Source organism: Falco rusticolus, chromosome 11 (assembly GCF_015220075.1).
Source record: "Falco rusticolus isolate bFalRus1 chromosome 11, bFalRus1.pri, whole genome shotgun sequence".
Classification (NCBI taxonomy): domain Eukaryota; kingdom Metazoa; phylum Chordata; class Aves; order Falconiformes; family Falconidae; genus Falco; species Falco rusticolus.
Genome location: NC_051197.1, coordinates 20,380,983 through 20,441,930, shown reverse-complemented (window position 1 = coordinate 20,441,930; position 60,948 = coordinate 20,380,983). Strand labels below are relative to the sequence as shown.

Here is a 60,948-nt window from a genome sequence, read left to right as displayed (position 1 = left end):
TTAAGTCCAGAGCATTAAGGAACAAAAGGGAACGGGGTCAATCCAAAGGATACTGGAGCACTGTTCATGGAATACAGATGGTCAGAAATTTTACAGCAGACTTTTTTTTTTCCATCAAACGCCAGTTCCAACATGTGTCACTTGACTCCTCTAACAAATCTCTTACTAGATCCTGCTAGCTCACTTTATCTGGCTCTTTGGCAAGGCATCAGTGTCAATCATCCTAAACTACCCTGACACGTAGCCTATCCTAGGGCTAGAGGCTTCAGACTTTCAGTCTCACTGGCTTCTAGGGATGATCAGTACTCATCCCGGGAACACTAGCTCCCACAGCAGTCTGTATGCAATTGCTAAGTTCTGACACTTCCACACTGTTGAGCGGAAGTAAAAATACCTCACATTTACCTCACTGCACTGGTTTTGACCAGACTTGTTTGTAAAATAACCCCCCATCAACACAACCAATAACTCTCCCCTTACTAACAATTTTTAAGGGCCATTTATGCATGAAAACAACTTACAGAAACCTACTGAAACGGCCTCGACACTTCTCTGCCCAGTACTGCTCCTGCTGCAAAACATCCCTCCAGTTTCTCATGTACTCCACCCAGTGCCCCAGATCCCATCACATTTGCTACCTCAAAGGCTGCTGCCTGTTCGGGAAAGACAGAACTACGTGCACCCCTGTTCGACAGCTCCTGCGAAGACAAAGGAGGCAGCAGCAGATTTTTTTCCTTCCCTTTCCCATAGCGCTGAAAGAATGGACTTTGACCTCGCAAACCAACTAATCACGAGCATAGAAATAGTAACACCTTGGTACAGGAGACCTCCATCCCCTCTGTCTGACAGGAAAGCAGCCAAAGAGCGCAGGAGTGACAGGGAGGAGACAAGGGTTATCTAGGGAACAGGACATTCACATGGGAGACAGTGCAATTATGCATGTCTCATTTCCTTATGAAAGTGGGCTAAAACTCATAAAACATGCAGAACTCTTCAATAATAGGAATGCTATTTTGAACTATGGGTGGGTTTGGGGGGATTTTATATATATATATTTAAGCCAACCTGCATTTAATTGAAATCTTCTCCTGTCCTTTGCTTTTCCTTTGCTGCCTGTGCGCAGAACTAATCAAAAAAGAACACCAATTTTATTAAACTTACATGTTGTAAACGACTGGGGGGGGAGACGGGGACAGACGGGGACAGACGACACACCAAAGCAACATAATCCTATTCCAAATTCCCTTGGTTGATCAGGGGAAAGTTCAGTAAACTCAAACCATTAGAAAGGTGTATCATGCAGTAAAAATGACATTTTTTAAGGTGAAGCAGGAACTCACCTATCTCCTTTTGTTAATGACCCTGAAGAGATCTCACACACACACACACACGTGTGTGTAGATGCACGGCAGAGATTTTCAAAGCTGAGGAGACTCAGATTAGGCAATTCTAAATGAATTCTTACATTAAAAGAAAAAAAACAAGTTAAATCAATTCTATAAAGCTTCATTACCGTGCCATATAATTCCTCAGCAATGCAGGAACCTTATCACTGGTTGTAGCAAACTAATTGTGGACTAACAAAATAATTTTGTAATAGATTATCATTGCCTAAGTTAAGATTACTGCAGTCCACTGATTCACTTTACCAAGGCCCATTAAGTAGAAAATCGCATGCCAAATCCCACTGTTCCAGGAAAAATCAGTCTCTCTCCTTTTCCTCTGTGTGGATGCACTAGCAGGCTGCAGCTACTCCCCAGGAGACCAGAAAGGTGAGGAATATTGCGGGTTTTGCATGACCAAGACCTGAAAAAACCCATCTTCAGACACAATCTTGCCCACATTCACAACTTATATATAGCCCTTTCTACACAGACCATGATTACAGGAGATGGGACATTTTACCAAATTAGTTACAAGAAAATTTGATCACCTAAGCAAAGCTCTGAACTTTCGGTTGTCTCAGTCTCTGGAATGGGATGAGGTGTAACAGATACAGACCAGCCTCATCCCTACCTAACACCATCAAATCTTTTCAGGAAGCCTTGCTCACCGTAAAACATTTAATATTGCAAAAAACATTTCTTGAGATGGACTAATGGATTTATATATGTGTTTCCAGAAAAAGACATTTTCTAGTGTTTCAACAGAACTACTTATTATCTAAATATAGAATCGACAAATTAGCTGGAGTAAACTGATGTATGAATTGCCATGCCTTAAATACTGCAGATAAAGGTCCAGTTGGTGCTGTCATGCTCTAACACACTATAATAAACATAAGGAAACTCTACAATAAATCGAAGGGATTTTTTTGTAAGATGGATTATAAAACTGAAAATTAACGTTAAATATTAAAGACAGCCATCTACAAATAGCCACATGAGCTGTTACTCCTGCAGGGCAAAGGTTAAATCACAATATACAGAAATACCTCTAAGTGCATTCATGTAACTTTGAAGTTTTGTCACAATTTTTAGACAGAACGCTATCAGGTTTTGTTTTCCTTTATCTACATACTGCATTTGCCGGTGGACATTATATGATCAAAGAATCATTTTTGGACTTCTCCAACCAATTTCATTGCTCCATTAGAGAAAAATCTAACAATACACAAAGGAAAAAAAAAAAATCAGCAACTGCCTTCCGTAAAAATATTAGAATTATTTTAAAAATCTGAAATTGAGTTCAGAGTATCAGCATGCCTATGGTAAGGTTTCACCAACAATCTAAAAACCTCATGTTCTATGGAGTGTAAGAAGTTATTCATAATCCTTATTTTTAGTAAAATTTTAATAAAAATCATGCTTTGCATTTTCACATTCTGAAGAGCTAAAGATACAGAAACTTATTTACATTTTATAACAATAAAAATGTACAAATTACTATACAAAATGCAGTATCACCTCAAGAAAACCAAGCTTTTGAAAGTTCAAGCAGTTAGGACATTAGATCTATATTTTTTGAAGAGATACCACTTTAAAGACTAAGTATCAACAACTTCACAGTGATTTTCTTCACTAAGTTAATAAAAAAACCCGCTTTCATGACAATTATTACTATCATTACTTTTCATTTTGGCTGATACAAATATAACCTCATAATAAAAATTACTGAATTCATAACAAATCAAACTCACTATATATTCTATCCCTTGAGGTTTTTGCCACAAAACTTTTCAAAATGAAAAAAGTAGTACAAAACCTTCTTTTTAAGGAAATAAGCTTGGCAAGAGATGAGTAAGTTACAGTTTTACAAAAACCCTGTATTTGTAAACACTCAAGCACTGCAGATATTTAAAGTTATTTCAAAATTATACATGACAATTACTGTATGCTGACACAGATGTGTTAAGTGGAAACTGTTCAGCATAAGCTGAACCCATGGAATGATAAATTTCAATTCATATCTTAATTTGAAATATGCAAACACATTCTGATATGCAAAAGGAAATCTCACACATTCTTACTTTTAAAAATACGGGACCTCAACACTATATAGATAAAAAAAGCTTAGGAGACCAGCTCAGTCAGGCCCTTAACTACTGTTCAAGTCAATTGGGAGATGGTCACCGCAATGTGTTTGGGTGCCCGAGTTGTAAAAAGATGTTGATTCACAAGTTTCATGTATGGATGAATGTGATTCCACTAGCATTTCAGATTGGGTGATCACTGTGATGTCTGGAATATAACTTAAATCGTATCTCGGGTGTATTTCTGATAACATGGGTAAGAACCAAACACATTTTATTTAATGTAGTGAAGACTAATGCAAGCTCCCTACATTATACCATGACCTTTAAAAAGCTGATAGCAATTTATTGATTTGAAAGCCAACCCACAGAACAGACATCAGATCACAAAGTAATCTGACATCAATAAATCTACAGTAGTTGTAGTGAAAAAGTGACAGAAAAATGCTTGGAATTGAACGCTGACACCTTTTACCAACATAATGCTTCAGGATCATACAGTTACTCTTCAAAGGGACTGTGTAAAAAGTTTTAATCCTACTTCTAATTGAGGGGAAAAAACCCACAACAATCAGTTCAAAGTAATATGAAGAAACACTATTAAAGTGCCCAAACTGTTTTTACATTCACTTAAGCCCACGTCTCTGAAAAGGTGAAATATCCTAGTCTGGAATATGTATGGTCCACTAAACTAATGTTAAAAACTTCATTACTTTAACCCACGAGTATACTGTACGATTAGTAGAAAAATCTTTAGCAGACACAAAAAAAATGAAAGATGAAACTGCAGCAAGAGAGCATGGCAAACCTGAGAGATCTATTAGTGCATAAATCTGCTTAAAAAACTAAAAAGATAGAAAGAGAGAGCTAACGAAACTACAGTAAAAGTTATGTCTTTAAAGCAGTAAGTTGTAACAGGGTGGGAAATGTTTAATATGCACATATGCCTGCAAAGGGGTCACTATCTTTCTGAAAATAAAGAGCTGGTATTTTTCACAGCATCAGATTTACGGTAAAAAGCCATAAAATTGTATTTTTTACTATTATGCTTTTCCCACCCTGGCAGAGAATAAACATGAATTTAGAAGCACAGTAGAAGTGAAAAAACAAAGAAGAAGAAAGAGAGAAAGCAGCAGAGAAAGACAGAAAAGGTGATTACAGAGCTACAGAAGTGTTTATTGAGCATGCTACAGAGGTAAGCAGAGTACACACAAAATGAAATTAAACCACCGTCAAACCTCCCAACTTTGTTAGAAAATTAATTTTTAATTGTGCCACTTTCAAACTATACTGAATTTTACAATTCTAAAGATGTAAAAACTCAACTAATAGAAAATATACATGACCATTTTTTTCTACATAGATAACAGAATCTATGAATATTGAAACTAAGTACATCAATTTCAAAAAGTATTGGTCATTTAAACAGAATCAAGGTAACAGTTCAGACTGACAGAGAACTGCTTTCAAATTAACTGATCTGTAGATTCTGAGCCATGTTTATAATAAAGTCAGATCAATTTCTAAATACAAAATATTTTGAAGAGATATATTAAAACTGAATATTACAATGCAAGGTAAATTAAGACTAAAGGCACATAAACTTTGGTCCCACCTGGTTGTCAGTTTTAGAAAACTGTCACAAAATTGCCTGCAAGCATTTGCAGCAAACTTTCTTCACCACTGAAAAATACATGCACCATTTCCTGAACTAGCTTGACCAGTCTGTACATGCTCAGAAATCCACAACCATATTCCATATCTTAATTACAAACTAAAGATGGCAATATATATTGAAATGCACATAAGTCATGTCAACTTCGAAAACATCTACGAAAAATATTCAGCCACAAACAAGACATTACTTAGTGCTGACATTTATATGATACATCCCACAAGAGTGTGTACAAAAAGGTTAAGATTCCACAATGCTTTTCACGTAGGGCCCAAAGTCACAGAAGTCACTTTTTGTCCTTTAAGAAATTAATATTCTGTACCTTGTTAATTTTAACTAATGCCTACATTCATAACTGAATCTAGACCAGAACGATGAAATACAAAAGGCCTTTTTAAAAAAAGGAGCACAAAGCAAATGGTAGGAGAAATCAGGTGTCATTTTACTCTTTCAGTGTAATGCATCTTATCCAATTAAAAAGAAAATCAAGTGACAAGCCAGCAGATAAAAAAAAAAATATCTACCAAGCAGGAGAAACAAAAGCTTAACCTTTTTACACACCCCTGCCTAAACATATTTAAATTATCATGTAACAATGTGCCCCAGACAACCAAATTTGCTTTTTACTAGTTATGCAATTCCAGCAGTACTAGTTTTCCTTTTTAAGGCACGTATGTCAACTAAGTTGAAAAATTGTGGTATTAACTTGAAATCTTTTAAACAAAATGATGGTTTATCTAAACAGTTGAACAACAGCAGTTAGTATCACTGCTTTTTAAAGTTTTTTTTATTTTTTATTTTTTAAAACAACCAAGGAATGATAACAGCATGAAAAAATAAAAAATAAAAAAAACTGAAGACAAACTCTGGTCCCCACTTTCCTGAACAGTCAATAGGTGACAACACCAAACAATGCAATACACCCTCATTTTCAAACTGCCTTTTTAAATAGTTGACTTAGAGAAAGAAACTCTCAGATGGTGATTTTCTCCCAGATTGTAATTGTGAAGATCAATCAAAGCCTGAATAGCTTCTTCTACTGTTGACATCTGAAGAAGCGCCATCTTGTGATCTCTTCTGAAACAAAATAATGGCATTAGGAACTAGAACACTAAAAGGGTTGTTCTTAATGTTCGCTACCCTCTACGCACTTTTCGTTAAGACGTGCTGCAAAAATGCATTTAGGCAGTCTTTAGTTAGAGCTACGTACAGAAAAGTTACTTACTGAAAAAATTTAAATGCTTTCACAGTGCCTCCAGTGTTGGCAAACAATGTGCGTAGATCCTCTTCTGCTACTGATGGGCTACAGACAGAAAGAAAATAAGCATAGCAAGAAATTAGTACTCAGTTTGGTGTGCTGTGATTCACACTAACACTACTGGCTTACTGAGAGCCAACACTTACGGAATATTGGACAGATGAAGTGTTGCAGAAGGAGGGAATATATTTTGAAAGTTTTTTGAACCAGGCTTCTTGAAGCGATGCAGAGGTGAATTACCAAAATCTTTAGTCAGCCCTTGGTCATCAAGTCCCTCTCGAGGTAGTTGCACTGTCTGATGTTTAGACAGGGTAACCCGAATAATTTTTCCATACATTTTTTGTCCATTAAGATGGCTCATGGCTGAAAAAGACAAGCAGTTTACTCAATTCACTGTTACTTTTCAATACATTGTGGTACACCACCAAGAGAACAAGAAGAACACCCGAACAAATCAAAGGGTCAATGTGCTAAAAGACTGGAATCAAGAACTAGGCCTGCAGAATCTGCATCAGTATTTAATTTTATTTAAAGACCATCGTATGTGATTCAGCTGTTGAATTCATTTAGGATATTGTGCAGGCCTTCTAGAGCACAAGTGCACACAATAAGATTTTGGATCTTGTGGGTAACCAGGATACAAGACACTGACAAATGTAAACATGCTTAGTTCACCTGATTTTACACAGTGTAATTTCAAGTACTTAGACTAATGGGAATATAAACAGAAAACTAATCTTACCCAGCTGTGACTGGTTTCCATCAGCCATCTGTATAAGAGCACTATCTTTCTTATTGTATAAAATCTTCACGCGCTGCACATCACCATAAACACCTTTTCAAAGTCAAAGGTAACCCAAAAGAAAAAGTTCATTTAAAGCCAGTCACCTAAGTAATATATATTGACATATCAATGGAACATTCAGACAGCAACAAGATCACTCACTCAAACTCAACACTCTCACAAATGAATAAAGAAGATAAAGATTTTGAATAGTGAATTTTGAAAAGAATAATTTCTGATAAACCCTCAAAGCTATGTGAATGATATTAAATTAAAGACCATGCAAAATATATTAGCATGCATTAACAGAAAATCTGTGTCTATGGAGAGTTTTAAACAGCAAAAGAAAAATAGCAAAAGATTTACTATTCAACTTTAAGCCAAAGTGCTAGCTACAAATAAGAATTAAGGTGAAACAAAAAAAAAACAAACAAACAAACAAAAAAAACCAACCAAAATCAAATCAATAATAAAAGTATAGTGCTAACAATAACATACCGAAGAGGGTAAACAGACTTTGGGGCGTAACCATCTTTAGAAGGAGAGAAGAGCAAGCAGCGTAAGACAAGAAGAGAGAAGAGTCGAGGAAGAGCGGAGATGAACAGATCATCCATAACGAAGGGTGGTTCCCGCAGAATGGTGAGGTGGTCATGGATCATGGTTTCAAGGCGGTTAATTGGGGCAAGTTGGTCCGAGGAACATTTTGTTCAAGCACAGAAGCATGAACATAGGGAATGAAGACAGGGAACGTAGACAAAGACAAGGAGAAGGGTAAGACAGGGAAGGGCATGGGAATTTGGGTAAAGACAAGGAAAGGGAAGTTGAACACAAAGGGAAAAGGATGAAATGGGGAAGGGAATACAGCAATGCAGAAGAAAAAAAATAAGGAAGTGGGGAACAAAAAAAAAATAAAATATAGGTCAGTACATAAGAAATGCAGGAATTTGGTCAGAAAATGGTTGGTTTATGTACTGTACAAGAAAAACTGAGTAAAATGTAGTCACCCAAGACAAATATGGGTAAAGTACATTCATATCAAGAGTAAACTACAGCATTTCATCTCAACATGAAAATAAATTAACAAAAAGCATGCAATAGAAATTTTAAAATTTGAACTTTAACTGCATAAGCATGGCTGGTTATGAAATGCAGGCAAAAAATCTTTCAAAATGGCACTCTGATCTAAAACATTTTAACATGCAAGACTGTGGATGACAAAATAGTACCAGATGATAAAAAAAAGCTTAATGATTTACAGTGACAGAGGCCAGTTAAAAATGGAACAGCTAGACTGATACAAACTTCCCACATTTCATACCAGCTTTCACAGCCATCAAAATAAATGTAAAGGACAGTAAAAATGCAAAACTAAATAAACCCTTTTAGATTTCAGAGTTAGCAAGAAAGATACAGTTAAAATGAAAATGCTTTGCCACCATTTTTTAATTATTATTTTTTAAAGACAAATGAGAAACTGCAAAGAAAAAAATTACTAAGAGAGACTGGAAGAGTGCCTCGTCAAGATCTTTGGGAGAACCTTCAAAGAAAAATGTGTTAGACTAGTTCACATAAATTAAGACCTTAAAAATGTGAGATACAAGCATGAAATGAAACAGCAAACAATTAGAAGAAACAAAACAGAAATTCTAGTTTACGTGATTATAATTGCAAAAGAAAGCATAGCTGCTATTTTGTAAAAATAAAGCTTTCAATTCAAATGTCAAACATGCAGTAGTTACCACATTTTTTCTTAGCAAAACTAGGTAGCCGACTATCAAAGGACATTTTAAGTTGTTAGCTACCTGGGAAAACAAAAGTATTTAATAATAATGGCTTTAAAATTAACTTTGGGGGATTATTAAAAAAAAAAACCAGCAAAAATACTTTGAGCTTAAAATCCAAATGTAAGAGGCCAAATACAACGAAATTATAAAATACTGACAAATGAAGTGTGACTAAAGAGGAAAAACAAAAGCAAAATTGTTTCACTGACCTCTTCATTTAAATTGCTAACCAGGAGCACTGTATTGCCACCAGCTGAAACTCCAGGCATTCCCACACGGCCAGCAGCAGCAGCTGCAGCTGCAGCAGCAGCATTTGGAATAGCCAAAGGACTCAGAGCTCCTGGAACAGCTGCAACAGGAAGCCCTAATTTTAAAATAAAGCATATTTTACGAAATACACACAAGTCATTTAAAAAAAAAGTTCCTATATATCAGTACAAGTGTTGCATACAACACTACAAAGCAGACCATTCCACTGTTAAAGTCATCCAAAGGGTTGTGAAATTAACATGAAGAAATGTGAAAAGGTTTTGTTTGATTCAAATTATTAAGTCTTCAAAGAAATGACGAGGTGTAAAAAGTACTTTCTTTTCAAATAAGCAGTCTTGTACACCAGAACTGCTTCCACTGTACTCCAAAATGCTTAAAGTGTCTAGTTTATTAAAATGGTCTAAAGTAAATGCTGATCAGTAAGAATAAACTAATTGTGCTCTGCGCATCATTACATCCTTATTTTCCATCACCCTTTGAGATGCATGACTGACTTCAATGCGGTGCTTCAGACTAAATATACACACTGCAGTTGGTCATGTGAAAAGGCCTATGGATCTCTCAGAGTCTCAACATAAATGAAGTGAGGAGGCAACCTTCAAGATTCAGGACAGCACCACTGACTATGCTCAATGACTTTTGTAATCCAATTCCATGAAGCAGCATGTTACCATTAGCTAAACCTTCAGCTGTGCTTCAACTTTTCTTCTTCCAAGGAAATTCAGATCCTGTAGAGACCTGCTGGTTTTACCTGGTCAAGTCACTGGGGTGTTAGGCAAGCATGCTACCCCCAGGATCTGTGAAAAGTTCTTGTGATCATATGCATGATACATAGTGTATACAGGAACAGCTTTCTCGTATTCGATCAACATTTTATTTGAACATTTTAAAGAGTTCAGTAAAACCACACTGACAAAGAAAAACGTGTGAAAAACAATAAAGAAATGTAACTTCAGTACTTTATTTTCTTTTACTGCAACTGGGTTCTCAGATTTCAGTATTTTGGCAAATTTTCTAATGTTTATATGATCATGCTAAGCTAATCCACCTTTTGAGCAATCTTCCAGTATGCCAGGCAGTCAGTCTAAATATAACCTTTACACTAAGTACTTAAGGCTACTTTCCTTCCTACGTTAAGTTTTATTTTAAAGGAAGTAACAAGAGAAAAGAAATTCTTCAGTTTCAGCCAATGCCCAAACACTAAGCAGATAATAATACATTCAACCATTAATTTAAAAACACAATAATCCAAGACTTAGTATCCAAAGAGAACAGAAGGGGGAAGTAAGTAAGGTTACAATGTTGGGGTTTTTTTAATTTCCCGGGGGAGGGGGGAGGAGCGGGGAAGCGGGCACAGAAGACAGAGAGACAGATTTTGTTGGGCTGGCCAAATGACCCCTCAAACTGGACGGGATATCCATCACTACTTTGCAATAGTGCTTAACAGTATTACTGATCAAGCACTGAAAAATATTTTCTAGTCATTTCCTGTCAAAGCACATAGAGAAGAAAAAACAGTAAGTGTTCTAAGAAAGGAAATTAAAGATAAGGAACGCTGTCTGATAAAGTTTAAAAGATTAAAAATGTTAGTATTCAGGGATCAAACCAGAGGAATAGAAAGTTCTGAGTAATGACAATTCTAGCCATCTCTCATGCCACAAGATAAAGGGCAAATCTATGTGCATCAAAAAGTATGATCTCTTATTGCATTATATGTGCTATTTGTGGGACTGTAATACATAAAAAGAAGGGAAAACCCAAACTTGCTTTTCTCCTTTCCACCCTGCAAAAGCACTTAATAGATTTGAGACTGTATTAGATAGTCTGTGGGAACTGCCGGTTACATTAAATAGGCAATGAAGTGACATATAATATGCTTCATCATGTAAGCGAAGCACTAGCTACCTGGCAGTTAGGAAAGCACTCCTCCCAGGTATGCGACTGTATGAGCATACGTTATGAGGGCTGTGCTAGGTCTTCTACCAGAGAACACAGAAGTAACACTAGCTGTCAGACAAGGCACATGAAATTAGATGGACCACTGCTAGTCCAAGCACAGCAAATTTGTTTCTCAAAATCCATTTTGTGAGGAAGTGTAATATTCTATACTTACGCATATTAATAGCAAGACCAAAATCCCACATAAATATGATGCGTGTTTTTGCTGAAGAGTATAGCTTTAGTTTCAAGAAAAAACAATTAATAAAGGATGCTGTTAAAGTAAGTACCCCTGTGGAAGAAGGAAGTTTATTCCCAAAATCAGACTGTAACACACAGGGAAACCTGTGAACAATAAATTAAACTCCTCAAACAACTTTAATTTTTAGAACAGAACTGGATTCTTTTAAGTCTTGGAAATGTACTTCTGAGTGCTTTGTATTACACAGCTGAACGTCACGTTTATTTACACTTGGGTACTGCAGAGGTCATACAGACAGAAATGTGAAGCATGACAGTAAAGTCTGACAGACGTCCACCTGAAGGGAAACACTTACTTTATACTGGTCAACAGCAATCATTTGGGTATTAGGAAAATGCCAAGATACCAGGGCATTTCAAATCATCTAGTGTGCCTAGGCACCTCTCCCTAACCTTAGAAGCTTTAAGCCAATCCAGCATTTTTAAGAATAAAGGAACCTAAAAATGCTTAGTGAAGTTTTTATGGCACTTTCAAAAGGTGAACAGAGCATAGCTGAGTAATTCATACTTTAAAAGGCAAAATTCTTCACAGCATCAGACTCCGTTCAAGACATTCTTTTATTTAACCTCTTGAAGAGGTTAAAAACAAAGATTAATTCAATACCATTCATACCAAAATATTTTCAGTTATTATCCCTTGAGATAGATTAATTTAATAAGAACCTTAAGAAGGGGCATTAGTGGAAAGTGCCGGTAAAGAAAGCCAGCGATGACAGCAAGGGATAAAGCTGTTGTGGATAACCACAGCAACATATTTCCAGCTGAAATATTAAACAAACATACTGGTGTTAAAGGATTATTACGTATTGGTATTTGCAATTATAAGTAGTTCTTAGTTAAAATCATGTGTTTGTTGCGGTTCCATGTAATACAGTTGCTGTTTATTCAAAGGTGCTTTTTTCGCTAAGATCTCCTGTAACTTGGCGTTAGGGGGTAGAGAATGTGTTTATCTTTTCATATGTGAGATGAAAAAAAGGAAAAAAAAATATCAACCATCTGCTTCTGATAATTCATTTGAAACCAGCCCATTCTGACCATTAGTGATTTTCTCCGTCTTTCAAAAGATAACAAGACTCATTGAAAAGATGTCCAATTTACAGTCTCAAAGATTTCTGACACCTTATTTCATCACAGCTGAGGGTGTAGTAGACAAATGAGTAATGATGCATGCAGGCTATGATCATCTATTTGATTGATACATTTCTAACCAATTACATAGCATGCAAAGACCTCATTTCTTGAAAAGGTCAGACAAATTACAAATCCACAGAAAAAAAAATTCTGTTTCTGTAGATCTCTACTGCACTATGACTTGCCATTCTGATATAAGCAAATAAAAAAAAAATAAGAACAACTTGTATTATGATTATTAGTTATCATGCAACATGCTGCTTCAATATTTGAGGACCTATCTCAAACTCTTTAGGAATGTTAGCTGCTTTTTCAGCATGATCAACCAGTATTAGAAAGCTTTGTCACTAGCTTTGTTTCAGCTTCCAACAATTACAGATAACAGTTTTTTGCTTTTTCCAGATATTAATGAACACATACAAATATTACACACCTTTTTCCTAGCCTTTTTAGGTCTTTTTACTTAATAAAGTTTAAACACAGCATGTCACATTATTTATTCCCCCTCAGTGTATCTTTTTGTATGACCTCTGACATGCAAATTAGCAATGCCATTTTAATAAGAGGCAAATTAAAGCTACACTAAAAATATATGATGAACTTATGTGTGAAAACCATAGGCAGTAGTAGTCATCTTAATGATGACTTAATTAATACATCTTAATGCATGTATTCATAACTGCGACTGAGAACCAGATTTAGTCCCTAGTCCTGTTATGAACCCTTTTTGTGGCTTTACGTCAAGTAACCACCATCTCTCTTTTTCTACTTGTTACTGGCCTACTTCCTATACTCCGCCTGAATGGGTTTTGGGAAAAATAGCAGGTTCTTTAAAAATCTCTGCCTAACAGCTTATAAAGCTGCAAGTGTTACTACACTACGTCATAAAGTTACGTTTACTGAGGAGAAGGGTTAATTCCATCCAGAAGGAAATAGAGATATGTAACAGTTTAGTATTAATGCAGGTTTAAACACCAAGACTAGTAAGACTCACATCTTGTCACTAAAATTCAGCTCATTAAATTGTTAAACCTAAACCTCACTTCTGACATATGAATTAGTGTACTGTTCAAAAGCCAACACCAAAAGAGCACCCAAGTTGTGCAACTATCCAGCATGTAACAGCATAACATAAGCAAAAGTCAGAACTGAGTCCCTGCCACAGTTTCTGTTAGTAATCTCATTAGATACATACAAGAGAACAGCCACAGCACAAATTTTAATAATGCCACAGGGTCAACTTATGGTACTCTTTTTGAGCTTCCAAAAGAACCTGAAGAGCATGACATTAAGCTCAAAATGGAGCTCCACTCCTTCATGGAGAAACATGCCCTTTGGGAACCATCTGTGAATAGGGCATGGCAGACACTCTGAAGATATCTTTATCAACATTACAGAAATAAGAATTCTGAAGCATATAAAAAGAAATAAAATATAAGATAAAAGGAAGTAGCAGGAGGAAGGTCACTGCTATCATTCTGCCATATTTCACACATCACGGTTTGCAAACCTCCATCTTGTAACTCTGAACTTTCAAGCATTCTCACTCTTCTGAGTATCTAAGTAAAAACACAGCTATAAATTGCACATGCAAGCATCCACTTAGGCTTTTCTGCTTTTTCTATCCTTTGTCCTTTCTTGTTTACATCATTTCTGCCTTTACATTACATTTTCTGCCTTTTTGCACAGAATATAGCCCCAAATGGGAACCCTGATCTTCCATATTCAAACATGCACCATTTCCATTTTGACAAACTATCCAAACAGCTACAGCACCAACAGTACTATGCAGCCTTCTTTGTTTTTTTCACCTGTAGAGCTCAAATTCTGTAAAAGCAAACAAAGGCATCTAGAAAAAAAAATAATCAAAACCCAAGCAACAATAACAAAAACAAAACAAAACAAATACCATTGTATAATCAATCCCATTTGACAAATGATGCAGTTACAATATATCATGCTCACCCAACTGGCCACAAGCAGAGTTAAAAAATATGTACTGGGCTCCCTTAAGTATCTTTCAAAACAATGAACACTTCTACAGAGGAAAAAACTAACCCTGATACATAATCCCCACTACTCATCAAAATAAACATGACTGACTTCACTGATCTTCTGAAAATGTTTCACAGCTGCAATGGAAGTTACTCATATAGTGTACCTTTTATCTTTCTGCTGCTTGGAAAAAACAGTGCATTTAAAGAGGTCCATCCAGATAGCGAGAATTAAAATATTTAATTAGCTAGTATGACTGACATCTTCATAATTTTACTAGAAAACCCCTTTAATATAGACAAAAGAAGGAGTATGATTAAAATCAAAAGGCTACAAAACTTACGTAGCTTAGTACACAAGAATTACAAAAGCATCTAAGTGATTTTCAACCCTAAAGCACTAGAACATACAGTCCACTAAAGCTAACGTCACTTGGATAACTATAACAAGCAGAGAATCCCCAGTTATTAAATATATTCAATGTGATGCAATGATCCAAGCATCCTCAGAGTATGATCCCACTATGCCCAGCAAATTAAATCTACTAATTGCATGCATGCTATCAGCCTTACATACAAAAAAAATACGTTAGTAAGCCTGAGACTGGAAAACAACTTCTCAGGAGTCAGGATAATGTCACAGTTACACAAGAAAATGCTGCATTTGGCACTGTTTTATATATCATGAATCTTTAACCTTCTCCTCTCCCAAACCCCTGCCTTACAACACCTAATATGATGGGACTCACATTAATAAGCAGCTTCTTCACTTTCTTTTTGCCTCCTTAATACTCATACTGCAGCCCCATGTCTACATTCTAGCCATTAGGTGCTAACAAAAGAATTACTAAATGCCTCAAGGGTGTGATCCACAGCACTCATCTCTATGGTGTCAAAACTTCTTCACAAACACTCACCCATCTTCCCTATCCATCCATGAAATGAAAGACGACGGTTTTTAAATGATGATTTTAAAGTTAAAAGAGAGAAAAAAAAGTTAGCTAGAGGTTCTTCAGAAACTTTATATAGATTCTTATGGTATTTTTTACTTCCAAAACTTCTGCTGTAGCTAAAAGTGATACACCATTTTGCGAGTCGTACTGGAGGATGTGAATTCAAGCACTCCAAAATCTGCAGGAAGTGGATGTGTATGGAATTTACCCCTAGACATGAAACGTATCCTTCAAATAATCTGAATTTGGAAAAGGGTAGATATAGCACAGCATTCAGAAGCCTTAACTACTATATTCACCCTTTATTCTGGGCTCACATCATTCACTAAGTGCTTCTAACTTCTGTAACACAGGAGAGCAAAGGCCTCCTTACTGCGACTTATTCCAAGTTGTCCCACCTTGTACAAAAACCAAAGCATGAAATCTATGCTGTTCTTCAGTTTCTTTAGAAGAAAAATGGGAAAGAAAAAAATAAGAAAAAAAGACTGAGTGGAAAGAAAAATAATCACAACATAATAAATCAGGTCTTATAAAAGTCATGAGATATGTCTGACTGAAAGGTGTTCTCACCAAAAAAACCACCTGACAGAATAAGGAGTAAAACTTAAGCAATGAATTGTGATAAACTAAAAAAAATTACAACTATCTCCCAAAGCATGCACTAATTATTTTGCTAATGGTCAGAACACACATTTCTCTGTAACTTTCTCAGAGCATATCACCTTCAGATTAACTCAAAAGCTAACAGGATATTAGAACTCATGTACCATAGCACTAGAAGTGCAACTACAGATTTTGTTCCTTTTATTTACAGAAATCACACTAGCACACTTTTTTTTTTCCACCAGCAAAAGAGCATACTGTTTCCTCATTGAAAGGAAGACCAACAAAGTTGTATTTTTATAAACTGATATTACAAATAAGCATTTGCATGAATGAAATGTGTAAATCTCATTAAGTCCGTTATAAACTTGGGTGGCAGGGTGGTCAGTAGCAGCTAACAGGAGCTATAAAAGAAGGGAGGACAGATTTGGAAATAAAAATAGAATTAACTTGACTTTTCCTTATACTTTGTGCATTTCTCATTTTGTCATGCATTCTCTTACTCATTTATACAGGACTTCTGAAGACAATCTAATTGTGTTACTACAACTCAGATCACAATATAGACTGAAGCCTGAATGGGATTTTGGACACTATCACAATTTAAGATCTTTAATTCTCAGAAGGATTAACAAGTATTTTCATCAAGTGACTTTGCAATACAAGAGAATCATACCTAGAAGAGAGGTCTCCTTTGCAAAGGCTGCAGCAATAGCTGGGTCCAGCGCTGGCTGTCCATCACCAGATGGGAGATCAGGACGAGTGTAGTCCCTGCTTTTGTCGTTGTTGTACTTGACATTCAAATTCACCAATTTGGAAAAATCAATCCGTAGGGTACAGCAAGCATTATAAATATTTTGACCATCTAAGGCCTGGAAAAGGGAGTCAATTTATTTACAAAATACACAATACAGGTTGGTTGCACAATTTTATTTTTTTTTTAAACCCAAGGTCAGCGTATAGGCATTTATCTGTCTTGCTGTCTAGCTTAAAACCAATTAAGATTAAAATGCATTAATCTCTCTTAACATGATTCCAGGAAGCTCAGTGTTTACTTCTCTTACCTAGAAACGGGTTATGCATGAAAGCGGCAAGAGACATTTTAATGCAGTCAAACTTAAAAGTTAGTCTGTTGAATATAGTTAATTAACACGTATGCCATAGTACAGCTTTAATTCGGACATAATGCCAAAAAAATTTCTCAAAGAAAAAAAAAAAATCAAAAATCACACAAGTACTCTCACAAGAAAATGGACCTGAAGAAAATAAAAAAATTAATAGTATTAAATACCATGTTAGCCAGCTATCTGTTGAAGCAGATTATTTACATTGTTCCGGCATGTTTTCCTTCTCCCTTTAAAGGTAATTAGTGCCAAAATTGTAAGAAAAGCAACTTTTATCTCCTAAACTGATGTTACTGACACCTTTTTAAAAAATCCCGTTTTCAGAATTAATTGGTACTTCTGAAAGGATGCCTATTAACAGTAAAATTCACATGAACTCTTAACATGACACCACTTAGATAGAAGTCTATGAAAAGACTCTCTAAAATGGCCTTACAACATATGTTTTGTCCATCTTCATTATATATGAGGTAAATTGATATACCTGGACTTTATTCTATTCACATTTTGGGCATAACTTCCTTTCACTTGAAACACTAACAGCTAAATATGAGAGATTAAAAGAAACCAAAAACTTTTGTAACTAAGAAATTCTAGGCAGTGAAATACAGCTTATATTAATCCATTCAATCAAATCAGTATTTTAAATATAAGACTACCTTATGTATACACATGGCAAAAACCCCAAATAAATCGCACTTTCAAATACAAAAATCAGATCTCTTGTTTCTCTTGATTAACGCTAGACTGAAATGTACCACTTCTGGACCCAAACTAGCTTCTTGCACAGCTAGCTTGGTTACATCTGCTAAGTACTCTCCAACACGTTCCAGTTCTGGTAGAACTTACTATTTTGAGTTAAGCACTGCACAAACTAGCACGCCTGCTGGGATATGGAAGCAACATAGCTATTTTCACACAGTGATGCATCTGGAAAGTGAACATCCTGCAGACACCCCCCTGCTAGGGCTGGACCAGCAAGGCTGTCCCTTCCTACAAACACGTACTATCACAGCTGACTTCTCTGGGGCTCATGAAATCACTTAGAATAAATTACCACCATTAGCAGTCAATGTAAATAATGGGAAAATAAAATCACACCAAAAAAAAGTATAGAAACCTGTAAATCTGCACATCGTCTCAACAAATACTTAGCAATTTAAAAGGAAACTCCTGTGCTTGAAACTCAACTTCAACAATGCTTTATACAATCCTGGCAAAGCAAAATCTACTGTCCTGATTCACAGAATACAAACTGAGGATTAATTTTGTATTGTTGGGTGGGGTGTGTGCCACAATTACAGAATACAGAATTTTCAAGCTCTTTTATACACAGTCGCAAAGCAGAATCCAAGACTCCTAATGTTGGGAAAAGAAGCTCACTTGAACACCTGAACATCTAAGAGACTATCTGCTGAGAATCAATCAATCACTTTTAGAAGACTTCTTACCTTCTAATATCCACCAAGATACAGATTAAAGGTGGGCCTGAGCTTACTTATTGCCAAAGACAATGCCATTGCAATCAAGGAAATACCTAGTTTTCTTCATTATGTGAATGGGTATGAATGAGGCCAAAATGCAGTATCCTTTAGCTCTGTCCAATCACAGGACCATGACACAAAGCTCTTAAGTCTTTAAAACATAAGATTCATATTACCCCTCTGTGTGATATCTATAGACACGCTGATTTATGGCTGGCAGAAGGCTGTTAAGTTGATGAACATCTTTTAGTCTTAAGAAGTACAGAGGTTTTGGTTTGCTAGTTTCCAGAGTAGTCAATGTTTAATGGGAGCCACATAAGTAAGAAAAACTTAAAACTGAAACCACAAAACCTCCTCTTTCTAAGAAATTCAGAAGTGACCCAAAGTACATACAAAAGAATGCTGCACAAGAGAAATCCCTTGTAGTTGTGACACATTCTGAAAGAACATCCTGAACTGGAAAGGAAGGACTGTTAATGAGGACTGTAGTCACACCCTGGGAAAGGCTCTTGCCACAGATCAAAACAGAGTAACAAAAAAACCCTCATCCCCACCCCCCTCTTCCAGCAGCATCATACACCTCTTAACAATGCAAAAAAATTACCAGCAAGTAGGGTTTTTTCAAGATTAACTGTTCACATGTGAAGTCACAATTGTGAACGTCTGTCCTTGAGCTCCTTGTTATATGGCAATAAGAGAATGTGCAACAAACCCTCAAATTGTTCCTCCCAAACAGACATGCTGCAGGAAGTGAGAAGACAGTAGGCATACCATTAGTGAATGTATGTACAGACATCACCTCAAAGAACTCTAGTTACTGGTAAGAAACATCTTTCTTTGAGCACTTATCTATACATACATTCACATGTGACAAAGTACCATATCACACACATGCCAAACCAAGGAGATCAAGTATCATGGGACCCATCTACGAATTGTGAATATCATGCTTTGTCTTGCCTGTGATGGCAAATCCATTACTTAAGCTTTGACAACAGAAGCACCTAAACTTACGTCATCATGCAATACTAACAGTGTAATGATACTGAATCACTTCCAGGCCCCTGCCTTTCCTCCCTCCTCCTTGTTACTACAGAGTACCCTCTTCCTGGACTTTCCCAAGGTGGAAAATCATTCTGATGAGTGGCTCACCTCCCGCCAAGAGCTTATCAGCAGATTCCTGAAAAAATATGTTGTGGTGCATAGGAGCACAGAAACAAGATGGCTAGCAAGAACATTCAGAAGACCAACACAAACCAGTGGTAAAAGAACGAACAAAAATCCCTTTCTCAATTCAGGCTGACACATAATCCAAGGAGAGGGGCACATGTCTGAACTGACACAATGACCTCAACTCCACAGTGCAAACACACAGTCATCCCTACGCATTCCCCTGTGTGACTCAGATTGTTTTGGGGAGAGAAAAAAAACCAGCAACCAAAAAACCCCTCACACCAAACAAATGAAAAAGAAGATGACTCCAAATAACTGAGTATACTGCATGGTTCTACATCAGCTACAGCAGTTAAGAAAGGGAGTAAACAAGAAATAAAGAAAATCACAATCCCCGACACTACTGAAAGCTCCACAATACAGGAGCTGGCTCTGAAGAGGCTAGCACTCTAGACAACTACTACACTAGAAACATTCTAAGCATTTATAAAGTGTCTTAACAACTGAGGTTATTTTCACAAAGAATCCAAAGTCTGCTCATGTCTCAAGGCATCATTGAAGGCAAGAATAAGCAAGGCCTAACAACACAGAGAATAGCAGAAATAGCCTAGGAAGTCTTAAGGATCCAGAACAGAGAGCTATGACTGCCTGTCACAGACAGTAAAAAATGACCATACAGGGAACGTTGACAAAAGGTGGAGGCCTGCACCATAAACCATAATATTTTCCCATTTCTAAAAACTAATGTCAAACCACCCTCTTTTTGCTCATAGCAGCCAGGAGGATGAAGAGACGAGAACTGCTGACTTAGAAAAGATCCCACAGATTAAGAGGTGAAACAAGAGACTGTTCCAACCCGAAAAAGAAAGAGGAAAAAAAAAGACGACAAGAAAAAAGAAACCAAATTCAATAAACAGTTACAATATTTTCTCCTGCTGCTACTGTAACCAATGATACACAAGCTTTTCTGCAGAACGAACAGTAAGAATTACTATCTAGTCAACATGGACTACTGACAGTAGGATCTCTCATTTCCCAATGTGATTGTGGATGTTGAGAGAAGTGATAACAGCAGCAAAGGTGATCTCAGATGACAAAAGTACTCTACAAAGTTACAAAACGTAACATCCTGAATGACTGATGCAGCTTCCTGCAGATAAGAGTCTGATCTATGGGTAGGCTCTGAAGCAGATAAAGAACATTCCTAGAATCATTTCTTCTCTCAGGTTTTCCTAACCTGCATGAAGAGCTCTCTGATGTAATGGATAGAATTCACTGCTCTTCTTTTTACTTTCAGTGTTCCAGATGCCTGAAAATCCTTGTGAAAGATGACCCCCCTTGAAAAGTGCTATAGGAAATATGTTTTCATGAGCTTCTCCTAAGACCTCTACAGACCATGAATGTGTGGAATGAAACCTCCCTACAGCAGATGGTCAAGGTAGTCCCCTAAAAATCAGGAAGAGATGTCATTTAGAATTCTCTTTAGCTAATAGGTACATACAGTACCTAAAAAAGACAGACAAGGACGCAGTTTGGGAGACAGAAAATGATTTGACGTTTTGGTATTTTCATTCCCCAGTTCAGAAATAGAGTCCACACATTTAGCTAGCAGATATTTCTGGAGACGTATGGCTTCAAGCCACAATAGTGTATCTGCCCCTCTTTGTCAAGCACTGCAGGCACTTAAGAAGAGGATTCAAGACAGGAAATAGACCTCTAGCAGGATGAGGATAGTTTGAAAGCATTTACTGAGATCTGATAAAGAAAAATCAAATTAGAGTGGAGAGAAAGAAGTGGCAGTGAGGGACAGCACAAAAACACCACTGCCTAGTGCATAAAAAAAGCATTCCTTACAAAATATACATGAGCTCAAATAGGTACCTCAAAGTAACTGCAAGTCATGTGGTAAATATCCCTTGGGAGATAAGCGTCCCAAGTGCCTCCTGCAAATACCTACCTGAATGAAATTAATTTGAGACAAGTGTCTTTGATACTGGAAGTTTCTGTGGCTAAGAAACTTGGGTAAAACACATGCCTTTCTCCAAAAACAAGATATCTTTTATTTTTAATGTACAGTTCCTTGACTGAAGGACCAGTTCCGTACGTTTTCTTTTACAAAATTGGAAAATCCAGGACACAAACACTGTTGCTGCACTTTCTGGGCTTTCTGATACAATGGATACAATCCAGCAGTCTCCCATTTACCTGAACACTATACTTACCACTTCCAAGCACAAACTGAACTCTTTAGGATTCAAGATGCCCCAAAATCCTTCATGTAATAATGATGGACAATTGCCCTGAAGCTAAGAATCTTACCTGGAGATGTCCTTGCTTTCCATTCTGGCAACAACTACCTCAAGTTCCTACTACAGATTTTAGGGCAATGTACCCTAGCTGAGATCTTTTGCAGACTGCTACCTGTGAAGAGCCACCCTGAAGCTGTCACTCAAAACAACTGGAAAGGTGACAACCTGACTGTAGAATCAACTTCCACAAAATCTGAGTAGATTGTAGAATGTAGCTGTACTCTGAGTCACCTACAGGCCAAGTAAGGACCAACTGGCCAACTGTAACAAAAACTCTCAGTTAAGATTTGTGTTCTTTTCAACCCATGCTGGGTCAAGATGACAGTCATATGCTACGCAGGAATCTCGGTTAATCCTCCCTGGATGACATATTTGTAACTGCCAATACTGAAGATTTGGCAAGAGTACTTTTGGTGCATTCACACAAAGACAATGTTCTGGATTAGTCAGCTGTTCAGACTGAAACACTGGCACTCTATTCTTTCTATGGTATACCAGATTACTGGTATTCAAATATTTAACTTTGCTGCTTATGCTGACGGTACTGATTTTTACTATGAAAATGAGCTATCTGTGATGCTTAGAACATCTCCTTACGCATACAGACATCACCTTCTGTTTCACTGGGAGAAGCACAGTAGTTCAACGTGCTCCACTGTTGCACATTCTCAGTACTTGCTCCAACCCGTGGCTAGACTGCTGCATGGCACAGAACCTGGAGTTTGTCGTCTTCACCTTTACTTGCCAGTGTAACGAACTATAATGATCCAATCTGAGGGCGGTGATGAAACATCAGTCAGTATAGCCATAATCTACTTTTACAGGAAATGACTTTCTCACAAAGCAGGTGGAGAAGGAATGCAATTTTTCACTATTTGCTCATTCAGATAGCAAAAGTGGTCCCAATAGAGCTCGAGGCTTTATATTGTACATTCTTGTCAGTGTCACCATTTTCTCACAACCTTCAGATGAATAGCATCTCTCCTTGGTACTTTCATCACTTGAGTTTTTCAAACTGCTCTTTAACTTCCTTAATAAGTCTTCAATTTCTATTAAGGCCACATACTGATTTCCTGTGAAGAGTGCCAGTAGCAAATTAAATTCCCCTATTATCTTCTATAATAACAACTGATGGAAAACAAATTGGAAACTTCTTTACTCTTTTACCATGCTTTTAATTTTGAACTCCATGCAACTTAAGTGTAGACACCACATCCTCTTGCTTCTAGTGTATTTCCAGGTGTATTTTAACAGGAGGTTTTTCCATCATCTACTTCTTTCTTTTACGTATTTTTGTTTTGGTGGCACTTCCGTGTTTTACCACAGTAGCTCAACCATAAGAACTGTACCTGTTTTACTCTATTTAGCTTGGAAGGGTAGCATGAAAATCAAACCTTCCATGAGATTTAGCATTCTTCAATACTTGCAGTCGATATTACTCTTAGCAGTTTGTCTACTTACATATAGATTGGTTAAAATACAAAACTATAAACCTAAGACCATTTCAAGTTGTCACTACAATAGGCTCCAAGATCACTCTAAAAATGACTGTACACACAGGAGTCACTGTTATTCAATGAAGTTTAGTCATTCACACATGAGTTACCACGACAGCAAACACCTACCCTAATCAAAACATGCAAAACTGGAGAAACAAATACATGCCCCCCCCCCCTTTTTTTTAAATTATGGCCAATACAGTATTCCATGAGCTAGTATCAGTTTGTCAGAAGTCAACAACAGCAAGAATTTATGTTCCTTTCATACTTTTACATACCTCATCTGTTATTTTGTCACTCTTTATAATACCTTTCTAGAATTACACTGGTAATTTTCAAACCACTACAGTCCATTTCACAGATATCATCTTTCCATTTTATCTTCTGATAATATACGTAAAACTCAAAACTAAGTCAAAAGATTTAGCGCTTGATGTTGTATTTTGCTTCAAAAATGCACTTTAAAAGCAGCATTAACATATATTACTGAAAAATAACTTTCCAAACACAAATCAAGACTGAATTACAACATTCCAAAATAAACACATCAGCATCCAACTGTTTTATCAAATATTTCGAATATGAATCTAAGTAATTCCAGTCAATTACTGCAGCAGTTGTAGGTTAAAGACCTAGTTTCTGTATTACTACTTAAAACCTGAAACATGCATTCCATCCAAGCAAAATTTTATGTATTAGTGACAGATTTGCATCTTCCTCTACCCCGAAACATAATCTAATATTTGATACTATTGATGTCTAAAAAGGATACCCCTAGTTTAAATTGTACTCCAAATCTACAACTACTTCCAGACAGCTTTTCAGGAGTAGATTATCTTAAGTAAATCATCATAAATCAAGTTGCAAATCTTCTTGTCTCTGGCTAACTTTACTTTTCTCAATAGCATGAAAACTTAACATTGTTTTTTGAAAAGGTCTCATTTTTTGCAATTGCCCATCTTGACCACCTCAGGTTTTTTTAATGAATACCTAGTATTTCATTAGGTGACAATAATAAAAATGACCATCCTCCACCATTTAACAAAGGTCTTTATTTCAAGATAGTCATCACTCATTACAACAGAAAACTAAGCCTATTTTTACTTTCCTCTACTAAGAGATACTCACTGCCAACTTGGTCTGAAGTGCAAGCTTTTCACTTTTCCTAAGTTCTCAGCTATTCTGTGACCCATGGGCAACCAGGAGCTTCTATGCTGCCAAGACACACTTAACCAGCACATCAATTTTAATCAGACATTCACACACCCAGACTGCAGGGGAAGTTTTGATAATACAAATTCGTTCCATCAGTCTCTTGAAAATAATAATAATAATAATAATAATAATATTCATAACCATCTAGCTTTCCCCTTTGGTTCTACTTTTCTACTGCCATGGATATGAACATATGCCACTCAATTAATTCAAAACATCTGGTCTAGATAACACGCTGTTGATCTTTGTTGTAATTTATCCATAGGCTCTCTTCTGCTATAATGAATAAAACCAGTTACCTGTTCTTGCCTCTCCTACCCAGGATAGGAGTTTCCAATAAAACAAAACTATGATCCTGCTCTAATCTTTACTGCTGCAAAGGTTTTTCATAGCATGATCCAATGAGTAAGATTGCACACTCTCTTCTGGGCATCTACGGTAATAATGAAGTCTAGATATTTTTTTTCTTGTATTTTTGTATTTATTGTAATTAAAAACTTTCACGAACTTTTATCCAATCCACAAATCCCATCTTTGTTTTGATGCTTAGAAAGTATCTACCAACAATAATCCAACGGGCTTATTAAATTTGCTGCTTGGAGTGAATTAGTTATGCATCAGCATTACATCCTACATTTTTACTTCTGGTTGACATTTTCCCTATTGCAGTCCTGCAAATTATTTAATCTCTATGCAGTCTTATTAATTATTTGTGCACAATTATAGACTTATGCAATTCTTTATACATAGTATTCTCACACACAGTATCTTTAAACACTGATTATACAAAATATAACATTAAAAAATAACTGGGAGTTATTATATGATACCTCAAAATATTCACACAAGAGGTGGAGGAGTATGAACATTATTATGGTCAGTAATCTGTTATATTAACATTTTACAAACATTTAGAGTACAGGAAGGTCTCCAGCCTTAAAAGAGAACTACACTTACTAGTTTTGCTTGCTGTGCGTTTACTGGATCGCCATACTGCAGTAAAGCTTGAAACTGGTTATTCTTTGTGAATGTGATTATCTTCAATACAGCACCAAATTTAGAGAATATCTGCCAAAAACATTGTAAAATTTTACACACTAGTTCCTCCTAAACATAGCTCAAGTTAAAATGAAATGCGGCTTACCTGATGAAGAACATCCAGGGTTACAGGATAGTACATATTGTCAATAATTATTCTAAGTACTGGACTCTGAGCTGGAGTCACTGCACTCTCACTAACAGTGGTCCCACTAATGGGAGCATTTGTTGCCTGCACAGCCGTCACTGCCTGAAGAACAGCTTGGGCCCGCTTAAAAAAAACAGAAAAAAAAAAAAAGAAAAAAGACAATAGATACTTTTAAATTATTTCAAGATAAGTAGAAATTAATTAGCAATATCAATATAGTTAACTTCAGAAACAAAATAGTTCATTTATGTCAGAGCTACAGACATAACACAAAGTGCAATGCAGTCTGACTCTGTGAGACAAGACAGTAAAAATGAAAACATCAATTAATCCTTATTTCACAAGTAAGGAGGGGCTTCAAACGGCACCAATATCAATCTTCCTAGTAGCAGGCTTATTGTTCTACTAGTAAGGATAAAGCAAGTGAGGATTTTGTAGGTTTCAAGACTCTTTACAGCCTTTTTTTTTCCTTCCTTTAAAGAAAAAAACCAAGCATCCAACCCACAAAAAACCCCCAAGCCTACAGAAACCGTATTTATCCTATTTTTCAAGAGACTATTACAGTTAACATTTCACTGCCATTTTAATCATGAAGAAGGCTCTGATAGGAAGCAATAATGCTAAACTAAGACTTACAAACTTCTCAGTTATAACACAATGAAATAATACACAAGACTGACAAGTGTCAGAAAGTTGTATCCACAGAGAGGTGTTATCCACCCTCTTTCATAAAAAGAAAAACAAAATCCTCTCCATGTGTGGGGATTTGTTGTTTTTTAAACACAAGCAGGGTTTTGGAAATTCAAAGGTAACCACGATGACATCACAAGAACACACATCTATGTAACTACTTCCGCTGCCAAAACTGACAGCATCAGAAAGATTAGATGTCTTTTTCTGACAAAGAAAAAGTGCAGAAAAAAGGCTTCCCATTTAATACTTTCATTACAGTAGCCTTATGAAGCAAAACAATACAAAACAGACAAGTGAGCATGCCAGGTAAAAATAACAACCACCATAATAACGCATACCGTATTATTTTAAAGGTATTAGAGCTACTACACAATTTCATGTCTCACAACTTACATGATACTCCTCATACTGAAACGAATCAATGAGTAAGGAAAGTGAGGGGGAAAAAAAAAAAAAAGACCTGGTGAACACTGGTTGGGAAAACAAAATTTACCTGTACGTTTAACATTCATTATTGTAATTCTGTAAAAAAAAATCGCTTTTGATACCAGCACATACTTTTTTTCCCTAACCTCTGAAATACACAACTTGCAAGATGGCCAGATAGTTGGCAGAGTTGCGTAATCACTTCCTACTTCTGTATGCACAGAACAAGCACGTATCAATTAAAACTCACTCCTTAATGTGACTGGAAAAGTTTAAATTGCACAAGCCAAAGAACCAAAAGTTGTGAAGACAATTTTAACATATAACCCTTGTTAGCACTACCCCTCTATACTTATACATCATATTGCACCTAACGTGACTACATGAAGGAATACAGGACTTAACATTGGTAAATGAAGATAAAATCTATAAAATTATTATGACTGAATATTTTGTCAAACAAGTTCAAAATAACATTTATTATCATATATAAATAGTCACTTTTGAAGACATTTGAGTAGCATGCAAAGCTTTTTTCTTATTTTTGCAAAATTGAAATTAATTTTGAAATATCAGCTACACCATTTGAAGTTTAACATTTATTTATTTCTAAATGTTGCAATGTCTGTGCAGAAAGACTAAAACCATGCACTCATGACAGGCTGATGATTAAAGAGAATTACAGTTACAGAGGTCATTCTATTCTCAATTCTTCTGAGTTTAGATATTATATGAAACAGGGTTAAGATATGTTTGTTTTAAACCTGAGTTTAAATGCTCCTCTCGGCGTTCTGATGTCTCACAGGAAAATGACGTTCACAGAATTATAAAGCTGAGATGAAAACTTAAATGGTCCCTTTTGAATCTGTTTATTTAGAGCCAACTCATTCTGAGTACGTAACTAAAAATAATCTTGGAAGCTACTATTATTGAGAAACTCAGAATAGCATAGCTTAATGGAAATTTTCCTACTTACATTGTTTCTATGGGCCTAGCTGTTTAAAGTACCCCTTGGTTAAATATTGTTTTTCTTTTTATCTTCTTTATAACTAAGATGCCTGTATATTGCTCTAACTTTTTTATCCTATCTTTCCAGTTACATGTACTAGCCTCCTGACTACTTCATATCTTCCAGCTTGAACATCCAGAAAAAGACAATTTCAAAATTAATTTGGCTGGATGAGAAAGCTTTCAAATATAGATTAAAAATTTAAATTTTGAGTAGCAGGGGCAGACTACAAGCAGTGTCTGCACCACTTTTATTTTTCCCTACAGAAAAAAAGTATATAACCATCTCATGTTTTATAGAATGCTTCATGAAATACTAGTTACAGAATACTTACTGCCAAGTACCTTTATATTGTTCTAAATTAAAGAAAGAGACTTGCAAGACCAGAAATATGTTAAAATTGGGTATTAACGCGTATGGTGGCATAAAAGTTAATGAAAGGTCAGCACATCCTATACGTTCAAAAGGTGGACACGTGAAGTACAAAACCCGTATCACCACAAAAGCCAGAGGACAATGTAAAGGAAAGCTTCTTAAGGGAGTATGTACACCAACTATATGTGCAGACAGAATTAATCCTCTGTTCTCTTTTTTCAAAAGTAAATGAAGGTATTATTATTTTTTTTTTATAACTGATTTTTTTTGGGGGAAAAGAAGTTCCCAATGTTTAAAAAGTACCTTTAGCAGACAAACTATCATAAGATTGTAAGGAACCAAAATGTTTAGAAAGATCAACAGGAAAATCAACACTATACTTGATCCAATCCAAGATGTCTTTCAATAGAGTATCCTGAAATTGTTTTTAAAGGCAAGAGCTATAATTTTACTGTTTACATACCTTACCTAAGACAGTACACAAATAACAGCAACTGTAACTTAGTACTTACAGTGCCTTTTGTAACATCAAAAAGAAAATGTAAGATATTAACCTTAAAATAATCATCTGACTTGTGGTAAATTGATGTCTCTTTCCTGCCCCTATAATTTCTACAAAGTGGTCACCATGTTACTTTTGGTAATCTTCCTGTTCTACTAAAACCAGACATGTATCTATATTTATTGTGAAATCGGTTCTGCAGAAGCAAGCATAGAACATTTTTTTGTTATTAAGAGTATTTGTCTCTACAGTGATCATATTAAGGCATTCTTCTTCAAGAACAGCAGATCACATAATCGGTGCTACCAAAGTGATCATTCAAAGCACTGAAATGGAGGCATTGGCATTAGTTATTATCACTAGGGAAAATCAAATTGGCATTAGAATTTCATGTGTCAGAATGAGAAAGTTAATTTTTTCATCCTACAGTCTCTAAACAGAGATTAAAACTTAATCTATGAAACAAACTTAAAAGGCACTTCAAAATCTTTTTCTTTTTACATTAAGGAAACATTAACAAAATTCATTGTAATGTAAAGATCACACAAAATGAAAATACCTTTCAATGTCACAAAATGGAATGATCATAGGTAAGACTACAGCAGTGTTTGAATGTGAACAAAACCAAACGATTTAAACGTATACCACATGAGCCAAGAATCCATGCTATGCCTCTTCCAATTGTGTGCGCTTGTAATACTACAGAACGGTAAATATACCTGGTTAAGTGTGTTGTCAGTCTTCAGTTCTTTATGATTGGAATACTGGATATAAATAGGTTGGTTACGAAGATGGGGTGTCACAGCAGAGTAGTAATTAACCATAGTGATAGCTGCTTCTTCTGTAGCAAGTTCCAAAAATGCCTGTAATTATACAGTTGATTTTCAGTATTTACAAAGCAGATAATCTTCATATTAGCAGCATATAAAACACACTTAAAGGGTTTGGTAACATTTTAACAAATATCAGTCTTCAGAAGATGTCATTCTCTACATACCAACTTTATTTGCTAAGCTATTTCATCTCTAAAAATTCGTCTGTGAAGACGCAGAACTAAATATGCATCTTACAGATAACTTTCTTTGCTTTATGTAGCTGCCAACCATCCCCTGCTCCCCTCAAAAACTTCAGTGAAAGACAGTGTAAGTTCATTAAAAACATTTAAAGAAACAAAGGCTTTTTTCAATACTTACTGTTATCTGACTTATTTCAATAGCATTTTAACAGCATATTTTGAAATTACATAATTTGAAAGGTAAGCATACTAAAAAACAGAAAGCAACAGATTACCTGATTTTTCCCTTTCAGCATGAGGATGTTGGTTACCTTACCAAAAGGTAAACCTAAAGCAATAACTTCTGTTTCTGTCACTTCCCCAGGCAATTTCCTGATATGAAGAACACGCGAAGGAGCCCCATCCATTTTATCTTCACCTTTGAATTTCTTGTTGTCATTACCATTGGCTGAAAGACATATTCAGACTATATTTGAAAAGTTTACTGATATTACCAGTACTTTATTAAAAAAGTGCTTTTAATTATAAATAAGAGATGGTTTACTTAAAAATTCTCAGTTTGACCAAAATAAAATTTAAGGGTTCAGAACAAATTCTGAAGAGACAAATGTTACAGTTTCATGAAAGGTGGATTGTTGAAGACTAACTCAATAACCTTCTGTGACAGCTCGTTTTCTAAACAAGACATAAGACACAGCAAATCCTTTTCACCTCACTGAAAGTGAGGTATCTCGTATGTAAGAGTATTAGTTATGATTCAGAAAGGTTCACATAAGAACTATAAAATTAATTTTTTAAAAAATTAAGGTTACCCAGAATTTTTTGGAAGGAGAAAAACGGTGGTAAATAGTTACAAGAGCAGCTCCTACAGTGAAGTTTTGAAGATTGTTTTCACTAAGGTACCTTCTACAAAAAGCAGAAGTATCAAAGCAAGACAGGAAGCATTACTGACGCTAAGAAGGATCACACTGGAGAAAGGGGATGACACAGAGGACTAACTTAACAAAAGTCTTATGAGATCTACCACGTCAGAATTTAAGGACCAAGTACAAAAATGACCATTATTAACTATAACCTCACCCACAGCAAAGGAAAAACAAACTAATAAATATCATGCAGCCAGCATGGACTGGGGGGATGAGGTAGGGAAGAAAAAGATCCACAGAGGATTTTCCTAGCAGAAGCTGGGAAGTATTACACAAAGCACCGGAACGATAGTATTAGGAATATTGACCAGAATTCCAGCAAAATTCCAACTTGAGTTTCCTTTTCTTGAACATATGCAATAGAAGCTAGCCAGCTGGATGGAAGTCTTGCTTTGGAAAGAAGGCCAAAAAAATTACTTACTTTGGTTAGAAGGCAATAGAACTGCTGCCTACAAATATGTCAGTCAAGTAAACATCAGAAAGAGTCAAGAGCTAAAGAACTACACCATCGTAAGATATATGGATATTAATTAATTGATGCTGGAAATCAGAACGCACTTAGATATGTGAGAAACAAGTGTGAAGACTTCCTTTTTTCCCCCACTTCTGGCTGTAAAACATGCAAGTCAGTGTAGTGTGTTCAACCTCTGATTTCCCTGTTAAAAGAACAGTTCAATAGCTGCCTGTATTTCCAAGAAACACACAAATTGTAACTAGTAGAAAAATACTTACCATTATTAGGGTTCAAATTCATGGACTGAGGGCTTACACCAAAGAGGATTAAAAAAACCAATGATTTCTGAACAAGACTACTTTTATTTACACATTAAAAAAGTAGAAGCAATAAATGGGAGGGGAATCAACAGGAAGCACTTATGTACGTTAAATCCTCTAAAAGCCTCCTCTTCGTAAGAAAGCTAACGAGTGTAATTTCCAGAGGGAAGAGAATAAAGAAGTCCTCAACTATCACTCAGCTGTAACTACAGAATACAATTCTGAATTTGTGCCAGAAAAATCATTTACTCCTAATCTGATTCCTTGCATAAAAATATTGCATTCATTTATGACCAAATTGAGCACAGAAAGTTTTCCTAAGGGAATGCCTAAATCATAATCAAGAATTCAAGTTCTTAACTCTGTTTGCCTAAACCAAGCCAACTTACTCTAGATTAACAACACAGAATCAAATGGACTTTTATTTATACAAGTCAAGATCATCCACACTCCCTATTTGGATTTGAAAAGCCAAACCAGGTATGGCATTTAAGTACCTTTTCAATGCCATTAGGAAAATTGGCAAACTCAAGGTCTCCGACTGACCAAACTTACAAACATACTTTTTCAAGAATAAGGTCATTCTCCATAATTCCATTAAAGGAATAGATGGGAAAAGGATAAATCCGTACATCAGAAACTGTTTCCATCACTCCCTTACATCTTTTTCTAACACCTAAACCTTTTCATTCTAATTTGAATGTTTCTACCTTCCACTTCAGAGCTATCTTTAGCTAAATCTAAAATTCAAGACATTCTCTTAGTTAAAAATAGTATGCCTTAGAGGCAGGTCATCCCTTAACTTTTCTCCCCTTTCCCTTTCACCTTCCCCCTGCCCCCCCCCCCCAGAAAAAAAGAAAAAACCCAGGACTGAGCTTTTTAAAAAGTTCTTGCACTGTGGAATACTTTCTAAGTCTTTTCCAACTTACTACAGCGGACAAAACAACAAAAACCTAATGACAATGGAACCGGTCAAAATTCAGCTAGCAGTATAACCCACAATGTTTGAAGGGGTCAAATCCATGCAATAGCACGGACTTTATTTTGGTCTGCTGCACAGAAGGACAAATTTTGATGGCACACAGAAAAGTGACACTTCCAAAATACACACTGAACTAGGATCTGAAGTCCATCCTTAGCCTAAACCAGGCTCTACCCTGCACCATTTTGGAAAACACAGCAAGACTGGGCTCCCAGGTAGCCAGACTTTACCTGTTCAAAATTACACAATTTAGCACATTGTCCTCAAAGTGATACACAGCCAAAGTTTATTAAGAAGTACTTGTTTTTCACATGAGGCTCACTACACAACAGTCCTCCCTAGTTCTCTAGTTAAATCTCTACAAAAAAACCTAGAAGAAAACGTTGCAAAGTGTGGCAGGCTTAATGTATTATAAACCACACATTACAAGCAAACTTGAGAAGAATAAAGAACTGCAGTAATGTTGAAACTAGATTTCCGAGGCCTTTTATACTTAAGCTTTCTAAATAGTTGGAATTCATTACAAGTTTCAAAAATCACATAAGAAATATTAAAAATGAGAACTACAAAAGTGAAAATAAAGTTTTTAAACTAAAACTTTTCCTGAAACTGGTAAGAAACCTCTGGTTTTGTTACATCACCAGAGAAGCATATATCACACATGCTCAGATCAGTACTTACAGAACTCTTTTGACTTTTGTGTGGTTTTCAACATATAATTTGTTATACTAACTTTTCCACAACATAATTTGCAAAAATTATATATATACATATTTTTTAAACTAAAGTTTCTATTCGTATTAGGCTTTCAGTAATCCTGTTGTTACTAATAAATGTATCACTGATCAGTATATAATCACTCAGATTTATGTATTTGCAAAGAAATGTTCCTCTAATAATAATTATTACCTGAATAAACTGTTTTTCCATCTATTAGCATTGCTATCTAATATTTGCATTTTACACAGTTCTTCAGCTTTTGCTGCAGTAGGTTTAAAGAACAGATTTAAAAGAGGTATTTTGTTTACAATATATGTATCTTTTTCTAAAGATCAGTTAAAAGCTTTAACTTGTGTATACAAGTATCTCACAATTTTAAACTATCTTACACTAAGCATCTACTAAACTATTTCTTAAACTTTTTACTTACTGTAAAAAAAGTTATGACAATAGCTGTGCTACAATGTTGAGGTGAAAAAGCAGATATTGAAATATAGTAAAATAATATACACAAAAAGATACAGAAGTATGCAGTAAAGAATGTATGACAATCAGAAAAATGGTGGGTGGGAGGGAAAGGCTGGGAGGTCTAGCAACAAGCATTCTCAATGCTATGTAAATATCCAAAGGAAAGTTTTCAGCAGTAGGGCGAGCAACCATGACAAAAGCTGTTGGTTACTTTTTGGCAGAAGCATACTTTGTACAATAAAAGCTGAACCGGTAACATACATAAAAAATGACGCCCACCTTCTTAGAAGTAAAGATTACCCCTAAACATTTAACACTGGATTTTAAGAAGACAGAAAAAAATCAACACAGTATCAGTTGTTGAAAGCCAAGAAACATGTACTGTTTCTACTTCTGATTATCCAGCCGGCATAGCTTAACACTAATTTACTATTTCAATAATGGCAGTAATAAAGCGTGTGTGTGTCACATACTAAATACGCATGCACATACTTTGAAAAATTCATTTGTGTATTTGTGGAGCAAATGAGATTTAGTTTTTAGAACAATTATTGAGAGTTTCTGGCACTGTAAAAACCTTTCTCCACAACTTTAGTCTCTGGTTTGCCATTTTAAATGGTACTTTTAAATACCTCTTCAGCTGGAGAAACGCCATTAAACTGCACTTGGAAACAGAAACCCACAAAATTTAAAAACATGGTAACGCATTGTTCAGAGCCACTGAAAGGTGAATCAACTACTGTTAAAACAAGTTTGACTCTCTAACAAACTGTATCAGCATAATCAGTATCCACAAAGATTAAAAGGGAAGTCAAGAAAAGCAAGGTACTAAAAGAATAACACTGTCTTGCGGGAAAGATGGAGTCTATAGAGAACGAGCAACCTGAATCCTATACAGCAGGAGAAAGACAGAATTGCAGAAAACAGCGTGGGGACTAGGAGATGTCAGAGGGGGAAACCTCACAAGCCAGCTAACAACTGCTGCTGAGGAACAGCTATTAAACCGGATGCCTACTGGCAAGTAGCTATTTCATCAGGTAGTTTGGCTTTCACCAGACTTGCAAAGCCTGATCCAATTTAAATCTCTTGCCACTAATACTTTTAACAAATATAAAGATGCACTGAAGAGCATAATGCTAAAGTATCTACATTGGGGGTGGGGTGCGGAGATCACTGTGAGAACAGCATGACTAAACCACAGTGTTGGTGTATTAGCTCATTTACTAATCAAGTTACAGGCTTAAATATATAGCTTAAAAAAAATTAATCAGAAATCAAACCCTGAATATCTGTTACGTTCAATTCAGACTACCAAAAAATCCCTGTTGTGTAACAACCACTGCACTGATTTAAGACCCCTTTGGCTCTCCACCAAGAAGAAAAAGCCAGTTTCCGTGTGAATCAGTTGCCTATTTCTAAACAAAATTTCACCTCTACTATGGCGTTCAAACCATGGTTCTCCCGTCTAAATAGGATACTACAGTCTAAACACAACTGATACACGTAAGTCACATCCACATTGCACAGAGATACTTCAATTTAGTATAAATCAAGTTGTTGAAATTGAATGCTTAAGACTTGACAAAGACTGTAAATGTCCATTATCTAAACAATTTGAGTCCCTGGTATTTTTAAGTTAGAAACTCCTATTTTATTCAACTCAGAAATAGAAACCTATAAGCAATAGAATGAAGTACAAAGTAGACAATGCATACTGTAAGTCCATGGCATTCAATTGTTCAAGCTATGAAGATCCAGTGCTCCCAAGTCGTTTTTGCAGAAAAACTGCTCTTAAAGTTCAGCGTAACTCCTAGCAAATAGTCAATAACTTACTTCTTGCTGATAACTACTTTTTAAAACATTTTAGTAAGATTTCATCCTAGAGGAATTTTTTTCTGCATGTAAAATTTTTTTTTCAATAAATACATAAATACAACCTAACATGTTCTGAGGCCAAAAATACATCATTTACCTTGAAAATACATGAAGCCTTTATTTTAGATGTGTAATTTTCCTTTACAATAACCTTCTCCCATATTCACACAATCTCCTAATACAAAGTTATAACTATGTGGCTATGGCAAAGCTTTTGCATAAAATAAAAACCTGCTTTCATCATTATTTCCTGGAAAGAAGGGGGAAAACATTAAGAATTCATCACAAGATGCTGATTATAAAACCCTCTATATCTGCAGTAGTGAAATAATTGATAAATAAATGTCCTTTCTGCAGGAGTCAATCTCTTGGTTTCACAACTGTCAGTACACGCCAACAACCAACCACAAAAAAAAAAAAGGGTAAATACTTCAGCTTTCCTAGAATACTTCCTTCATCCTCCAGTAAAATCAGTTTATACATTAAAGACAAGAAGCTTGCTTAACAGTATTATTCATTGTTGTTGCTAATGTAGAATGTACTTTTTGTTTCACATTAGCTCAATACATGAAATTTAACGTTACCAACAAGCGGAACATAGGATACACGTCCACAAAGGAAATAAATACATGACCAAGAAAAAAACAAGTTTAAAATTGTGGATTATGACCAGACAGAAAAATTAAATATTGCAGTGGTTACTGAACACAATCATCTGCATAAAACAACTGGCTAAGGAAACTGCAGACAACCACAAACTGGGAGGGTGTAACAGAGATCACTGTGGTTTTGTTTCAGAGGTTCTTTCCTTAAATCTATATACCTGGCCCAGTGTCACAGAAAGAATGTAGGAAGAGGAGATCTTTGGTCTGATCCAGTGACAAACTTTTCCACAAGTGCCAACTGGTTCCCAAAACAAGAAAAATAGGACCTTTATTGTAGTACAAACATCTTCCAAAATTCAACATAAAGATAAAAACTGGAATTTAAAACGATGAGAGAAAGAACAAAAAAGGATATACTACACTCAAAAATAAAGACATGAAGTTCTCTGAAGTCTGCATTTGCTAACCCTGAAATGAAAGATTACATGTTTAGTGTTAATTATGCTTGTCTGGTTGGTGGGGGTTTTCTGTGGTTGTTTTGGGGCTGGGGTGGGGCAGGGGGAAGAAGTGTGCTTTGGAAGACTTCACACTTCAAAGTACTTTACCATTATCCTTGACTTGCAAGGCCACTACTACATTGTGGAAGCCCTACCACTTTAACTAAAGCATTGACCAGTAGTAATAGCTAGATTTTTACTATGGACATGGGCCATATCCAAAGGAAAATCTTGACCAATCAATAATAAAACTATCTTGCAGTACAAAGAATATCGCCTATCAGGAATCTGAACTTGTAAAATGACCAAGTAAGCATGGTCAAGCAATTAAAAAATTAACTATACAGCTTTTAACTGGCACATCTGCACATAGGGTGCACCTCTGTTTCAAAACCCACTGAGCACTGAGGAAGCTTTTCAGTAACTATGATAACACACTTAAAATATGGTACAGTTAAAATATGGTACAGTGGCTGTTCAATGTTGCACAGTTTAAAACTAATGCACTTCCATTTGTCCCTTAAAATACATAGAAATACTACAGCTGGAGTGAAATGCAACTGAAGTAGAACAAAACCAAATTACCATGGCATAGTGATGAAGACAGAAATTACCTAAATTAGTAACAATAGCCACATTTTATTTCTCCCATCCTGAGGGGGGTCTTGAAGTGTTTCATTTTGGGTTGTTTGATTTTGTGCTTGGTTTTTGGTTTTTTTGGGTTTTTTTAAGTTTCTTAATTTAAAAAAAGATATATTGTTCAGGCATTTACAGCATCAAAATTTAGTTCATCCACATGCACATGTCCATGCATATCCGTAGAAAAATGTAAATTATATTCTATTATTAAATTATTACACTTTCCAATCACTTGTGCTGTACTTCTTCAAATCTTTCCAATTACTATTAATTGTAATCAATTTGCAAACTTCAGAAGTAAATTACCTGTGTTTAGGCATCATTAATGTTAACTAATAACTAATTTTACTTAATGTGCCATCAAAAGTATTACATCTATGTTTATTCCCCAAGTTAAATGCAGCACTTGAAATATTATTAGCTTGTATGCCTCAGTGCTAAGTGTTCCTTTAATACAATGAATTACCTACCAAAGTCACTGCTAACATTCCCTGCTAATGAAGTAAAAACAAGATCAAGATTAATAGCATCGTTTAAAGCTCCAGGCATTTGGTAAGTTCAGCTGCAAAATGATTTTTGAGATGTTTTTAGAGATTGAACTTAAACACACAATTGTGAATAATGAAATTGGTAGCAGCAATAGTAAAAAAACCTGCCAATTCTTCTGCCTCAATACCTTGTCTTTGACAAGCCAATTTTCATAAAACTCTCATAAACAACTTCCACTTTTTATCCACATCCCTTAAAAATGTTTATTACAGTTTACGGCATGAGCACCTTCATACATATAACTGCTCCTGAAACTTCCATTAAGCAGCCCTCTACCCGAAAAAAGCCTCACAAGAAGTTTGGCATAAAAGTAACCCATCACAGAGGAAACATCCTTTCTAGTTGTTAAAGAAAAGGGACTTTTTCTTAGATTTAAAAGCTGCAGGATAAGCAACTGCAGTTACACATCCACTGAACATACAACACCAAAGGGTGAAAGTTTTACATGTATAATCATTTACAATGTGCATTAACTCATGTCTTTAAAAACTTCCAGAGTCAAAAACCTTTTTAAAATTTTTCTTCAGAATCCTGTTACCAACCCATGTTTTAGTTTACCTAAACCACCTTTCTGGTCATTCCTTGATATGCATCAACAACAACAAAAAAAATGAATTCACAGATCTTTATGAGAGGGTTATGCTCTCCAAATCAAGATTATGACAGACAGTAAGAATCTACTTCGACAACATTTTCAGAAAAGCTTAAGAGTAGTAGTAATTCAAGCAAAAGGCCTGTGGTTTTGACAATATAACTCCAACATATCCATGTCAGCTGGTGCTAAAAAGCTCAGAAACTTTTAACATCTAAAGTAAATAAAAAAAAGAAAACTTCCTAGAAAAGCGTAGATACTTGCTGAGCTGGAACCTTAGAAGCTATCCTCCCTTGCAACAAATTCTGGTCTAGTAGAAGGGATTCTTCCCTCAGTGTTTACAGAATGATGTCCTGCCATATGGCTCAAACAAGTAATTCAGGAGAAAAATTCTTTCTTAACTGAAACGAAATTGCACAATAAGGACAGTAATGAAATCCATAACAGAAGACACGAGGGTTCAGAATTAAGTGGTAAAAGAACTCACACAGAAGTCATCCTCAATTATCCAAGTCTAATTTTAAGGCTGTTCTTCTACAAAAGACACACAAGTACTTAAGACAGTAACTTGACTTGTAGTGAATGTTAATACATTTCCTTTCATCTTTACAGTCCAGAAGATGGATACTAATGGCAAAGCTGTTTAGAAAATGCTAATTTTAAGCCATGTCCTTTGGACAACAGTCCAACATGCCACATTTACCTCAATTCTGTAGTGTTTATCAAATTATAAGCAGTTCAAACAATCAACAGGAATGCAAACCAAACATTTGTCTGTTTCTTTCACAAAGACAACAGGGAGGGATTCATGTGTAAGACTTCCTACAGGGCACAGAAAGCATGCATCTTTCATGACTTTCTCTGTATAAGAAAAGAGAATTATAGCAAGAGCATTCATAAAAGCATTAAAGTACTACAGTATTCTAACCGAATGGCAGCTGAATACCAAAAAAATACCTAATGGAACTTCTACCATGATAAAAAGGTACGACGGTCTTTTTTGAAAACCTCTTCTCCAGTCTCACCCCTGAAGACACAGCCCGCAGCTCTACCAAAAACACACACTTCTGTGAAAAAGCCATTTTTTGGACAACTTAGGCAATCTGGCTTAGGCTAGTAGTTCTATACCAAAGATTTAGAATGAAATCAGGATGTGATTCCCAAGTTTTTGCTCTAAGTTTAGGCCTACTAGGGCACTGCTAGTGACAACTGTTTTTTCTGATTGTGTATACTTGTACCAGTAAGGCTCAGAGTATTACAAAGACAAACTCTTTCTTCTATTCATCTAGCTATCCGTTTGGAAAAATATCATGGCATCAGATGTTGAGAATATCACAGTCAAAATAAGAACAGATTTCTACATACTCCAGAAAACAATGACCAGGTCTCATAAAATCATGACATATCCAAACTGCAAGAATGAAAGTGCAAGAAAAAGTGTAAGTTTTAAGATTTACAGAGTAGGCTGATTTCTTTGCATCTCCTTTATAAATAACTTAATGACTACAGATTCTCTTAAACTCTACAAAATCTAAGGAAGATCCACCACTACCAGGCCCTGGCCTACAGCAAAAAAAACCCCTGTTCACAAGTTTTAAATTCTTCTACTAACAACAGAACTGAAGCAAAAGGAGGACATAAATTGGGATATAAAGATTACTTGAATTCATCTGGCTTCAGGAGACGAGTACAGAAAAATTAGCATACAGGTTTCCATTTCAGATCTGATCACTTTTGCAGAGTTTACAGGTTAAGATTGTAGACTACAGGTCTGGAAAAAGTACTTTGAGGCTTATGATAAACAAGACAGCTATGGGAAGATATATTCAGAAATAACACTGAACTGTGGATTTAGCTTACTTGGGGGCGGGGGTGGGGGGGTATTCTGTTTACCAAAGGCAAGCAGAAGAGAAATTTGAACACAAACCCCAGAAACTGCTTGAAAACAAACAAAAAACCCCAAACCAACTACCCCCTTCCCACTGACTTGTACAGAGAATGACTTGAAGTATAATACTGCATTGAAATTGAGGGGGTTTTGTGTGTTTGAGATTATTTTTCCACCAACCTCCTTTATATATTACACAATACATATGAAAACTTTTGTAACAAGCAACTGATAATACAGGAACCAGGCCAGTACTCAGACCACTGTTGCTTATTAATAAGGTTGCTCGTGCAAAATCATTTATGGTTCTGGATGTCTAGAGACATATCAAGAGGTCTTACTTGTACAAAATGTAAAGAATTCATTCATTTGAAAACTCTCTCACAAATGCTGTCTTTGTTAACAAGCAAGGAAAAAACCACCACAAAATCCAAACCCTGAATCACCTAAAAACGGGGGAAACAAAAACCAAGGTGGGGAAGAGAATCTGTATTTGTTAATTACATCAAACTCTCAAGTCCACATAACAGTATCAAAGCACTCTTCTCCATTTTAATAACTTTTCTAAGAGAAAAGAATTCCTAAAGTTTGAGGCTTCTTAGACAAGCTTCTCCAGTTTTTTTAATTTTGAAAGCTCAGAATTATAGTAATTCATATTTCAATGTTTTTCCCTTTAGGTTTTATTTTTTTTTCTTTGATAAATTCACTTGCATTTCATTTTCCTGAACTAAAAGTTTCTCTGAAAATACATAGAAAATTTGTTAATATCCAGGACTTTGTCCTGGTAACAGTACTCTCCCTCCCACTCCCACTATCCAAGCCCCACACGACTAACCCAAACTCACTTTCATTCTAGTTTCTCATTTAAGTGCTGAAACACTAATATCCTGGACTGCAGAAGACATCAAGAAAATGAAAACATGAAGAAGGACCTCTTGCAGAGCCAGAAGGAAGTAAGAAAAGCAAGGAACATAAATAAATGGTCCGGGATTCTAAAACGGCTATGAATGCACTACACTGCATTTTTTATCTACTCCGAAGAAGTGTCATCTTTTCACCTTTGGTTATAGAGCTGCCAATGGAAGCAGTTTTCTCTTCTGCCACCATACTCCTCCACCCCACACTGCACTGAATCTAGCAACTACGCAGCCACATGACTGAACAGTAAGCTGCAACAAGGGAAAACTACACTTTTTGGCAGCACAGTTTAATGCTGGATTAACTCACTCTGCAAGTGCAGAAGCACTCCAACACAGAGAGTGGAACTGAAACATGTGGAGTTGGGTGGTTTTGTGCTGAGGATGTAGGATGAGTAAGCACAGGACTACCCATTCAAGCAACAGCTGTCACCACAGCACCCTGAATTCCCATCTTTTACTACTAGATTTACAGGAAAGCATCTGCTATTAATATCAGTGACTATACTGCTCAGCACATAAATACGAAAAAATTGATCAGGCACATTAAAGCAGTGAACCAGGCAACAATTTGGAAAGCTCAGCAACACTCTGATGCCATGAAACAACTCCATTAAATCTCTAAGAAAAGAAAAAAAGAAAAAATGCATGGGGAAAAACACACGCACAAAAACGGGGGGGTGTGGAAAAAGAGAAAAAGGAAAACCTCTGAAGCAAGCCCTCCAAGGGAACTTATGTTCAACACACAGAATAGAAGGCTTTTTCATATGCTACAATTCATGAAAAGCCTTTCTATCTAGCATCACCAGAAATCACTAAAGAACAACCAAGCTCACTTTGCACTGACATTCTAAGATTCTACCGCCGTGATCCCCAACTGAAGTAGCAAAGTGAAGTTTCCTGCTTTAGCAGTCTAAACCAGAACAGAGCAAAACTCTGTTTTCCTGAATCTGTACTATTATTATGAAACTGGCACAGTGTTCTTTCCTGTAATGCCCAGACTCACAGATGTCTATGTGTGAAAAAGCTGATGTCATACAGTTGTTAAGCTGTTTACCTTTGCTTGGTAGTTGTGACTCCTTACTTTGAAGGCAGCTATGCAAGACAAGTGTAATTTTTCATCCCATCACCCACCAACAATTTAGTGTACAGACATCTGAAAAGCTGCCTCTTGTTTTATGGGTTTATTCTTCTCAGATACCCAAGGTTTGCGAGTATACAGAAGGTCACTACAGTCTAATGCATGCCAACAGTTTATCCCTCTACAGCACAACTGTAGTTCTCCCCTTGTAAACAGGAAATGAGTCCAAGTATAAATGATAGATTTCTCCTTTGAAAGGGCATCACTTACCAGTAACTACCATGCTGCTCATGTTAGAGTTCGGGCTATTGAGTACACTGCCTGAAAGAAGTTCGTCAGATCCTCTCTAAAAAGAAAGAGACAGTAAGAGATTTTTTTTTCTCTATTTTGTGATTTTTATAGATGATATTAAAAATGTCAGTTTGACAGGGAAAACCTTCAGAACTTAAGCAAGCATAACCAAACCTATTCAGATTTGGCAGACTTCCTCTTTTCAGATAAGTGCAACAACTTGAAATTTAAGTAAAGTGGTATATTTACATTTCCATCTTTGAAATGAGAGCAGTTTAAGCACAGTTGTTTCACCCACCACTGAAAGGAAGCCACCTCCAGACACAATGAGAACGGCTGGACAATAATTTTGTCCAGCATTTTAAATTAAAATATTATTTAGTCTATTTCAATAACATTTAATTAACTTATTGTTCTAATATTTAATATACATTAATATTAATTTATTGTATCTAGCTGAAAACGCATGGGAAATCTATACAAACAGAAATACAGAGTTTAGCTCAATTCTAACACCCCTATTTAATAAAAAAGAAAGAAGACTTGTCCTCATAGGAAACGATCAGTTTTCATTTTGGGGACATCCATTTGTCCTGCAAGACAATTTAGGGCTGGGAACTACATCTTCATTGTAATTCTTAAAACATGACAAATACCAATTAAATGATAATTTAATTTAATAAAATAAACTTTTTGAAAATTAATCAAAAGTGGACTGCAAAAATCAGAGGAGGGTTTATATTGAAATGTACAAGAATCTTTTCATCTCAAATTATTTGCAAGATGGGCATTTGACATAGCTGAAGAGGGTTTTGCTTCTTTTCACACCTTTTTTTTCCTTCACCCTTTTTTCTTTTATCCCACAACCCTCCATCCCTCAAGACTTCATCTCTCAAAAAGCCTCCAAAATATTTAGGTGATCTTTCATTAAAAAAAAAAATAATCTTAAAAGAGAATAAACCTGACATACTTTGAAGATTATATTTAATTTCATATTGGTTCTTTACCCACTTCAAAAGTATTTCCCCAGTACTCTTAACACTAATCCAGATCATTGTTAAAATGGAAACAAAGAAAGAAAACAGTTACTACCCATCTTTATAAAAAGAAATGTTTTTTATTTCTGTTGTGGAAACTACAATAGAATCTCAAGAATAGTTAGTGAATGTGTTATACAGGGCACCTCAATACTGCCTACTAAATTAAGCTGTGGATATCACCCTTCTAGGCAGCAAAAACCTTAAACCATTTTATCATAGCGCACTGTATGTTTGTCCATACACAGAACCATATGTTAAAGTTTAATCCACACCTGAAATCTAGAAGCCCTTAAAAATACTACATACGTGTATGCACACATAGAGCCACTGAAGTTTACTTAGTTTTCAACATCATCTCTGAAGAATCTTATGCAGTTTACTGAACACTCTTAAGCTCCTAAGACTACATAGCAATCAATGAAGCCACGCCTATCAAATCAACAGCAGATACTCTTTAAAAAGACTGAGTAATGTCTAATACCAAGATTGAGGAGGACCATATCTTGTCCTTTTCAATGCAAGGACAGATCTCTAAACAGATAACACTAATGAAGAATTTAGCCAGACAAAACTGAGAAACAAGTTACAGAAGCTATGGAAACTGTTACTCAAACTACATTGCTTTCTACTCTAAATACACTACACTAATCCAGGCACTCAGTAGAAGTTAAAACATAAACATTCCATCTTAATGTTCTATTTTTCTAACATAATATTTACAAGGGTAGAATACTGCAAAGTTCGAGATTACTAGCAGTATTGGCTTACTCAGTGATAACTGCAGTTATTTCTGCTTACAGCTATCCAGCCAGCCTTCCTCAGAAGCCTTATCTGTAGGCTGGACAGCTCAACTGAAGAGGCAGAAATAGCAGCAGAGGCTCAGTCAGTTCACAGTCAGGCATATTAAGATAATTCAGCAGCAATTTTTTTTTTCCTTAATGTGCCAGGCTTTAATTTGCAACAGTACAGCAGTTGCTACATAAACAGCTGAGGTATCCCCAGTACCAAATGAATGTTCTTCCCAAAACCTGCATGAACTTTACAATTCTGAAATATCTCAAATTTGAGTTGTCTTCAGCCTTCAAAAAGTTACTTACATCAGCAGCTGCTGACTAGCAGAACGAAAGAGTGATTACATAAACTTCTGGTTCCTAGCAAATCAGGCTTTCAAAAAGCTGTTAATTTCTTAATCCACAGCAGAAAAATCCAAAAGGAGCACAAATTACTCAATACAGTGGATATTCAGTTACTGTATTTGTGTTTCATGAACAGATAAAAAGAGTTTTCTCTTAATTTTGAAACATCATTTTGCATTTCACGAATACATTCAGAGTCAATCACAAGATTTTGTCATTACACTTGAATAAGTTTTAATGGGTTTGCTTCAGAAGAACAAGTAAATGTGAATTCCTTATGCTGGTATGTATCATAAATTCTACATTTGTTTTATTCTCATAAATCAGTGTTTACAAGTCTGATTCACAGATGTAGAGGTTCATATGTGGAACATTCTTCCAGTTCACAATGAAATCACAAACACGTAGCAAATGTCTGCTCACTCACTCCCATTCATATTTGCCAAGCTTTTGGTAAAAGACAAAAGATACCTCTTACTGTGTGAGTAATCACCTTATTAGATACACATCGTTATTTTTCCTTATTAGTTCTTAAGTAGCCCAGACACCTCTGCACTCCATTCAGTATGCAACTTTTAAATCAGCTACACAGTAAAAGATTGGACACTGGTTAAATTACAAAAGCAGTGACTGCCTGGTAATTGTCATTTGCTTCAAAAGACTTATCTTAAGAAAGCAGTAGTCTAGTACAGCAATTTAATACAAGCATTTCAAGAAAGTCAATGTGTACTCTTAGGCTGGCACTATTATGTGACAGGAGCACCTCCTGAACAGACAAATACTTATCTTACTTACATTTATTCAGCAGAGATAAGACTTAATTCAATCTGTGGTTTGGGGTGCTTGGCTTTTTTTTCTATGTGCATCTTCTTTTAGAGGGTGCTAAGCCAAAAAGAACTCGCATCTTGCTCCAGGGGCAAAGCTCTTCATCACTCTGCTATCTCACACACAAATTTCAGAATTATAACCCATTTCCTAAGCATCTTGAACATTCACTAGTCTTTTTCTCAAGCATGCCAGTTCTGCTAGTCAAATCATGCAATGCAAAGAAACCTTTAAACTAGTTTAGGTAAATTCTGTCAAGTGTTTTAGAGATAAGGAAACTAAACTCAGATCTTTGAAGAACAGAGCAAATCAGATTCAATGAAGAATGGAATATCCAAGAGCAATGTTAAGGTTTTTCCCATCTGTGCAAACTGCTGTGTTCTAAAGAATCAAAGCAAGTTTGAGATTGTATAACAAGACTGAAGATCACAAACACATATATCACAGAAACATCCAAACCTAAGTTAAAATAACAAATGAATAAAAAAGCACCACAATGATTTTATTTTGTCATAGACTGCAAAGGAAAGTTCCTATAATAGCAACATGGTAGAGACTAATTGAATATCCATTTTAGCATGAGGGAAGGAGATTATAAAGGACAAAAGTAGTACAAACTGCTATTATACTATTAATAGGTCATCTTCTGACAGCTAGTCCTCAACAGCACAAATTTTCAATGCCATATTTCTATCCTACCAATGTCAAGAACATTAATCTATATTAATCTTCCATAAAAGCTAAACCACTAACTATTCAGATCAGTGATATCTAGAACACTTCTTCATGAAACCAGCATCTGCCAAAATACTATTACTCAAAATAAATAAGGGAGCTGCCAAACTAACTTCTTGCAATGAGTGAACCTTTATGTGCTCTAAAGTCAATACTGTCCTTTCAATGAAGGCCGTGTTATCACACCCTTGCCCCCATGAGAGCACTTCCCTCTGTAATGTGAAAACAGCACATTAATGTATGGTTTCAGCCAACAGAATTACGTAAAACCAACATGTAGGATCACTTTCAGAAAAAGTTGAAAAATATGCCAACTCAGACTTTGAATATGTATTTCAGAGAAACTTAGAAACTGTGTAAACAAAAATTATTTTATATAGTTTTATTATTATATACACTATAAATTGAAGGTACCACTCTATTACAGTTACTTTTTCTAAGTGAGTACAGTTATTGCATATACTCTCTTCTGCAATTTACAAAATCAATTACACAAAGAGGAAGCCGCTACCTTAGCAAATTAATCTCCTAGCTCCTTGCTTTAACAGTTATAGCCAACTCAGAAGCCCTCATGTAGCAGGATTTCTGATTTTTTCCCCCGTAACAGTCTACTACAAAGCTTCATGCTATCACAGGTTATATTAAGTAACTATGTAATTTCAGAAGTCATTACAGTCACACTATGCTTCCAGGCTAATCAAAAATATGCTATTTAAAAGTCTTTGCCAACTATTTCCCTCACATTCCAGACGGGTTTAAGTATTTCAAACACCCCTCCAGATTTTATTGTATCTGTGGTAAAAAAAAACCAAAAACAAACAAAACCACCCAAAGAGTAACAACTTTGGCTTGAGAGTTACCAAAGAGGTTTAGTCTTTTAAGCATCAGAGTACTTTTTGACCACTGTTTATGAAAGAGAAACATCATCGGCTCTTTTCCCAGTAATGCGGGGCTATGAAGACTGACCAGAAGTTACAGCTGAACCTAACGTAACAAACCCAGTGTATTACAGAAGGCTATCGAGTGACAAAACTGCACTTTGTTGAAAAGTCAACAGAATCACCTAAATAATTTCTTAAATTCCCACTAGAAGAGATATAGAGCACACAGAAATGTATGAAAAAAACACATTTTCTGATAAATCACCTCATTTGCGGTATTCAAATTCGGTGATGTTATGGAGCTCTCCCAGGTACAGGATGCTCTTGCCCCACCCCACCCCCACTTCCTTCTCTCCCCTCCTCCACCCCAGATGAAAGAAAGAAGAACTTTGACTGTGGTAAATGTGCAGTGGAGCTATTCTCAGCCTACAGGCATGACATTCCCAAGGGGTATGACAAACCAGGAGACAGATCTCATGCTTTAAAGAAATCTAACAGAATCGTGGAACACTTCATTTCTAACAACATCTGGGAACAATTTAAAGGAAAAAGTCAGAAACCTGGCTGTATGGGAGAGGAATAACAGGATATGAGAATTCCAAGCCAGACATTAAACATTTCCTTCTAAAAGATATACACTTGTAAGCACACTGGTTCAATACTCAATGTCTGAATTAACTTGGGGGACTGGATGCTGGAAACAACAGAACACCACACTTTAAAAGCCCAAACACAGCATTATAAACTGTGTTCAGTTTACATGCAATGGATCAGAATTTCATGAATGCTTCATTTTTAACAATATGCATTTTTTTTTAATGAAAACACTGCATAAATTACAGGCTCAAATACTCTTTATGTCAAGAAGAAACACCTAATCTGCATTATGTTCTTTGACTCCACACAATACTGTCAAAACATAATCCAAATTGCCTAATGAACAGCTAGCTACACCTCTCAAGTAAGATCACAGAAGACTCAGGGCAGGACAATCTAAATCCAGATATACAATCCAAAAGAAATTCCACAAGGGTTCACAGGTATTTTATAATGCATACAATTTAAACTATATGCTTGTTATCACTTCATCATAACCTTAGATAACAAGCAGTACATCTACTTGATTATTTTTTTTAAAGACTACACTAACTATTGGCATGAAATCTTGCCAAATAAGGCCATGAACTCAGTGGGCGTTTAATAACTCACAATACCACTTGCTTTCAATTCAGTATGAAGTTAACTGGATACAATATGATCACCTTTCCATATTTATTCTCAGTATTCTCTTTCTTCTCCCCACTTCAATTTCTTTTCGTGCTGTCCTCAACCAAACGTATATTGTTTATATATCATAACAACTGATTTCACCGTTTTTATACTCTTATTTTTTCAGTAAGAAAGGATCTAGGAGAAAATTAAGCTTTTATTCTTTCTTCTTGCAACTATAGACATAGTATATGCCATATTCTTTCTTCTTGCAACTATAGACATAGTATATGCCATGTACCTAATTTTTATCAAAAAAAAACCCCCACAGATTTCGTAGAAATTGAGAGCATAATCAAGGGAATCCGAGAAGTCTTTAAAACTGAAAGAAGACAAGTTTCAATTCCTCTGAAAAGCCTCCAGGTTCTCAAAGTACAATGCAGAAAACAGCCAAATTTCTCAAAGCACCTGAAGATCAAGATGGATTATTAAAGCAGAGATGAGTAAAGAATCAAAACTCCACTTAAACTATGCCACCCAGCCTCATCTGGAAACCTTCAGACTGAGACTGCAGGCAAGAGTCCAGGCCAATACCAGCTGACACTTCAAACATCCAAGAGGAAGCACACTAACTAAGTGTTTTATTCCAGCATGTCAAACTTACTGTTCCACTCTTACCAGGAAAGAAACTGTTACTCTTAAGCAGCTGCACCTAACCGGTAGTAAATTAGAACAGGTGAGAACAACTGGCTAAAGCTACTATTTGGATGTGTTCTTAGCTTTCTGGTTAGGGAACCACGGCACCTACATCTAAAAATTTGGCCCTTCAGTGGCAGTTTCTAAATCTCAAAATAAGAGCCACAAGGAAGGTATTTTCTACTTGATTCTCTGCTATTTTGCAATAAGAAGTTAAAAGTGCTAGTGCTATTCTGTCTATAGCTCAATACTCATGTTGCATATCCATAGGAAAACTGATGTTATGAAAAGCTAAAAATGGCTGCATGGTACTTGCAGCTATAAAAAAAACCCAAACCCCCAAATCAAACATCACAGTCCTATCAACAGCTTGTGAAACTACAGCCTCATTTGAGCCAGCCATCACCAAAAGCAACAGTCCTAACTTCTTCCTATTCTGTCCTCCCCAAATCTATACTGCTACGAGCATTTATGCAACCACATGCTTTGGCACAAATCTGACTAAAAAGATGCAACTCACTGTTGTGTCAGCTTAGCTTTATCCTGGTTAAAGTTCCCAAGAGAGGTTTGTGAAGTGGCTACCCAAACACTTGTTGCACAAGTATTACAGTGACAGAGAAATCTGGAACACAGCTCAATTTGCTCATGAAAACATGGCCCAAAGCTCCAAGAAATAGGAAGGGTGTTTTCGTGCTGGTACTGCTGGCTCCTGTTTTTCAGGTGGTGCAACTGATCTCACTTCTCTTCCTATAATCCCCTCAATTAAGATGCAAATATAGGTGTTACAAATGAAAAATAGGTGATTTCCAATTAGTGACAGACATCAAAACATATCAAATAGGTAAGCCTTCCTTACATTGATGCATACTTGCTACAGAGCTCAAACTGATTTTGGGTGTTTTTCCTTTCCCTTCATTTTCAGCTCTCCTTATTTTTCCACATACATTAGTGGCAGAATGAGCATCAAGGAGAAAAAAACAAAGTTACAAAAGGAAAAAAAGAATTGGAGTAGATTGTTCCAGGAATAAATATGGAAGTCATTTCAAACAGGGTCAATTTACAGAAGTTACTATTAAAAAGGGAGCAGATGTCTGTCATTGTAATAAGTTATTTTTTATCACCAAGGGCGTTCTCCATACTTCTCTCCTGAAAAGAAATCCAGATGCCAGTTCTAAACTTCTGAACACGGTCACACTTCATTCTTATTTCACTGCTAGAAAGTTCTGCACATTTTTTGCTGTCTACTGTTGCTACAAATGACTATTACTGAACACAAAGTTGACTTAAAAACATTATCATGGCCAACGCAGAACTGAAACAGTTCCTCCAATTCACAAACAACCCATTTTTCTCATATCACTGTCCTTAGCAGTCTGTCTAATCTACTAGCAATCTGCTGGTAGTTATATTAGACATGAAAATATAGCTCAAAAATATCATTCTAATATTTTAAATACAATGAAACACACCATCACATGGCATTTGTATGAGTAAGTTTTTTATGCTAACACTCCTTCCCTTTTATTTAGGTATCTAGAATGATGACAGTGAAGGCAAAATATATTTCAGAAAAAGAAGAAACTGAAAGGAAATTTTTTTATTTAAATACATCTTCTCATTTCTTAAGTTAATTTTAAACTTATCTTCTGACAACTTTCTAGAATTTCTGACTGACTTTTCTACACATATTTTCATTACACACTGTAGAGTTCAAATAAAAAGTCACAATATATCTAGAATACTTGATTCCACCACAAGGAAACTGTCAGTTATTAGTAGCAAAAAAGGTCAGTGTTCTATAATTTTGTAAGATAAGATTATCCATCAGAACTGGAGTTACAAAAATAAAAAATAAAAAAAAGAGCAGACAGTGCTTCAAGAGTACTTACAGACACTGCTATTTTGTGCTCTTCCTTTTCTCCAACAGCTCACATCTCTTCTGGTTTTAGCTACTGCCCTTCCCCCATTCTATTATATTCCCTCATGTTAAATCTCAGCAACCAGGAAGAAGGGGTACTTTGTGACACATTACTGTTTGGAAAACTATTACAAAGTACCAGGACAGTGCTTCTTAGCATCTTCTATCCAACCCTAACATAACCAACTAAATACACACCAAGAAATTCCCTCTTTTCTTAAGCATACTGCAAAGGCCGATGCCCTGACCTTCGGGGGAAAAGGCCATTCCCACATCTTTAAACATTACAGAACTATGGTTACAGGATTATATGAGTTTTCCTTCCCAGAGGGTAACTGGTGGTTTCCACACTTGGCAGCTGAAGCTCAGTTATGGCCACCACAGCCCAAAGCAGTGTCAACAACATCACAAATGCTATTTACCAAATACTCTATCCATGAAGGAATGACTGCTTCTCTTCTCCCATCAGGCAGAAGTACACCTCAGCCATTCTGAAATGTGCAATGCACGTACACAGCACAAGTCACTTAATTGTTCAGGCCTCATTTACTGCACAGCTATGCATGCCATCCAGGAGAAAGATGATACATCAGACTGAAGTGGCACGCACTAACATACAGTAAAAGAGAACTATCATCTTCAGTATGATCCAACAGTTCTCTTAAGTTATTCCCTGCACCTGTGTGAATGTATATTCTTTACATCAATTTTATACCCCTATAAAGATTCCTTTAACAGAGAAAAGATACATTATATACTTCATACATTCACTTCAACAGTTTAAAGAGGCTCTATCACTCCAAGCGCCAGATCAGTTTACTTACATAGATTAAAGCAGCGTAACTGCACAGAGAACACAAGACAGCGATTCAAACTACAGTTACTTGCTTCTGATACTCAAACCTATATAGCCAATGAGCAAAGAGAACTCTCTAGAAGCCAATGACTAGGCCATTTCATCATTAGTGACTAAGGACCTCATGTAATAAATCCAGACCAACTGAGATGTGCCTTTTTAAAACAAAAAAGCAAATCATTTATATAATACGGTTATTTTTGGAACTTTGCATGAATAAATTATAAATTTTAAATTTATACAATTTATTTAAGAAACAGAAAATTTAGAAAATCAAAGTATGTAATATGTTATCATTCCTGTAATCCTTAGCTCTGTTCTATTCAAAAATACTTTATACAAACTTCTTGTATACAACAGGAATTCTAAAAGTAACACCAAACAAAAAGCTAAAGCTCATTCTTTTTGTATTATTTTGTAAATTGTAACATAAGGGGTGAACTGTGTGCAGAGTGACATTTCCTTGCCTTCATGAATTCTAGGTAAGCAAAACAAGACATTACAGACCAAATCCAGTATGAATTATTTCATATGTATTTACAAGATGACTAGGTTTTGACATATTCTAATGCTTTTAGAAATTAAAGCACACTGCTCCTCTGACAGATTTGAGCTGGGAAGCGTGCTCCTACTGCGTATTTTGAGTTGCACAAATCCCCACATTTACTCTACATAAACCAAGTTTTCAGATAGTATTTGTCATTTCTTCTGCCTTCATTTTCAGTTTTGTGTTTTCCTCTGCTTTTGGTATTATCTGGTGGCTCAACAAGTAAATAAAATCAAGACTGAACATTCAACAGTTTGAAAGAACAATAATGTTTTAAATCAAATCAAAGTGTACAGCACAAATGAAAGGTAATAGCTTCAAATTTAGCAGCCTCATTACCAGGTAACTCTGAGACTATAAAACTGTTAATAAAACATTATAAGCAAGTATTCCTTTTACTTCAAACTTGCCTTGCCCACATGCAGTCCCCATAGCTCAAAAGCCCTTTTTTGATTCAAAGACAATTCCCAGACAACAGCAGTTAACATCTACTATTACTCTTTTAAGAATGGGTTTAAAAATACAATTAACGTGTTCACTTTTCTGTTCAAGAGAGAAACCAGCCAAACAATAATTAACGTTAATTTTCAAGTTTGTATTGACATGACTGATGATGATAAAATAAAAGCACATTTTAGAAACAGAAGGGTCAAATGTCAGGAACCCCGTCATATATCCTAATCACCCTCTCCAAGTATCGTTGAATATATCACAAATATGCTGTATAACTGATCAGCATATATACAGTAGGTGCAAAATCTCAAGAAAGCATCAGGTCAAACAAATACCCTGGATAAGTTGATTTCACACAAGTAAATCCCTGCCCACCTCCAACAGTTATTCAGTCACAATACAGGTAGTGTCAGAAGAGCATTAAAACTGCTGATGCAACTCCTTGGACTCAAAACTTCCTCACTACACATTCCCAAAGAACTCCAAAGAAAAGACTGCAGCCATGGAAAGGCCAGATGAATGTTCCCAGTTCTTTCTATATCACCTATAGGTAAAGCATTCCTCAACTTTAAAACATGAGGTCATCAAGAGCAATGAACAGTCACCAGAGAACATAAAGGTCAAATGTTTCATGTAGCCTTCCACAAAACATGACAGAAGCCAACATTAGACTGCTACCCAAACTGTGTATCTCAATTGGTGAGCAAATAAATTTTCCATTCTTATTAGTACTCTTGAGATAATTACAAAAGCTCCAATATACAATCCAGTTTACTCCCATATTTAACAGCTTTCTTCAGAAAACTATCATGCTTTTTATTTATTCCCATTACTTCCATGCACAAATTAATTGTTTCCATTTAAAAAACAGAGATTAAGTCCAGTTTCACAAGGCAAAGAGCACACCTTTTTGACACTTCTGTGCCTTTCCTTGTATTTATTTTAATCGCTACCTCCGATACACCTGTCTTACCTTCTTTCTTGTATTCATAACATAAGTTCTACAATGAACAGAAAGAAGTAGTTATATCATCTGAAGTGTCTTTATTTCATCACCTGGCTAGTCTCTGAAAATACAGTTCCAAAATTGCATGACACGCTTACAACATTTTTCATGAATGCTCAAATTCTCGTAAGATTTTAAGTCACTCATAGTTAAGAATGAAAGGGATACTGAATCTATTTACTTCTCCTGAAGTGAGAACGCCAGAATTTAAGGTTCAAGCAATACATGGTCTACCTGGAATTGCTTCATCGCCAGACATGATTGAGGGTGACTTATAAATTGTTTTGCCCCAAAGTTACTCACATCAGGCAGTTTACTTCTGAAAGACTTGAACTTCCTTAGGTATTCTTCCAAACTATTAAATACATTCCTAAAGTTTTAATCAATTAATATTTTGTCCTTCCAGGCAACAGAGAAACAATCATGCCAGTTCATATTTCTGATTGGGATTAGCTCCCACAGAAGTACTTTAATAACTACACGTTCCTCTTGATTCTGAGTGATTTTAGCTTGTCTCCAATACTGCACAAACATGTGGAGCCAGATGGGTCCAGAATCTATATAACTGATGTCTAACAGTTCCTTCTAGAAGTCAGCTTTCTCAGAAACACAATACAGGTACACCTGACAGAATAGCTGCTTTATCTGTAGGCTAGTCGTATTATGTAAGAACTAGTCCAAATCCAGCAGGACCAATCTGAGCCAAAGAGCTTTACTAGACAAAACCTGGCTTACGAGGCAGTTAACATAGATCAGCTTCAGGTGAAAAGGTAGCTACACAGTCCCTAGACAAACGTGAAGACTTAACTGTGTGCACTAGAAAACTTCCACATTTCTACCACTAAAAAAGAATTGGTTGCATGCATTCATATATAAATTTTATCAGGTATACAAAACTCTGAAACATTCATTAACATAACCTGAAGTTCTTTTGTCCCATATATCTTTGCATTCTCATTATTTCTCAGTCTGCTTCTACGAAGTACTGATCTAATTCCTGCAATAGATTTGACTACAAAGGTGAAATAAATAGTAAATTAACAACTCTATGGAAGCTCTTTCCTTGTTATAACAAACATGATAAATTTGTAACTGAACTTGAGAAATAAAAAGTAAAGCAAAGCAAACACCCACTTCTCTGTCTACATAAATTCTACCTCCCATAATTTTTGCACCCTATTACAGTCACTTCTTTTTTAACTTCAGAGGTAACTGTTTTGAAAAAAAGGGGGGTGGGGGGCACGGAAGGAAAAAGAAAATGTGTTTTACAGTCAACATGCAACAAGAAGAAAGGTGTTATTTTGAAAAAATCTGCAAAATTAAGCTTTAAAGTAAGAAGTTGGCACCACTACATTAATCTAGAACCACTGTTTACAAGTTCAGTGCCTAGGAGTGTCTTTTCTGTAGAGCCTGCAATTTACCTCTAGAGATTTTGGTTAATAAAGCATATACTGCTGACTAAATATCAGCTGACAATGACTAGTTAAAAATCTTACAACCTGCAATTACTGATGCTCAAAGTAGTTCATCTTGCATCAACAACGTGCCCCCTTATTTGCTAAGTGTACATCCTACCTTCACACCAACAGCAACATCAGTGACAACGCTGTAAAAGAAGAAAAAAACAAGAGCAAAAGTCAACCAATTTATCCTCATAAAACCAACTTTTCCATGTATTGCAATGCCAAAATAATGAGGAATCGAAATAGCTAACAACTTCCCCAATCAAGAAAATACATTCAAAGAACACAGCAGGACACAGAGGAGTACAAAAGAAACCTACAAAAGCCACTGAGCTCCCCCAGTTTATAGGCTTCCCCAAAAGAGTCTGAAGTTTCAAGCAAACATTACTCTAAAGCAGCACTGCCAGGAAATGTATTTAGGAAACTGGGGGTTCTGGACTACATTACATCATAGGGTGAAAATAAAAAACAATCTGAAGTAAGTACAGAACTTTTCTACAACTTCCTAGTAACTAGACAGCTAGTTCAGCTGCACAGCCTACCCTACAGACCTTCTTGGAGCAGAAAGCAATGAACTCATTTTTGAAATTAGCTTGAAAAAAAGATCACATTGGCTGGTACACCCATATAAAATTTAATCAGGTACACCTATACAAAAGTCTGCAACAGGTATGTCACGGTACATCTTTTTCTTAGAGACTGTGATATCATGACGCCATGTGTAACACAATCCCGAAAGAAGCCTAAGTCCACACCAAAATAAAAAATGAAAGCAAAATGTGAGTATGTGAAAGCATTCCACAACGTAATACTCATTAATGACAAGACTTCTCAAACAAGGTTTGTAACTTCTAACGTTATAACACAACTGACCATAAAACCCCTTTAAAACTCTCACAGCTGAAAGGTTATATGCTTAAAGCATTCCGAAGAGATTGCTGCTCTGCTTGAAGCAGAGGTAAAAACTTCACAGTAAATCTGGAAGCTGAAAGATGTTGTATTTACACTGACCAAGGCTACAACCACCACCCTCGTTTTTCAGACCCAACAAAAGGAAGGCCTTGTGGATAGTGGCTGCCCACCCAGCTCCGGGCCAGGACCGAGGGCCCTCGCCGTCCCCTGTGGCCGACTCCTTCAAAACCTTCCCTTCTTTGGCCTTCACTGCCAGTCTCCAGCATACACAATGGCATCTTTCTACCTGGGGAGTGGGGGGGGGGGGGGGGGGGGAAGTCAGAGGGCTTATTAGGCAGTTTCTGAAAACAAAAGAGCTCGACATCTGGCTCCTGCTGGTATTGCTCCTCCCCTCCAGCCAGCTCCAAAACAAGCCCGAGCCCTACAGAGCGCCCCTCCTCGCCCCACGGCTAGGACGGGTCTGGGGGGGGGGGGGGGGGGGGGGGGGGGGAGAATGGGGCAAAGACGGGGGAGAAGGAGAGAGCAAGAGGATCTGGAGGGGACGGACAAGGGTAGATCGCGCTCCCTCTTTACAGCGAGACCCGGCGCCTCGGGCACTACATTAAGTAGGCAGGGGGCAGCCCAAAGCCCTCGGCAATTTAAACGGAAGACCCTACCGAGGGGCCCTCGTTACGGACAGCCTAAGCCCCCTCTCCCCCTCCACCCCGCAGCGGGCTTCAGGCTTCAGCTGTCCCGCGGCTGAAGTCCCCCTTCCCCACCGCCGCCGGGGCAGCGGCCGCTCCCCACACCCTCGGAGACGCCCGCCCGCCGACAGCCAGCCGCGGCGGGGAGCGAGCCCCCGGCGCCGGGACAGGTCCCACCGCCGGCCGGCGGCACAACGCGGCAATGCCTTCGCCCCCTCCACCCGGTCGTTACTCACCCGTCCATCGCCGAGCAGGACAAAGCGCGGACAAACGGGATAGACAGCCGCGCAGGCAACGCGTACGGGGAGGCGATGAGAAAATGGCGGCCCGGCCTGCACGAAAACCGCCGAACGTTGCCGAGCGCCGGACTCCGCTCCGCGTCCCCCGCCGCCACCGAGCATGCGCCAGCCGCGCGGGCATGCGCCCTCGGCGCCGCTGAAGTTTGTGCCATCAGCCGCCCGGGCCGAGCTGGCGCGTGAGGCGGCGCGAGCCTGCCCCGCCTGGGGCGGGAAGCGGGGCGCGAGCGCGGGCTACCTCGCGCGCTTCCCCCTCCCCGGGATCCGCCGCGTGCCGGGAGGGGGCTCCCGCCCCGCCTGCCCCAGGGCGCTGCTGCTGCTGCTGCGCTGTTGGGGGGCGAGGGAGAGAGCTCGCCTCAGGGGGGCTGGGCTGCTGGCGCTGCCCGGGGAGAGCGGCCGAGGCCGCTGGGGACGGCGGCGGTAGGCCCGCTCCGCGGGCTCCTCAGACCATCGGCAGCCTCTGCCGCCCCGCCCAGGGCCTCGACTGACCCGCTGGACCGCAGTCGTTGCAGGGAGAGACTTTCCGCACTTAGTTCCAGCACTTCCTAGCGCTGGGAGCCTGTTCCTTCCCGCCGGGGGGGGACGTTCAGTGACGCCGCGCCAGGCCCGAGCACCCGCACGGCACCCTGTCCCCTCGGGGGGCCCAGCTGTGACAGGGAGCCCCGTCCTCATCGTCCGGTGCCTTCGGCTACACGTTTATAAGGAAACAACCTGTTGACTACATAGCTGACTACTAACACTATTTCAAAAAATACCTAAAATGAATATACAAATTAAGTATTGCAGTGAGTTAAGCTGCTTCTTCATGTAAATTGCTGTAGCTGTGGTTCTCTGTAAACTACCACTCCGGGATACAAACCGTTTGCTCTGCATGGCCATCAGGAAATACACTTTTTCTCCCATTATCTCTTGCCAGGTCTCCACATTTCATCACGAATCTTAACGGTTTCTAGAAAGTGCTGTCCATGGGGCAAACCTGGATTACCTCAAAACAGAAAGTCAGGCAAAAAATCTTAACATCTATGGAGGAAAATTTGAAAATGTGGTCCAAATATTGCTAAAAGATCCCAAACCCAGAAGGATATTAAAAAGTATTAGAAACATCTGTATTTTCTGTCTTTTGATCTGGCAATACTGGTTTCAAGAATATGTCAAAACAAGGAGGTAGCCCATTACTTGATTGCACTTTAATTTTCTCAGGTTAGCACAAATCCCCTGGAGTCTGTCACTGAAACTATTGTGATGACGCCTGATAGAAAATTTAAGAGCCAAAAAACTCCATAACCAGAAAATTTTCATTATGCTTTACTACCTTTGTCTCCCTCCCCTCTTAACTGACCCCATGAGCAGCCCAGTAACTAACCTAACAGTTAAGAGTTAATGCAAACTCTCATTCTCTGTGACATTTTTGTTGTTCTGTCCTGGAAAAGTCACTCTGGTTCTCTGCAGTAATCAATTTACTAGGTGGAAAATAACTAATATTGCCCTTCCTAAATGCCAATATCATTTGGGTATCTGCAACAACCTTCTCTTTCAGCAGCTGTCTTTGGCACCCTTCACTGACCACTAGACTAAATGATTTATTATTCTCATTCTTAACAAAATCCTTCTTAAGCATTTCACTTGCTTAGATTGTATAGAAAGTTCATCATGCCAAATGCTGTTCTTTACTTTTTTTGCTTTCAACATTGTTATGTTGTTGGTTTTTTTTAATTATCTAGTTGTAGCATTCTTTACTGTTCACATATGTTAAAGAAGTATATACTTCAAAGTATCACCAAGGACTTCAGAGATCTGGAATTGCTTATAACCATCACTGTAAATCCTGTGCATTTTGATATATTTGCTCTATATATAAATATACACACACACACTATTCCTGTGGATTCTGGCATATTTAGTAGGCTTTGCACCGTTGGAAGTTGAGGTTATAGTTGGTTTCTCATTTGCCACTACCTTCACTCCTGTTTGTTGCCACATTGTATTGGGGATATTTTTGTCTTTTGTCCCCCCCTTATAAATCTAACTACTTTTTGTCTGGTTTTGTATTTGTAGAAGTAGTGATCTTCCTACTTCTTAGCAATTGGTAGAAAATTTGTCTTTCCGTCTGACTTCTCTGTCTCACTGCCTGCCTTGCTTACCTCCTTTGCCTTTATAGTAATGCCATCTTCATCCTCTGTTTCTTTTTTATAATATTCCTGTTTCCTCCTTCTTTCATGACACCTACCAGAATCCATCTGATTAAGTGAGCTCAGTAAGTGAGACAGTAACTCATTCGGTCTGTCCTCTGAGTTAGATGCTATTCCATATAAGGGAGACTGAGAAGCGTGTGTTGAGTGTTTATAGCAGAAAAGACACTGGAACAGAGCTTGCAAATCTTGTTGAAATAATGGGGGTGACTTCACAGAGCAAAACTCTGGTCCCCCTAAAACCATCAATAAAAGTGATAACACATGAATCAGGATTTTACCTACAGCATTTATTTTAGAAGGGAAAAAATACCAGCAATCAGCGGGTTACTAATAAAATGCCATAGCATCCTATTGCTCATTTGTTTGTTCAGTATGGTATTCCACTTTCCTCTTCATGTAGCTTTGCCTTTTATACTATAGGATTATTTTTAGTATGCTTTTGGATGTCTTGTAAAATGTCTACCATATTTTGGACGTTGTGATAGCACAAACAGTGATTTGGTCATCTATTTTCTCTGTTGCTAGAGTATGTCTTTGCTTTGCCTTTCTCATATTTTAGAAGTTCAGAAAAAAAACCTTGCCTTGTCCTTAGGACCTGTCAACTTTCTACTGAAGTCCTGCATCAGATATTGCAGAAAGAGGCTAAAACGTCCAGTAACTGAACCATTCAGTAAAACACCTCTAGCAAAACCCTCCGCATTCAGTTGTTGTATTACAAAACATAAGGGCTTATATCCATTTTATTCTAACCAGCATTTAAGTATAATAGTATTGTTAGCTGTGCAAAAGTTCTGTACTTTACAAATGCTAGTAATCTTATGGCTGCAATAATTTTCCAAAATATTTTCCTTTGATCATTGATACATTTAGATGTTTCATTTTGATTGGTTGTTTCCTTTTTATTTCAAAAACAGCTAATAAATAATAGTCTGTGTAGTTCAGCAGCAGTATGAGTAGTTAGTGGTGTATGGTTAGTGAAAGATTGTAGGAATTAGGAAGCACACAGAGATATTTTCTGCAGTACATTGTCCCAAATTGAGTCCCTGGAGTTGCTGGGGAAAAAAATAGCATCCACACTCTCAGAGAATATCTTGTCCAAGAATTTGCCTGAGCACTTTTTGACATCAGCTGCATTCTAGGGCGACAAGTTACAGAATTTAAGA

The 60,948-nt window shown here is 36.8% G+C and overlaps 1 protein-coding gene across 9 annotated transcripts; it reads right to left on the bottom strand.

Moving 5' to 3' along the window:
* Window positions 1-4,718: 4,718 nt before the first annotated feature.
* PTBP2 (polypyrimidine tract binding protein 2) lies at window positions 4,719-57,716 on the bottom strand. Of its 9 annotated transcripts, none has more exons than XM_037403656.1 (15): window positions 57,534-57,713; window positions 55,815-55,845; window positions 42,917-42,992; window positions 30,409-30,581; window positions 29,838-29,981; window positions 27,200-27,214; window positions 26,072-26,236; window positions 25,885-25,995; window positions 16,800-16,995; window positions 9,183-9,337; window positions 7,688-7,721; window positions 7,148-7,240; window positions 6,552-6,768; window positions 6,373-6,450; window positions 4,719-6,224 (listed from the first exon to the last, which is right to left on the bottom strand). In XM_037403656.1, exons 1-15 carry the CDS (start codon window positions 57,539-57,541, stop codon window positions 6,092-6,094), a joined length of 1,629 nt encoding a protein of 542 aa, XP_037259553.1. In that variant the 5' UTR covers window positions 57,542-57,713; the 3' UTR covers window positions 4,719-6,091. The 9 variants fall into 9 exon arrangements, with proteins under 9 accessions (XP_037259553.1, XP_037259554.1, XP_037259556.1 ...); XM_037403657.1 differs by having other exon boundaries at window positions 4,719-6,221; XM_037403659.1 differs by having other exon boundaries at window positions 9,183-9,322.
* Window positions 57,717-60,948: the final 3,232 nt, after the last annotated feature.

What these genes read in the sequence shown, in the direction of transcription:
- PTBP2 (XM_037403656.1), bottom strand. An exon ending in ATGTTGCTGTTGGTGTGAAG is followed by an intron (nt 42,993 to 55,814) that starts GTAGGATGTACA and finishes CTTTCTTTTTAG; the next exon opens with AGAGGATCTGACGAACTTCT. An exon ending in CTTCATCTGTCCAATATTCC is followed by an intron (nt 6,451 to 6,551) that starts GTAAGTGTTGGC and finishes TTCTGTCTGTAG; the next exon opens with CCCATCAGTAGCAGAAGAGG.